Here is a 63,436-nt window from a genome sequence, read left to right as displayed (position 1 = left end):
GATGTTCGGGGCACCGCTCGGCCATCCGTGCGACCAGGCCTCGATGATACCTCTCGCTCGCGCGCTGCCGGGGCAACGTCGGCGCGAGGCAAGCCTCGCATCCCCGCGCGATGAATAACCAGGGAGGATGATTGTTGGCGCTCCACCGTAACGCAGGCAATTTGCGGATCGCAAATTGAAACTCAGGGCAGGCAGGTGGTCCAAGAACGAGAGAGATGGGTCTCACCGAGAGAAAGGCAAGGGCAGAAGGGCAGTCCAGGCAGGAGCGAAGCCAAAACAAGAAGAGTTCAATGTCGGCCAGCGAGTGGTTTTACTGCCTGTCCCATGACGTCAGCTCTCTTCCCCTCCGACCAGTGCGTCATTTCCTTGTGCCCTTTCGTGCCTTCCTCACGTCCTCGTGTTTTTCCTCCAATGAGCGCGTCGCTTCTTGGTAGTGTTTCTCGCCCTCCGCACTGATTGGCCGAGCATCTCGCGCCTTTGCGTTGTTGTCATTGGTCGGTGGCCAACCAGTGTGTCGCTCCTTACACGAATCATGGGGAAACTTTCTGCCCTTCCCTTCTTTCTACCAATCACATGTCCTTCCCTACTCTGCCAATCGGTGACCTGCTCTCAACTCGCCCCTCCCCCTGTCAATCACGTGTTCTCCTGGGCGTGCCTCTCGGCCTGCCTGTTCGATGTTTGCTGCCCTGCCGGTGTTGTCAGCCCAAGTGCATGGTCGCTTGCTGTTTGTTCTTCCGTCAGTCATTGTGGTGAAGGGGGGAATTCATTATTAATGTGTGCACTAATGGGGCTAACTAATGTTTGTGATGCGTTTCCAAAAGGGACAAATGGAATGATAACCAGGTCTGACACATAGGGGAACTAGCATAATCCCTACAACTATTTATCACACGATTATCCTTGTATCATCACAGGTATACGCTTAATCCAACAACCCGGGCTAGACAGGTCCCTGACTTACGTACATCGTGATGATTCTTCTTCTTCGCGACATCAGAGCACCTACCTATGCAGATCTACCTCAATCTATACATGCCCCTGTGGTGATATTGTCACCTAAGTTACAACCCTGGTGTTATGCTACTCACTGTCCACTACACGACTCCTATAAGAGTCTGCTCGTTTAGCGCAGAAGGCAGTTCTGTGACATGTATCCTATGGCATATCCGTGCCTCCGTAGAATGGTAAGGATTCTGCATTGTGCGTTGCCTGCTTGATTGCTTGCTTGAATAGATGTCACTTGTATGTACCCATAATGTTACTAACACCATGATTGCTGGTTTTCTTTTTGGATGCTGTTTGAGATCGATTACGATTAAACTCAGATCAGAGACATTGTTGTATTCTCTCATTCTTACAACAGCCCCTACCCAACTGACATAACAATACTTACACCAAGTTTGGGCAAAATCCCATCACCAGTTCACAAGTTGGAACAGCAACAGATTTTTTCCTTAACCAGACCTCTGACCTTTGACCTCTTCACCCAAAAATGTAATCAGTTCATGTTTACATCATGATAATACCTGTACCAAGTTTAATTTAAATCCCTTCAGCTGTTCTCAAGTTATCACATTTTTACCTGACATGACCTCTGAACTTTGATCTGTTGATGCCACAATCCAATCAGTTCGTCTTTGCATTGAATATACAACTACCAAGTTTGTTAAAAATCCCATTACTGGTTCACGAGTTGGCGCAGCAACATAATTTTTACTTAACATGACCTCTGACCTTTGACCTCTTGACCCCAAAATCGAATCAGTTAAGCTTTAACTTATTATACATACCTGCACTAAAATTGACTAAGATCCCTTCAGCCCTTCTCAAGTATGTGGTAACGAAATCCTATCATATATCTATAATATATATCTATAATATATATATATATATATATATATATACATATATATATATACATATATATACATATATATACATATATATACATATATATACATATATATATACATATATATACATATATATACATATATATACATATATATACATATATATATATATATATATATATATATATATATATATATACAGTGGTACCTCGGCTTACGAGTTTAATCCGTTCCGTGACGGAGCTCGTAAGCCAAATCGCTCGTAAGTCAAAGCAAATTTTCCCATTCAAATGCATTGAAATGCTATTAATCCGTTCCAGCCTCAAAAAAAAAACACCAATTTTTTTTGTTAGGTGCTTTTAAATAACAAAAATGTACTTTATAAATAACAAATAATGTATAAACAAGCACGACCTCGTATATACTGTACATAATACAAGAGAATGTAAAGAAATAAACTGGTTTTATTAAGCAGAGGAGAAGAGCATGCCAGGTGAGGTGTGCGTGTTGTCGACTTGGCGAGGCAGTACGATCGTACTCCTTCTACGATATGTACGATTTTGAAGCAGAAGGAGTCCATAAAGGCTATAACGCCAGCCAAGGGCGTTACGATTATTTCAAAGCTCCGGACCTCTATCCATGAAGATATGGAGAAGTTGTTGTTTGTGTGGTTGAAGGAGAAGCAGCTCGCAGGAGATACCGTGACCGAGAGCATCATGTGTTTGAAAAGATTGAAACTCGGATATCGAGCACGGACCACGAGGTGTTTTTCTTTTTTCTTAATCTCGGTTTCAGTGAACTTTTGCTCTGTGCTCACGTGTACTGTACCTGTACCTGTAATGGTACGTCAGAGGATGGCACCTGTTGTCATCATATTAAGTGCAAGATGTTCTGCATCGTAAGTTGGTACACCGTGGTCTTTCGGCGGTGTTTAAGCCGGCCGTCTTGGCTTCTGTCACCATTGGCATTGAGTCTTTCGATGTAGGTAGGTCGTTGTGTGCCGGTGCCTTGGCCGAATTCCTTCATTGCTGCATTGTTAGCTCACCTGGTTTTTTATACCACATCTTTGGTTATCGGACCAGCGAATGACGTCATCTCCAAAGTATGGCTTATTCTCACTTGTCTTGGACGATCTTCTACTTCTAGCCTTCCACCGTGCATTTGGTGTCCACTGTACTTACTGTACAGTGCCTGGTAAAATTGATGTAATGGGTTTTTGACCGTCAACGCCATGAACCGTCATGAACCGTCACGCCATGAACCGCTAACACTCAAAAGCCCATTTATCGCGCCTTATAAAGCAAAACGCAAACCGAAAGCCATGCCTCTCCAGCGAGGCGTGCTTCCGTGGTCACGTGATCCACAGGTGTAGCTCATTATACCCGCACGCGCGACACGCTTTGGCGGTCACGTGACCAGCCACTCTGGAGGCGGGGATCCCCGCCGATGACGTCACCGGCTGGAGCAAGGAGATTCCTCGCTCATGTATTTCGACGATTGCGTGTTTTATATCCAAGCAGAGATGCTTTCACGGCAAGATAACCACGTGACCGGAACCGGAAGCCACAACCGGAAAATTCAAAAAAATAAATTTTTTGAGCTCGTACATCGGATCTCGGCTCGTATCCCAAAGCAACAAACCGCCCGAGCGACGGCTCGTATCCCGAAAAACTCGTACGTTGGGGCACTCGTAAGCCGAGGTACCACTGTATATATATATATATACAGTCCTAAATATATATATATATATATATTAGCAGAGGTACCCAGCGTTGCCGGGCGGGGGAGGGGAGGGGAGGGGAACGGGGAAGGGGAACGGGGAAGGGGAGGGGAGGGGAACGGGGAAGGGGAGGGGAGGGGAACGGGGAAGGGGGGGGAATGGGGAAGGGGAGGGGAGGGGAACGGGGAAGGGAGGGGAGGGGAACGGGGGGGGAGGGAGGAGAGGGGGGAGGGGAGAAGAGGAGGGAGGGGGGAGGGGGGAGGGGGGAAAGGGAGGGGGAGAGGGAGGAGAGGGGGGAGGGGAGAAGAGGAGGGAGGGGGGAGGGGGAGGGGGGAAAGGGAGGGGGAGAGGGAGGGGGAGGAGGGGAGGGATATAGATGGTTACTGGCAATTCATCACATCCACAAATGACGTAATCCACACAATTTATGTACTTTACATAACGTTAATAGGAATACATGGCCGTGTAGATGGGAAATACAGTTTGTTTGAAATAAATCACAAATATCAGATGAAAGTTTTTAAAATTTAGAACTATTCTCACTCAGAGTTAAACATCACCGCAACATTACGCGGTTGCTTCAACGTTTTCTGTGAATTATATGTCATCATTGTGAGATTTTTTTGTATTTTTTTTTTTGAAATGAGATTTTTATATTTTAAAAAACGGCAAAAAAGCTGTGAAAAAGCATCAAAACAGCAGTGAAAAAGCATCAGAACAGCAGTGAAAAAGCATCAAAACAGCAATGTAAAAGCATCAAAACAGCAGTAAAAAGCATCAAAACAGCAACAATTGTCCGGTGATTTTTCAATCACCGCAGCTAAATGTGTCGGAGTAATTCATTATTTTCCTTCGTGCCTTTTTTGTGTTTTTTTTATACACATAAATACATAAAATCACATAAAATACACATAAATACACGTAAAAATCAGATCAGAATCAGAATCAGAATCGATATTCTCACAATCATCACAACACACCAGACACGTAGTTAATTACGCAGTGCTTCCTTGTCGACAATGTTCTTTGTCTTTCCTTGTTCGGATAGGATGTATAGATTGTTCTCTTGTCCTACCCGACTACATCCTACGTATAGTTGGCCATGGGAGAAGCACGGGGAATCAAGGTTCAGTCCGACCACCTTGAGAGATTGTACTTGCGCCTTGTTGATGGTCATGGCAAAGCTGAGCCGTACGGGGAATTGGAGCCTTTTGAACTCGAATGGCAGATCAGATGGTATGATTGGTATCCTAGGAATGAAGACCTGTTCCCCACTATAGTTTCCCGTAAGTATGTTGGCCTCAATTATGTGAGGCATCAACTTTTTGATAGCCAGTCGTGTGCCGTTGCACAGTTTTGGAGGATCGATATTTCTCAGGAGCATGATTGGAGCACCTTCCTTTAGATGGAGTATGTGGGGAGGCACACCCGGAGGCTGTAGCGAATTGAGGAACTCTACCGGGTAATGGACAGTCTCGTGGTCGTTTTGGATTGAGTCGACAGATCGGTTTGTTCTTAGATCCCCAGGAATAGTCTGCAGAAGATCCAAATTGATTTTGTCCACTGCATCGTTCTTTGGGGCTAGAATTGCCCTTTCACAGAGCCAGGAGTGATTTCGGTAGTTGGCAGGGATGTTGGGGAAGACGTTCGCCTTGAGTTCGTCAGCCGTGGTGACATTGTTGCCGCATGGTACGATGTCCAGTCCATCTTCAGGGCACGTCTCCAAATCTCCGTTTCCGATCTGTAACAGCTTCGCTGAAAAGGCGCCTGCGGCTGCATCTCCATGAAGGGTGACACGCATGTTTGTGCTGAGTTTCAACTTCGTCACTTTTGACCATAGAGGAGATGCCTTTATACAGGAACGAAGTTCATCTGCCTTGGTCCCGCGTGGTATGACGGGCAGGGTCTGTCGGAAATCCCCTGCCATCAGAAGAGTAATGCCTCCCATGACAGTCTGATCGTTTCGAATATCTTGCAGTGTGCGGTCAACTGCCTCCAGTGCAACTCTGTGAGACATTGTGCACTCGTCCCAGACAATGAGTTGGCATTGCCGAAATACCTCTGCGACAGCCGATGACTTGGAGATGTTGCACATTGGCTGCTCCGTGTTAGTGAGGTTGAGGGGGAGCTTGAAGGTTGAGTGGGCGGTCCGGCCCCCGGGGAGAAGAGTGGCAGCAATTCCGGAAGAGGCAACAGCCAGAGCAATCATCTTTTTCTGCCTGATTTTTGACAGGAGGAGGTTCATAAGGAAGGTTTTTCCAGTGCCTCCAGTAGCGTCCAGAAAGAACAATCCACCTTCAGAAGAGTGTATGCTCGCCAGCACTTGCATGTCGATCTGTTCTTGCTCCACTGTCAGTCTTGGCTCGTTTTCATTGATGTAGTTTTCCAACTCTTGTGCGTTGTATGAAGTCTCTCGGAGTACTTCCCGAGCCAGGTGATTCTGTTGTTGTCGCTGTGTTACAGGAAGGCCAATGACCTCCAGCGAATGTCCTCCAAGAGAAAGCAGTTTGTCTTCTATGAGTACTAAGGCTTCATTGTAGATCGCATCGGAGTAGTCTGCTTCAGCATGAACCTGTCTTGCCCTGTGGAGAATGTCCTCGCTGAGATCGTCACGATGGTTATTCCACAGTTGTACCGGATTGGAGAGACCGCAAGTTTGTAGCATGATGGCAAAGAGATTTCTCAACAGGGCTGGAGAGCGTGAGACTGCTGCTTCTTCGAGAGTGGCATCCCAGTGGCTGTCATCCTTCAGAAGGCCATGCAGGTGGCAGGCTTGGCGGAAGGTGTCGCAAACCTGGCCGTTGAACATTCTCAGTTCTTGGAAAGAGATGGGTCCTTTGACATGATGGAGTAGAAGGCGCAGGAAGAAGCATTCGAAATTGTTTGGATGTACAGTGTAGACTCGTCCAATTGCATCTGAATGGCGAATGTCAGGATGTCCCACAACTCGTGCTCCTTGTGTACGTCTTTTCCACGTCTTACTGCCAACCACCCAGGTGTAGTATTGTGGGACTTCATTGTAGATGAGTGTTTTGGCGAATTCATCTTGTTGACACAATTGGAAGAATGCGGTAAGTGTAGTTGAACTTGGTGGTTCTGCTGCTTTTTGCCTTGCGTTGCCTTCTGTGAAATACACTCTCTGGCCATTCTCAAGATGTACGGAAAGGTGTACAACGGTTGGGTAGCGTTCGCGGATAGGGAAGTTGAGAACTCTCCAGATAGCTTCGTTACTACTGACGTAACGCCCCAGCTGATATGACTCGATCTCGTCGTTTTTGTTCCTCTGAAGGCCGAACATCGCCATGTCCGAACCTTTGTTGACGTATTTGCACACGTATTTGATTGATTTCACTGAGTTGCAGAACTCAACATTGAGATGAGCCTTGAACATTTTAGAGAGAAGTGGACAGTATGGTACAATCCATCGGTTGTCAACGTCTATGCTTCTGGTCTCGGAAATTGAAATAGATGTTTCAGATCCACCGCTTTCAGGCTTTCTCCTCCGGTAAAGTGGGTATCCATCCAGACCAGTCTGCGTTTCCTTGAGAAATGCCCTAGGATATCGCTTGGTGCATTTACCGTCCTTCATACACGGAGACGATGGATTCAGCCGGCCGCAAGGGCCATGCACCATCTGCGTTTTGACGATGTTGAACAGCTCTGGATCCTCATCAGGGTTTGGAAGTTCAGCACTGATAAAAGAGTCTACATTGGAAGCGTGGATCTTTTCTTCTAGCCACACCAGAATGTGGGCATGGGACAAGCCTCGTTTCTGCCATTCAATGGTGTACATGAAGCATCGGACAGTCCCGAAAACTTTGCCCTTCTTAATCGTCTGCATGAGTTCCTTCTGTTTCTGGTGGAATACCCTTGCGACAATGTCATGGCGATGTGTTGGCTGCTGGTTGATCATCAACTCTCGCTTAATTTCTTCCCACTTCGGATTACAGGTGAAGGTAAGGAAAAGGTCGGGGCGACCGTAATTGCGTACGTATGCCATCGCATCCTGGGTCCGCTCGTGCATGTATCGGGGACCTCCGGTGAACGTGGATGGCAAGATGACCAGTTGTCCCATGTTCTGAACATCTCCGTCATTGTTGACAGCATCCCTGAGGTGTGCGTACGATTCTGCCCTCAGTTGACGTTGGTGGAGCCGGATAAAGAGGAGTCTCTCACTTTCGATTTTGGCATACATGTCGATGATGAACTGGTGGAACAGATCACGGCACTGCAGGATATGATTCGTGGAATTCTTTCTGACCATGATGTGGAAGGCATAGAAGTCATTCGCAGATACTTTCTTTCCCCGGCCGCCAGCTTGTTCAACTTCAAAATGAAAGCCATCTTGTCCTTTCCAGAAGATCAGAGGGTACTGGAGGGCGTCATAGAATCGGTGAGTCTCCGAAATCCGCGTCGTGCTGTTGTCGCGAAGATGCAGGACGATGTCACGATTGTTGTACTGCTCTCCTACAATGAGAACTGCAACGTCATTGTTGACTGGCTCGTTAAACCGACGTTCATGCTCTCCGTGAGGACGTTTGTCAGCTCGAATTATGACTTTGTAATCAGGTGAATGCATTCTCTCCAATGTCGACTTGAAGCTGTTGACCAGCGCATTATTTGAGTGGAGCATATCTTGTAAGGCGAGGATTAGTTCAGAGCGTAGGTTGGGGAAGTTCTGTCCTCGTCGGGCAGCTTCTTCTCGGTGGTCACCCATAAAATAGATTTGTAAAAATTTCGGTTGCTCACCTGGTTGAGGGTGGATAGAGCCAATGAGGTGGCATACCTGGCCTTGCACCTTTAATGTAGGCATGAATCCTTGCTCAGTGACGACGCGATCTGCTCCAAACGAAGTCATTTGGAACGAAGAGTTGTAATTACGGATTTCCTTCAGGAAGTGTCTGGATTGAGTCGTAGTTGATTGAAGTAGTTCTTTCAAAGGTTCCGGTGGAGATTGGAGAGAAGGCAAAAGGACATTGCCTCCCCTGCAACACATTGCTGGTGTTTCTCCCTTCCATTTCAAGGCATGGCAAAACTGACAGGTGAACGACATGGAGCCAATATCAACGTTTGAGGAGTAGTCAGTGTTCGGATTGTAACTGAATGCAGCCTTCTCCCATGCAATGGCCGGCTGCCCTCTGCCTGATGGTTGCCAGTTGTTGAGTCGTTTTTGGCGCTGTTCTTCTGTCTCCTGCTGTCTGGCCCTCGCTACACTGTTGATTGGCGTTTAGACGTGCCTCTGTCTCATCTTCTGTCTCTCGCTGTCTGGCCCTCGCCAGACATTGTTGATTGGCGTTTAGACGTGCCTCTGTCTCATCTTCTGTCTCTCGCTGTCTGGCCCTCGCCAGACGTTGTTGATTGGCGTTTAGACATGCCTCTGTCTAATCTTCTGTCTCTCGCTGCCTGGCCCTCGCCAGACGTTGTTGATTGGCGTTTAGACGTGCCTCTGTCTCATCTTCTGTCTCTCGCTGTCTGGCCCTCGCCAGACGTTGTTGATTGGCGTTTAGACGTGCCTCTGTCTCATCTTCTGTCTCTCGCTGTCTGGCCCTCGCCAGACGTTGTTGATTGGCGTTTAGACGTGCCTCAGTCTCATCTTCTGTCTCTCGCTGTCTGGCCCTCGCCAGACGTTGTTGATTGGCGTTTAGACGTGCGTCTGTCTCATCTTCTGTCTCTTGCTGTCTGGCCCTCGCCAGACGTTGTTGATTGGCATTTAGACGTGCCTCTGTCTCATCTTCTGTCTCTCGCTGTCTGGCCCTCGCCAGACTTTGTTGATTGGTATTTAGACGTGCCTCTGTCTCATCTTCTGTCTCTCGCTGTCTGGCCCTGGCAAGACGTTGTTGATTGGCGTTTAGACGTGCCTCTGTCTCATCTTCTGTCTCTCGCTGTCTGGCCCTCGCCAGACATTGTTGATTGGCGTTTAGACGTGCCTCTGTCTCATCTTCTGTCTCTCGCTGTCTGGCCCTCGCCAGACGTTGTTGATTGGCGTTTAGACATGCCTCTGTCTCATCTTCTGTCTCTCGCTGTCTCGCCCTCGCCAGACGTTGTTGATTGGCGTTTAGACGTGCCTCTGTCTGATCTTCTGTCTCTCGCTGTCTGGCCCTCGCCAGACGTTGTTGATTGGCGTTTAGACGTGCCGTTCTCTCATCTTCTGTCTCTTGCTGTCTGAATCTAGAGACACGTTCTTGATTGGCTTGTCGATGGTGAAAAGTATCTTCATCGGTTTCATGGAGTCTCCGATCAGCGATTTTCCTTGCTCGGGAGGTTGAACGTGACAAATTTCTTTTCTTCGGTGCCATTGCCTTTATCACAGTCAGTCTTCCAGTCACTCACTCGTAGACAAATTCAAAATACCAAATTCAAAATACTCGTCGACAAAATACCACGTTTACACGTGGTAAGAAACGACGCAAACGGAAGATTGCAACTCTGCGTCGTGTTGTGGGTGTGGCCAATGTGGCCTCATGCTCCCAGGTGATTGGCTAACTCGAGCTAGAGCGAGCCATAATGCGTTACGTGATGGCAAAAAATATGGATCTAAAGATGAAAGAAAAAAAAAACCTATGTGGTGTGAATGGCAATGTTCCTCGCTGAAATGTGAAAAAATGCAATCGCTTTTCGCCCTGAATTACGTGCGAACGCGTAACTGAGTTTATGGCGGCAAGGAACATCACGTGATCGCTCTGAGCGAATCAGCGCGCTGCTCTGCCACTGGTTCAGATTCCGTGTATAATATTCCTCGCTGGAAAAAAACATAGATCTAAAGATGAAAGAAAAAAAACCTATGTGGTGTTCCTCGCTGAAATGTGAAAAAACGCAATCGCTTTTCGCTCTGAATTACGTGCGAACGCGTAACTGTGAGTTTATGGCGGCAAGGAACATCACGTGATCGCTCTGAGCGAATCAGCGCGATGCTCTGGCACCGGCCGGCTGATCGCTGAAATGCGCTGACGTAAATATGAATAAAAAATATGGATCGTCAAATATTTTGAGGTAGGCCATGTTCGTTCCAGGCTCAATGGCCATGTCTATGCCAAATATCAAGCACGTGAGCCTCTCCGTTTAGGAGTCTATCGGTAACATTACACACACACACACACGCACACGCACACGCACACACACACACAGTGTTTTATATATATATATATATATATATATATATATATATATATATATATATATACAGTATATATATATATATATATATCTATATATATATATCTATATATATATATATATGGACGGACAGACAGTCATATTGACAGACGTACAGCCGAATGGACAACCTGTAAACATAGTGCCTCCGGCGACTTCGTCCACGACGCAAAGGCATAAAAATTGTTTTGATTTACGTCGTTTTGATTATCGTCGCACTTTTCAGGAACGCATCCACGACGCAAACCGAGCAATTACTATAAAAAGGTTATCGAATGTCTTGCTTACCACAACCTGCCCCACATCGTACTCTTCAAAATCATCTTCATCATGACAGAGAGAAGATCCTGGAAAGAAAAAGGCAAAATGAACATAAAACAGATATTGTGACAGAAAAAGATCAATGGACAGAATATCACCATGTTCAGTTGTATGTGCATTGTGGAAATGAGACATCAATTTCATCAATTAGTGTTCATCTTATTTGCCAGCCATGTATTCACACACCATATCGCCTAGTAAGGGGTTAAGGGCCCAGAACATGCAGAATTGGCCCAAGTCTTTCAGGAACTGGTTGGCTAGGCCTGACATGATTGTGGTGGACAAAGGCAGGAATTCGTAATTTGCTCAGGGTGCCGGCGCTGACTTGCCAACTCTTCATGAAAGACACAGAGAGATGTTTAATGTTTCCAAGCTAATGCAAGCAGACAGAATACCCAGCAGAAGGTCCATCTGAGTGACCACACATTTGTGACCAAAAACACTACCTGTGAAGCACCATTAGATTTTATGAAACGAATGGAATCGCCAGGAAGGACATTGATCAGGCAATACTTTCAACAGTTGGATGTGAGGGGAAGCTGACATTTCTGGCATCAACCCTTCGTCGGACCAAAAAAGCCAAAAACAGTATGACACAGGGCCTCAGGAGCAAGACCAGCTCTTTATTCGACAGTGCATGGTCAGGATGAGAAGCAAATCAGACTGCTCAGTTCAGAGGTAAATTCACTACATATGTACAGCCCTGTTGGACACAATACAATATATAAATGGGGAATTCCCTTCAGGTAAAGGATAAAGGAATAATGGTGGAAAAAACATTAAAATGCATCTGAAACAGTGTTGGACAACAATAATAAAGACAAATTTACATTTGTAGATGGATATTAAAGGGATTTATATTTCAGAACCAGACAAAGCAGTCTTCTTCCATGTTCATATTTAGCACAAGACTGTGGAGCAGCAAGCATCATTGGCTGAGAAGGAGGATGTACCGCTGATGCAGTGCCCTCTGCTGGTTATGACAGGAATTGGGAATTTGTCCAAGATGCCAGTGATAGCTCCTCTACTCTTGGCGAAGGACACAATACGATCCAGAGGTTGCCTCTTATGGAACGCACTTTAACTGTTTATACAGCAGCTCGATCTTTAACTTCCTCATCTAATCCATCATCTTGTCTGTCCATTCTAATCCTTCCCTTCCTCCTCTTGCATCAATATTACCAATCAGTATTGTTTTGTATTGGTTGCGGTGATGCTCAGCATGGCCAAATATTACACATTGGGTCCCTCTGCACTATAGTTACACCTGTGACCAAGTGAAGCTGCAAAAACACCACCACGGCGTGACTGGAGGACCAAAACAAAAAGTTTGGAGAATGCACGGGAAAGATTACTGTGATGAGAGGAAGTTGTTTGTGTCACTGTCATGAGGAACAAGCAGCCACCATCAGCAAATTGAAAAATAAAGAAAACAACAACAAAACATTTTCAGGTCTCTCTTGTTAGACTTGCAAATGAGATTGTTTATTTTGTGAAAAGATTAATTCTCAAAACTCACCAGTTAGCGGCTTATCAGCAGATCCATTTGACACTTTAGGCTCAGCATTCCTGCAGAAAATAAAGATTTTGTAAAGCTGTCACAAATAAATGTCAAAAATAAGAAACAATAGCAGAATAAAAATGCAGTCAGGCAGGTGAAAATCAGACTGCATCAGTTCTTTGTGTTTTCAACATTCAGACAGCAAACACCACTGCACTGTTCTCAGGGTAAAGAAAGAAAGAGCACATAACTACCAAGTATCTTCATGCACAGTTGACAATTAAGCCAAGAAATGTTACGTGGTAAAGAGGGGGTGAATATCACCAGAGTTTTTTTTTTAACCACACTTTTTTCTTTCCCCTTGGTGTCCCAAGCTCCTGCACTCACATCTGAGCTGTCTCGCCTGCGTTTGAATCATCGAGAGTTCCAAAGTTTGAAAGGGTCATTCTCCATGCTTATAAAGGATAATTCCACAGGGTTCTAAAGGGGTTTTGGGTTTTGTTTTTTCTCTCCATGTTGGTTCTCAGTCCTCACACGTCTCTGGTGTACATGAACCGCTGCAAGTTACCATTTCGGTGCTGTGGTTGGGTGAATGGGTGCACGTGTGGATATTTAAAGAGGTAAGTGATGCCTGAGACGAAGAAAACAACACTGAGTCTACCAGCGGTGTAGCTGGACCTGTTTGATACTTCACTTGAAGAGAATAGTATGACCTGGGTAGCAAATAATGTAATTATTAAATTATTTTGAAGCACTGCAAGTCTCGAAGCTGTCTGTCATCATGGAAATAAAGAGATTGCACTGAGACACGAGGAACCACCTCTGGAGGCCATTTTTCCCCAGTAGAGCAGGGGTTGTCCTTTTTTGGGCACCGTAGTCCCCCCTTTTTTTTTTTGGAGCAATGTTTTACAGCTATTTGCAGGTCCTGCCGCCAACCCTGTTAGTCGCCTCTTGTGACACACAGGGAATTACCAGTGAGCTGGTACTCAATTTGCACGACCTCGTAAGGATGACAACAACAACAAACAACATGCATTTTAAAGGCCATTTTCCCTGCTAGAGCGGGGGTTAGCCTTGCGGTCCCCATGACAATCTTCTCCATTTTGCCCTATTTTCTGCGTCTCTCCTTGTTAACCCCCTTGCCCGCATTTCTTCTTCCACCATCTTTAGCCAAGTCTTTCTCGGTCTTCCCCATCCTCTGCTTCCTTCTACATTCATTTCCATCACTCTTCTCAACCAGTCACTTTCATCCTTCCTCAACACATGACCAAACCATCTCAACCTGTTCCTCTTCACAGCATCAATCACAGGCTCTATTCCCATCATCTTTCGCAATTCATCATTTGTCTTCCTCTCTCTCAACGATACTCCGCACATCCGTCGAACCATTCGCATTTCCACCCTTTCCAACCTTCGTTGCTGCTCTACGTTCATTACCCATGTCTCGCACCCATAAATCATAACACTTCTCACACATGCAGCATACACCTTTCCCTTCAGCTTCAACGACACTCCCCTCATCATCAGCATGCCACTCAGTTCCCGAAACGTCTTCCATGCACATCTCACTCGAGCAACCGTTGCCGAGTCTGATCCACCTTCTCCATTCAGCATGTCTCCGAGGTAGCAAAATGTTTTCACAACTTCCAGCTTCACGCTGTTTCCAAGATCCAACTCAACATTTCCTCCATCTGCAGCTCCCTCTGTGCACACCTTACATTTGAATGTAGCTGCCACACTAGTTAATATACCTCTCAGACCACTACAATTTTGATGAACCCACTCAGCGCACATTGTACATTGAATGGAGTTCACTCCGACACCCTTCCTACACACAGCACAGGGCCACTTCCCAGTTCTTTCCACCTCACCACATGTTTTACCACTTGCCATCACCTTCGTCTTTCCGATATTCACGTTCAGACCTTTTGTCTCCATACATTCCTTCCACGTGTTCATCTTTTCCTTCAGTCCATCCATACTTTCCGCAATCAACACCAGATCATCTGCATACAACAACTCCCATGGTAAACCCTCCTTTAAGTTCTGAGCCAGCACCTCCATCACAGCTACAAATAGTAGTGGACTTAGTACCGACCCCTGATGCACTCCCACCTTCACCTCAAACTCACCACTGTTTCAGTCCTTCGTCCTTACAGCTGTGCACGCTCTTTTGTACATTGCCATCACTACTCTGATCAACCATTCCTCCACTCCTAACTTCCTCAATGCCCATGTCAATACTTTGCGTTGAACCCTATCGAATGCTTTCTCCAGATCAACAAACCCAAGAAACAACTTCTTCCTCTTCTCCATGTACTTCTCCTGCAACTGCCTCACAATGAAAAGCGCGTCTGTCGTTCCTCTTCCTGGCATAAATCCAACCTGCATTTCGTCGATCTTCACTTTCTTCCTTATCCTCCTCTCCAACACCCTTTCCAATACCTTCATTCCATGCTCCAATAACTTTATCGCTCGGTACGAGCCACACTCCAGAGGGTCAACTTTCCCCTTGTATAGGGGGACGAGGGTACTCACTTCCAAATCCACTGGAATGTGGCCTTCTTTCACCACTAGATTACAGATCTCTGTCATTCTCTTCACACCCCAACTTCCTGCTGCCTTCAACATATCTCCCACAACTCCCGTCGGCCTTCCCGCTTTTCCACTCTTCATTGCTTTTGTCGCTTCCTCAACTTCCTTCTCATTTATCTTCTCTGCCGGTCCTAAAACTGGGTTACTCTCTATGTTGCCATCCCATTCATTCTCTGTATTCAACAGCATTTCCATATATCTTTTCCATCTTCCTTTAATTCCATCTGGGTCGACAACGATTTGTCCCACTTCATCCTTCAAGCAACTCACCCCCATCACATCACACCTCTTTCGCTATCTGCTTTGCAATCCTGAATACTGCTTTCTGACCCTCTTCCGAATCCAAGCGTTCTCCGAACATTTTCCTACATGCCTCCTGCGCCTTTGCTACCTCTTTCTTTGCAGCCTTCCTGGCTGCCTTATAACTTTCATGCTCTGCTGTTTCTGCTCCCGTACCCTTCGCCTTCTGCCACTCTTTGAACTTCTTCCTCTTCTCGTCAATCCTCTTTCCAACTTCATCATCCCACCACCATGTTTCCGAGTGCCTCGGTGGTGCTTTTGTCCTCCAACATACCTCACCAACGGCTCCCAACAGACGAGCTTTCATCGACATCCAACCACTTTCAAGCTCAACCACATCATCCTCGACCCTACTCAGCCTCTCTTTTAATGCTCCCTCGTAAGGATGACAGGCTGAGTTAATTCAACGTTAATTCAGCGATCGACCGGAATTTGAACCCAGCATCTTAGGACCTCCGCCGAACCCCTGAGACTGGCTCACTGAACCCCTGGGATTCGGTCGAACCCAGGTTAAGAACCACGGGCCTAGATGGTTCCAACTGTGGAGCCTACCTTGGAGACTTACTAAATTTGGTAAATTCTGTGCACCCTGCCACAGCGGTATACAGTGGAGGATTGTGAAGCGCCAACCCATTGCTTTCAAGGACATTATCTGCTTATTTGTGCCTTTTGTAATTCTTGTGAATAAAATGAACCCAATATTTCTTTCCCCATTCAAATCATATAATTTGTGGGTCCAAGGGACGGCATCCATTACATAAACGATTTTTAAAAGTTCATTCGTTCATTTTTTTTTTTTCTTTCCTGTTCTACAGCCGGGTGAAAGTGCTTGGCGCACGTGCTTGGCTTGACGCACATGTCACAGAAGACTTTGCTCTTTGACCGTGGCTTGGAGCTGTGGACAGACTTGCAGTTGCGTCATGAGTTTGCTCCACCTTCATACATCGTGCTAGACAAGACGGATGCTGACAAGGGTTTAAATCCAGAGGTTTGCCATCTTGTGAATCTGTGCGGCAACTACTGCCTGTGGGTACGGACCCTCAGCATGCGTGCCAGCTCTTGCAGAGCTCAAGAACATGTTGGACGCACAACTCCTCACAGACATTGCCGTGCGAGTCGAGACTGGGAGAATCTTTCTCTGCCATCGCAATGTTCTTGCTTCGATCTCTCCCTACTTCAATTGGCATACGTCAGCTAAAGTCCTGCTGATCTCATCCATTGTTCTACCTGTCCGTGGACGGAGATTGGCACGAGCCATTAACAATCACTTCTGATGACTGCCTTAGTCTGTCCGAGGCATACTTTTTGAGTTGCTTGTGCTGCTCTTTGAAGCTGCAGATACTTGCAAGGCACTGTCACTTTGAGACTGAATTCCGCTTTGCGGCCGGTTGGACTTTGAACGCTGCGCTACAACTCTGTGTGTAATTTTGACACATTTCGGATTGTACCACGTGATTTGCTCTCGATAAATGAGTTGGGCTTGGCCCGCCCATGATTGGCGGAATGAGTTTTGATGTCCTGCGGTCGCCTGGTTTTGTGCATCAATTTGCAGTACTCGGTGTGGTTGAGGCCACAACCGGTGTGTACCCTGGTTTGTACCCGGGTGTGTGTATCCCGGTGTGTGCCCTGGTTTAGAATAGGTACACCGTATCCCTGCATGTCGTAAGAGCCGACTAAGAGGGTTGGCGTCAGGAAGGGCATCCGGCCATAAAAACATTGCCTCAAAAACAGAGAACCATGACAATAACAACTACATATGGGCAGGGTACAGTCCAAAGTGCAGATCGGTTTCTGAGGTTTGGGACATGGAATGTAGGGACAATGACAGGGAGATCAGGAGAAGTGGTGGAAGTATTGATCAGAAGAAGAGTGGACATATGTTGTGTGCAAGAGACGAGATGGAAGGGAAGTGGTGTGAGAATGGTGAAGGGTAGGCAGGGACAGAAATACAAGTTTGTTTGGCAAGGGTGCCCGGAGGGCGTGACTGGTGTTGGTGTCCTGTTTTCTGAGGAGTTTGTAGAGAGTGTGGTGAGTGTGCCTACAGTGAGTGATAGGTTGATGATGGTGAACATGATGATTGGAAAGCTCTTGGTGAACGTCATCTCGGGATATGCTCCGCAGGTTGGTTGGAGCAATGGAGAGAAGGACAAGTTCTGGTGTGCGATAGAGAAGCTGATGGAAAACGTGAAAGATGAGTAAGTTGTTGTGGTAGGAGGAGACCTAAATGGACATGTGGGAAAGAGTATGGACGGTTTTGAGGGAGTTCATGGGGGTTACGGATATGGTGTGAGAAATGGAGAAGGTGAAAGGATTTTGGAGTTTGCTGATGGAGCTGATTTGTTGATTTGTAATACTCAGTTCCAGAAAGAGGATAATAAGCTTGTTACATACACGTCTGGTGGGTCGACGACAACCGTTGACTACCTGATGGTGCGTAGGCGAGATAGGGGGCACCTCCGGGACACAAAGGAGATCCCAGGGGAGGAGGCTGTTTCACAGCACCACTTGGATGTCTGCGACATAAGGGTGAAAGGTGCGAGGAGAGCTCGGCGGGTGAAGTACCAACCGAGAATGAAGGTGTGGAGGTTGAAAGAGGTGACAGTAAGGGAGGCATTAAAAGAGAGGCTGAGTAGGGTAGAGGATGATGTGGTTGAGCTTGAACGTGGTTGGATGTCAATGAAAGGTGGTCTGTTGGAAGCCATTGGTGAGGTATGTGGATGGACAAAAGGACCACCGAGGCACTCGGGAACATGGTGGTGGGATGATGAAGTTGGGAAGAGGAATGACGAGGAGAGGAAGAAGTTCAAGGAGTGGCAGAAGGTGAAAGGTACGGAAGCAGAAAAAGCAGAGCATGAAAGTTATAAGGCAGCCAAGAAGGCTGCAAAGAAAGAGGTAGCAAAGGCGCAGGAGGCATGTCGGAAAATGTTCGGAGAACACTTGGATTCGGAAGAGGGTCAGAGAGCGGTATTCAGGATTGCAAAGCAGATAGCGAAAGAGAGGTGTGATGTGATGGGGGTGAGTTGCTTGAAGGATGAATTGGGACAAATCGTTATGGACCCAGATGGAATTAAAGAAAGATGGAAAAGATATATGGAAATGCTGTTGAATGCAGAGAATGAATGGGATGGCAACATCGAGAGTAACCCAGTTTTAGGACCGGCAGAGAAGATAACTGAGAAGGAAGTTGAGGAAGCGATAAAAGCAATGAAGAGTAGAAAAGCGGGAGGGCCGTCGGGAGTTGTGGGAGATATGTTGAAGGCAGCAGGAAGTTGGGGTGTGAAGAGAATGACAGAGATCTGTAATCTGGTGGTGAAAGAAGGCCGCATTCCAGTGGATTGGGAACAGAGTACCCTCGTCCCTCTATACAAGGGGAAAGGTGACCCTCTGGAGTGTGGCTCATACCGAGTGATAAAGTTATTGGAGCATGGAATGAAGGTATTGGAAAGGGTGTTGGAGAAGAGGATAAGGAAGAAGGTGAATATCGACGAAATGCAGTTTGGATTTATGCCAGGAAGAGGAACGACAGACGCACTCTTTATTGTGAGGCAGTTGCAGGAGAAGTACATGGAGAAGAGGAAGAAGTTGTTTCTTGGGTTTGTTGATCTGGAGAAAGCATTCGATAGGGTTCCACGCGAAGTATTGACATGGGCATCGAGGAAGTTAGGAGTGGAGGAATGGTTGATCAGAGTGGTGATGGCAATGTACAAAAGAGCGCGCACAGCAGTAAGGACGAAGGACGGGAACAGTGGTGAGTTTGAGGTGAAGGTGGGAGTGCATCAGGGGTCGGTACTAAGTCCACTACTATTTGTAGCTGTGATGGAGGTGCTGGCTCAGAACGTAAAGGAGGGTTTACCGTGGGAGTTGTTGTATGCAGATGATCTGGTGTTGATTGCGGAAAGTATGGATGGACTGAAGGAAAAGATGAACAAGTGGAAGGAATGTATGGAGACAAAAGGTCTGAAGGTGAAAATCGGAAAGACGAAGGTGATGGCAAGTGGTAAAGCATGTGGTGAGGTGGAAAGAACTGGGAAGTGGCCGTGTGCTGTGTGCAGGAAGGGTGTCGGAGTGAACTCCATTCAATGTACAATGTGTGCTGAGTGGGTTCATCAAAAATGCAGTGGTCTGAGAGGGTCATTAACCAGTGTGGCAGCTACATTCAAATGTAAGGTGTGCACAGAGGGAGCTGCAAATGAAAATGCATGAATGATCGTTTTAAGGCCATTTTCCCCGCTAGAGCAGGGGTTAGCCTTGCGGGCCCCATGACAATCATGGTTCCCTGTTTGAGGCAATGTTTTCATGGCCGGATGCCCTTCCTGGCGCCAACCCTTAGTCGCCTCTTATGATGCGCAGGGATGCGGTGTACCTATTCTAAACCGGGGTACACACTGGGATCATTCATCCCAGCATGCTGGTACTCAATTTGCTGACCTCGGAAGGATGACAGGCTGAGTCAACCCCCCTGGTGTTCATTTAGCGATCAACCGGGATTCAAACCCAGGATCCTTGGATCCCAAGCCGGCACTCTAACCGCTAAGCCAACACCAGGCTATAAATGGAGACAGATGGAGGAAATGTTGAGTTGGATCTTGGAGACGGCGTGAAGCTGGAAGGTGTGAAAACATTTTGCTACCTCGGAGACATGCTGAATGGAGAAGATGGATCAGACTCGGCAATGGTTGCTAGAGTGAGATGTGCATGGAAGAAGTTTTGGGAACTTAGTGGCATGCTGATGATGAGGGGAGTGTCGTTGAAGCTGAAGGGAAAGGTGTATGCTGCATGTGTGAGAAGTGTTATGATTTATGGGAGCGAGACATGGGTCATGAACGTAGAGCAGCAACGAAGGCTGGAAAGGGTGGAAATGTGAATGGTTCGGTGGATGTGCGGAGTATCGTTGAGAGAGAAGAAGACAAATGATGAATTGTGAAAGATGATGGGAATAGAGCCTGTGATTGATGCTGTGAAGAGGAACAGGTTGAGGTGGTTTGGTCATGTGTTGAGGAAGGATGAAAGTGACTGGTTGAGAAGAGTGATGGAAATGAATGTAGAGGGAAGTAGAGGATGGGGAAGACCGAGAAAGACTTGGTTGAAGATGGTGGAAGAAGAAATGCGGGCAAGGGGGTTAACAAGGAGAGATGCAGAAAATAGGGCAAAATGGAGAAGATTGTCATGGTGACCGCAAGGCTAACCCCCCGCTCTCGCAGGGAAAATGGCCTTAAAATGCATGTTGTATGTTGTTGTTGTTGTATTATGAATGCAAACCCAATGAGAACCATTCTGTGTGTCTAAATTCAAAATAATACTTTGTATTATTGGACAACTTTGTTAATTCATTTCTCATACAAATAACCACATTATCAATTTTTTTTTTTTTTACAATATTTAGCATGTTCTATATTTGACATTGTATTCTTTCCAAATTCGTTAAACCATTTATCCATTTATTTATGAGAAAGATATAATCCATTACCCCTTTTAGTTAGTTTAACACCTGCCTGTGCGATAGAAGAAAGTATATCTCCAACTAACAATCTCGCTTTATCAGGTAGGCTTTCAAGCTTTTCAGCAAAATCTACAATTACACCACTTCCACTAATTTGTTTCTCCAACTCCTTGTTATGTCTTTCCAATTATTTTTGAGCTTTTAGTTGTGCCTTCCTTTCGTTGGCAGTTTTTACCGCTGCTGAAATACCACCCGTCAATGCTCCCACCGCACTTAAACCAGCAAATAAAGGAATTAGAAATGGGAGAAATCCTCCTCGTCTCCTTTATTGAATATTTCTTCGACATCGGTTTTGATATTTTAAATTTAAGTGAGCCAGCATCATTTAGTGTTTTCACGAGCTCTCTTGTGAGCAAAACATCAATTCTTACTGTTTCTTTTCTTTGAATTGTATTAACGCTAATCGTACAAGGCTTTTAATTTTGAATACAAGACAATAGTTTATCAAGATTGATTTGATTAATATATACCCCAGTTGGTTCTTTCCTACTCATTTATTTATTAGAAAAATCTATGTGATATTAATCATAACACCATTATCTGTATTCATCTGTAATTCTGTTTCTTCCAAAAGCAAACAATATGTATCAACTTCTTCACTCTCCCCCCTTTCAATGTATAGAGAAGTATCCACTCTATTAGACTTTATAGTTTCCTTTTGAGAACTCAGGTCAATTGCGTAGATTGTATAAAGTTTTTGAAACACAGTCATATCCAAAATGGGTTCTTGATTCCCGTTGCTTTCACACACCTTTTGGTAAGACTTGTAGGCTTCCGCATAAGCATTTTTTTCCCAATTAATTTCCAATCTACCTCGCGGGTAAAATGTACCATCCAGAGAAACCCGAAGTTGTTTCACCTTAGCATTATCACTCAGCGCATTATTCTTATCAGTACCTTCTTCTCCATCTGGTTTCTTAAAAATGAGCCATAGGTATCGTGGCTTTCCTTGAAGAACACCCAAATTCCAAGTGTAGGTAGTGTGTTCCAGTTTAATGTGTTGACATCTTCTTTTAAGGTATGATACATTTAGCGGTTTCTTTGACTTAAGTCTTCTATTTAACATCTCTTCCATTTTAAGATTAGGAGTATTTTCACTAATATACCAACACAAATCATTAATAACAAATTTATTATTATCACCAAAAGCATTAGCAGTCCCAAAAAGCAATCTATTTACATTATCATTCTAGTCAGGTTCACTATGTTAACAAATATAATTTCATTCAAAATTTTGGTAGATTAGCAAAACTATACATTTCTGGAATACTCAGAGCATGAGGAATCCAAAAATTAATGTTTGCATTTGCATAGACACCTTTGCGAAAATGACACTCAGGACAGTGATGAAGAGTCAGGTTCACTATGTTAACAAATATAATTTCGTTCAAAATTTTGGGAGATTAGCAAACCTGTACATTTTTGGAATCATCAGAGCATGGAGAATCCGAAAATCAATGTTGGCATTTGCACAGACACCTGCATGGCCGCCATTTTGGATTTTCAAAATGGCCACCATAAAATACATATTTTGCACTATCTCGGCTTCTAGTCAACCTAGAAACTTAATTAAATATGCTAATCCTATATTTTCTGGGTTAAGGAATCCAATAAAGGCCTCAAAATAGTGCTCAGGATTATAGAAAAGCAACAAACAAAGGTAATTGAAAACCATTGTCTTTATATTTGTGATATAACTGTATTACATAATACATGATATTGCAAGTCCTTTGAAGTTATAGGTATGGGTTTAAAAGCAAGACAGCAGCCTTGTTAGTATCAGATTGAACTATAAGTCCTACACACAGGATCTACTAGGTCTACACCGTTCAGGAATATGCTTTTACAGATCTTCATCACTGTCCTGAGGGTCATTTTCACAAAGGTGTCTATGCAAATGCAAACATTAATTTTTGGATTCCTCATGCTCTGAGTATTCCAGAAATGTATAGTTTTGCTAATCTACCAAAATTTTGAACGAAAAAACATAGTGAACCTGACTATTCCTTTGTAGTTGAAATCGAATTGTAATCGAAATTAATAGGATTTTAATCGAATTTTTTTATCATAATCACAAAATCCAAACATACCCTTAAGCTTAAGGGGAACTGCTACGGTAAAACTATTCTCTGCTTTTGTATCATCATTATACATTGCCTTTCTTTGTCTATAACCAGGGTCTGCATTTGTTCCCGTTGTCATATCAGGAATAAAACCTTCAACAGCTCCCTCACCCATTCTATCGCCTAATGAATATAGTGTAAATTTCATCATTTCAGATGTAGCAGAGACAATCAACCGCTTCAACCTCTTGCGTTCCAATATATAAACGGACACCATCAAACATTTTCCAGAAGAAATCATTTACGAGTGTAGCATCAGTATTATTCGCAGCCTTGGTGAATTTAAATTTACACAAAAAGAAACTATCAGCTAGATTCACGTACGTTTGTTGATTATTTATTTCAAAACTTTTTGTTCCGTTTGAATTCCAGTCTGTTCCTGTGATAGCATTTACCTCAAAATAGTCTTCCTTTTTAGTGGAATTTGAAATGATAATCGTATCATCCAAATCATAGATACTATCAATCACTTCCATACTTGTATTTTTTTTGTAAAAAAAAGATGCTAAAACTTTTGAAATCCTGACCCAAGTATTTGAATGATTTTTTGTCATTCTTGTGAAGATAATTGAGTTTTGCCTTTTTTAATTTCTTTGATTGCTTGTAATTTATGAGACTCCTTTTGAGCATCTTTTATACTCTTTAAAGCACGTGCTACATTTCCCACAGCAGAAGCAGTTGAACCAATTAGGTCTTTATGTTTAAGAATGTTTGAACCAATACCCATTAGACATTAAAATATCAATTATTCCATCTCCTTTATTTCTAAATTGATGTCCTACACCCCGTTGTCTCTTAGGTTTATAGTGTCCTCTGCTAAGAAACATACCTTCACCCTTTTAGAATGGTGAAAGGTACATGCCTTCCCCATATTTTGTAATTATTTTACATTTTCCCAACTCGTGTTTTCTCACAATCATTGTATATATTTATTGGAAAACTTCACGTAGGTGAATTCTGATGGATATAATTTCTTCATTAAAGGAAATCATATGATTATCTTGATCGGTTATCCTAAAATTTACTCTGTATATGGGTTTTCTTGACACAGGTAAATAGACAAGATTTTTTGGTTCCATATTGAATTTAAAACCAATCGGGGTTGAGTATGCGCTGAATGAAAATATTGTATTTGTTCTTATTCCATCGTTACAAGCACCATCAATCAAATCACAATGAATTTATACCTAATTTATACCAGAGGATATTTGATTAACATTATCACTGTAAAACATCCCATTAGTTTCAATCTTTTTTGAAGAGAAACCTAATAGCTCTCTGAATGAATTATCAATCTCTGAATGATTGATAATTATAATCAATCGTGAAATCAACTTCATAATTATGTTTAAGTTTAATAGTTAATTTTGAAGTATGTTTTTGAATATCTATTGTAATATTTTTTGATTCATCACCTTGGTCTTTCATAAGACGGGCAATTTCAGAAGATATTTGAGAAATCTCGTAAACTCCGGGGTGAAACCGTTATAGTTTTATATCCACTTCCTGAATTATAACTAAACTTGTTGTTTTTCTCTGTGATATTAAACAAGGTATTATAAGTTTCCATTGACAATAAAGATGCCTCATATTCTTTTGTGGGGTCAAGTTGTCGTGGGTACGGGAATGAAGCTGTGTAATCACTTGTTGTGAAATTAAAACTAAGAATTGTGCTTCTCATTCTTATTTAATATGTAATAAAATGTCTTTGTATTGACATTTCTTAATCATTTTCATCTTCATCAACTGGTCTAAAATGGCTGAGGCTTCATTAAAACAATTGTTATTTCCAGCCTTCTTACTACCTAACAGCAATAATAGCCTATTGACTAATTGTGATGGGTCATTTGGAAGAAAGCTAACACCCGAACCCGAGGCTAAACCAAGCTTGCTTAAAGCAACAATAATATGTTTTTCCTTCTCATTCTTCTTACTTTTACCTGCAACATAAACCCCATAACCAAGTGAGTTTAGTAAAGCAATATATACTCTATCATCTTCATTTTTCATATTCAATGGTTCATTGAAATATGTTGAATTAAGCCTATTACTTGTTGCTTGTTTTCCATCTTTTGTTAGAAGAAACATTAGTCTTGGAGTTAATTTAAGAGGTGGTTGAGCAGAACTCAAGAACACCAATTCATCATTATGTATCAATACCTTTTCTTTCACAAGATGAAACGCCACTGCTTCTTCTGTTGGTATGAGACCCGTTTTGGTTTTTGTATCCGCTGAATATACATTGTTTAAAAGAGCCTTCACAATATAATTGGGAGGTTGATTTACCTCCTCAAGTTGTCGAAAGAATCCATCATCATATTCTAATTCTCCAAGTTCTTGCTCTGTCATTTGACTAAAATCTTCAAGCATTTGAAGTTTTTTTCGGAGTATATTCTATCGTGGGAGTTGTAGAAAAAATCATTTTTTGTTGTTTTTAAAAGTGGTTTAAAAAATTTATCTTGTTTTCTTTCAAAGGCTTCTTCACCAGTTAGTTTTTGTCTCCGTTTCTTCTATATCTCTTCCTGTTGTTCAACAACTTTTGAAACCAACTCCTGATGCACCTTAAATCTTCTTGCTCTTTCTTGTGCATTCATTTATTTATTTAAAAATATCATTTACTGAATTGTAAAGGTCAATCGAAAAATTTTCCTTTTCTTTATCATTTGAGCAGATGTGTTCAAATAAATCTTTTTCTTTAAATATTTTATCCAATACTTTATTAACATTAATACGACTTGTAATTTCTTCTTCACTAATACTAGTATCTCTGCTTTTCATACATTGGCGTTGAGTTTCTTCATCAACATCCAAACCAAATGATAAAACCTTAACTCCATTATCACTCAGATGTTTCATAATTTGTCTCATTCCTTCTTGATTAGTTTCTAAAATCCCAAGACCACCAGATTTTAGTTTCTTGAACTCACTCTTACAATGTGAATATTTTGTTGTGCCAAGAGAGACCTCCTCAAATATTTGACCTTCGTTCCTCAATTGCATATGTTCCTCCATTGTAATGTAGTAATAATCTTCACCTTCTACTTCTGGTCGCAGTGCTCTGGTTGTTGTAGATACAATACGAATCATGGGGTGTTTAAAAAAAAACAAAAAAAAACTTACAATCTTTTCATTTTTACGATTCAAGAGCTTAGATTTATGAAATTTTTTCCTGAAGCAGATTTACCCACAAGATTAATAATAATAGTTGTCATTTATGTGTGTAATTATATATAAAATAAAAAAATATCAGTTAGTATCTCATCTTGTTTCACAACAATATATTTATATTTTTCAATCGTGTGTTTCATGTAAGCCTCAAATTCTTTTTTACTACATAACATAGAGCAATTGTCTCTCCAAAAATGAGATATTACTATTGAATTTAACTTTAACAAAATAAAGGTATTGGCATTGTTTCTTATTGAGCGACGAGGGAGTTGAAAGTATGATTGACTGAGATAAATACAATTACAAGAAGAATGTCTCCCTCTTGTGTAGTAGCTATCCACAACCGTTTGGTTTCTCTCATTAACACAATCATCAAAGATAACGAGGTTCTTTTTTGATTTATCTAAATCTTGGGGGTGAAGGTATATCATCCGTATTATCACTGAGAATACAAGTTATGGGTTTTGGTTTCGGTTTTGATTTCTGTGTATCACAAAATAGTTGTATTATATCCTCAATTTTATAAGCATTTAGTTTGTTTTGAAGTTTAAATAAACCGATTATACAGTCACGTGAAAAAGTAAGTACACCCCATGCAAAGTTTTGACTTTTTCAACATATTTCAACATTCAGCTATTTGACCTTCATTTCAACAATATTGAGAGATAAAGGTGATATAATATAACAAATATCATGAAACATTTACATTTTGTAGTCCATTGTATAATTTAAATAAACAAAAATGCAAATTTCGCATGTGGAAAAAGTAAGTACACCCTTGGCTCTAATAGGTGGTATTGCCCCCTTTGGCAGAAACAACCTCAAGCAGGCGTTTCTTATGACTGTCTACCAGTCTCTGACATCGACTGGGAGAAATTTTTGCAAACTCCTCCATGCAGAATTCTTTCAGCTGTGCGATGTTTGAGGGATTTATTGTATGCACAGCTCATTTCAAATCCCCCCACAACATCTCGATGGGATTTAGATCCAGGCTTTGACTTGACCATTCCAGAATCCTCCATTTCTTTCTTTTCAGCCATTCCTTGGTGGATTTACTGGTATGTTTAGGGTCATTGTCATGCTGCAAGGTCCACCTTCGGATGAGCTTCAACTTTCCGACAGATGGCCTCACATTATCCTCAAGCACCCTCTGGTACAAGGAATAATTCATAGTGGATTATATGATGGTGAGCTTCCCAGGCCCTGATGCAGCAAAGCTGCCCCAAACCATAATATTTCCACCACCATGCTTTACAGTTGGTATCAGGTTCTTGTGGTCAAATGCTGTCTTTGGTTTTTGCCAAACATGTCTTCTGGTACTGTGGCCAAATAGCTCTACCTTTGAGTCATTTGTCCAGAGCACAAGGTTCCAGAAGTGCTGGTCTTTGCCTCGGTGTTCATTGGCAAATTTTAGTCTTGCCCTGATGTTCTTTCTGGACAGCAAAGCTTTCCTCCTGGCACACCTCCCATGTAGATCAAATTTGTACAGCCTCTTTCTAATGGTAGACTCGTGCACTTTGACATCAACAGTGGCAAGAGCTACCTGTAGGTCCCGTGATGACATTCTGGGGTTCTTAGAGACTTCTTTCAGCATCTTGCGGTCTGCTCTCAGGCTGAACTTGCTGGGGCGGCCTGGCCTGAACAAGTTGGCAGTTGTTTGGAATCTTCTCCACTTGTAGATGATATTCCGGACAGTCGAATGATTGATTTCAAATTGTTTGCAGATCTATGTAAATCCCTTCTCAGACTCGTAGACATCTATAACCTTCTTTCTGAAGGCCTGAGAGAGCTCTTTTGATCTAGGCATGGTGATGCCGCACACTTCAACAACAAAGAGAAAACCAAACTAAATGTCTGAGGTTTAAATATGACAGGTTCCTCCAAGATCCTCTCTAACGATGTTCTAATCATTTGCACCTGGTCTGGTGCACCTGAATCTAATTTTAGGTATTTGAAGTAGTGATAAATGTAGACTGTAGAGGTCTACTTACTTTTTCCACATGCGAAATTTGCATTTATGTTCATTTAAATTATACAATGGACTACAAAATGTAAATGTTTCATGATATTTGTGATATTATATCACCTTTATCTATCAATATTGTTGAAATGAAGATCAAATAGCTGTATGTTGAAATGTGTTGAAAAAGTCAAAACATTACATGGGGTGTACTTACTTTTTCACGTGACTGTATCTTCTTTTTGAAGGCCCGCATTAAAACCTTGTGATAGTCGTTGATACTCTGGTTGAAAACTTGACTTTGTGAAAATTATTAAATTGTTATAATCTAAAAAGTTGGGGGTAAGGAGCATCTTTAAAAGCAAACAGGTTTTTCCACAACCACTTGAACCAACTATTAGACATCTAAATGAATTTGAAAGATTTTTATGGTTGTTAAATTTTTTCTTATTTTCCCAAACGGGTAAAAAAAATCATTCATTTATATATTTGGAAAACAAGTCATCCAATTTTTGATGAACTTTTTTAGAAACGCTATATTTTATCCTGAGTTCGGGTTTAATTTCCAAGATAATCCATTATTTTATTAATATCGTGTCTTGTATTAACATCCCATTAAAATTATTTTGAATAATAAATATTAAATCCCTATACATTTCCTCAATACAAATAGTCTCTTCCCTTGTAAAAAATGGTGTATTATCATCATAATACTTTACAAGATTAATAAGAGAGATGAATGTTAAGTAATTCATTTTTGGTTCTAATTTAAAAGAGTTATATTTCTTTTTATATTTTTAATCATCATTAATTAAAAGATAATCACAGAATAAACATTGTTTATGGGCTTTTAACTCTATTTAATCCCACTCGATCACAAGCCGGACAATTCTCAAATTTATCATATGGAGAATCAGGAAATTCAAGAGGCTCAAGATGTGGTATGTCATTTGGATTGATCATATTTATAGAGTAAAAGATTACATAAACTAAAAATCAGCAGCAGCAGCAGCAAAAGCAGTAGTAGTATTAGTATCATCTTCATCGGTATCTTCATCTTCATCATCTATAAAACTACTTTCATAGCTATCATGAGAACACAAACTCTCACTATCATAACTGTCTTCTCTTCCAAAAGAGGTACTATCATCACTATCATGCTCCCCAAAGTCTTCACTTGAATAATGACTCATATTTAATTAGCAGAAAAAAACATTACCATCGATATCCATATACTTTTTTTCATTAACAGATTCAACTACTACAGTCACGTGAAAAAGTAAGTACACCCCATGTAAAGTTGACTTTTTCAACATATTTCAACATCCAGCTATTTAATCTTCATTTCAACAATATTGATGATAAAGGTGATATAATATAACAAATATCATGAAATTTACATTTTGTAGTCCATTGTATAAAAACCACCTTTAGAGGCCATTTTTTCCCCGCAAGCGGGGGTTGGCCTTTTTCGGGCACCGTGGTTGTTGTTGTTTTTCGGTCCCCTTTTTGAAGCAATGTTTTACGGCCAGATGCCCTTCCTGCCACCAACCCTTTTTGTCGCCTTTTACGACAAGCAGGGAATTACCAGTGAACTGGTACTCAATTAGCCGACCTCGGAAGGATGACAGGCTGAGTCAACCCCCCTGGCGTTAATTCAGCGATCGACCGGGATTCGAACCCAGGATCCTAGGATCCTAAGCTGGCACCCTAGCCGCTAGCCCAACACCAGGGATTATTGTAGTCCATTGTATAATTAAAAAATATATAAATGCAAATTTCGCATGTGGAAAAAGTAAGTACACCCCTACATATATCACTACTTAAAATACCTAAAATTAGAATCAGGTGCACCAGCTCAGGTGCAAATGATTAGAACATCGTGAGAGAGGATCTTGGAGGAATCTGTCTTATTTAAACCTCAGACATTTCGTTTGGCTTGCTCTTTGTTGATGAAGTGTGCGACATCACCATGCCTAGATCAAAAGAGCTCTCTGAGGCCTTCAGAAAGAAGGTTATAGAAGCCTACGAGTCTGGGAATGGATTTTAAAAGATCTCCAAACAATTTGAAATCAATCATTCGACTGTCCGGAAGATCATCTACAAGTGGAGAAGATTCCAAACAACTGCCAACTTGTTCAGGCCAGGCTGCCCCAGCAAGTTCAGCCCGGAATCGGACCGCAAGATGCTGAAAGAGGTCTGTAAGAACCCCAGAATGTCATCACGGGACCTACAGGTAGCTCTTGAAACTGTTGATGTCAAAGTGCACGAATCAACCATTAGAAAGAGGCTGCACAAATTTGATCTACATGGGAGGTGTGCCAGGAGGAAACCTTTGCTGTCGAGAAAGAACATCAGGGCAAGACGAAAGTTTGCCAATGAACACCTAGGCAAAGACCCGCACTTCTGGAACAATGTGCTCTGGACAGATGAGTCAAAGGTAGAGCTATTTGGCCACAGTACCAGAAGACATGTTTGGCGAAAACCAAAGACAGCATTTGACCACAAGAACCTGATACCAACTGTAAAGCATGGTGGTGGAAATATTATGGTTTGCGGCAGCTTTGCTACATCAGGGCCTGGGCAGCTCACCATCATAAAATCCACTATGAATTCTTCATTGTATCAGAGGGTGCTTGAGGATAATGTGAGGCCATCTGTCGGAAAGTTTAAGCTCAACCGAAGGTGGACCTTGCAACATGACAATGACCCTAAACATACCAGTAAATCCACCAAGGAATGGCTGAAAAGAAAGAAATGGAGGGTTCTGGAATGGCCAAGTCAAAGCCCGGATCTAAATCCCATCGAGATGTTGTGGGGGGATTTGAAACGAGCTGTGCATGCAAGAAACCCCTCAAATATCGCACAGCTGAAAGAATTCTGCATGGAGGAGTGGGCAAAAATTTCTCACAGTCGATGTCAGATACTGGTAGACAGTTATAAGAAACGCCTACTTGAGGTTGTTTCTGCCAAAGGGGGCAATACCACCTATTAGAGCCAAGGGTGTACTTACTTTTTCCACATGCGAAATTTGCATTTATGTTTATTTAAATTATACAATGGACTACAAAATGTAAATGTTTCATGATATTTGTTATATTATATCACCTTTATCTATCAATATTGTTGAAATGAAGATCAAATAGCTGTATGTTCAAATATGTTGAAAAAGTCAAAACTTTACATGGGGTGTACTTACTTTTTCAAGTGACTGTATATCTCTAATATTAAAGGTAATTTTAAAATGGTTGCTAACTACTTTTGAGAGAAATGACATTTCTCCTGTTATATTAACATCTTTCATTTCATCAAGATTAACATCTTTAGGCTTATTAAAGAATATAGAAATTTCACCGTGTTTAGAGCTAATAGTTTTATCCTCCTTTATATTTATCCTCCTGTTTAGAGCTGATAGCTTCAGCAAAAAGAGTTTTGTTTTTTGATAGCTTCAGCAAAAAGAGTTTTGTTTTTTGATACTTTAACATCTTTCATTACCTCCTCCAGTTTGTTAAAGATCTCCATAAATAGTGGTGAAACTTTTGTTATGACTACTTTAATTGATGGCTTCCCAAAGACAGAGAATACTCTTCCTCTAAAAGGGATTGAGTAGCTCATATTATCTTTCATTATAGGTTTAATCCAAAAGTTATTGTAATCATCTAGATTCAATTTTACATCAGTGAAATAAAATTCAGTATCCTTTTTAAATGAGGAAATTGATTAAAATTTGTCTTTTCTGTTTTGAAACATTGTACAGACTTGGCATTTAATATGGAATATTTTTTTTGTGGGGGTGAACTTACTTTTCAAGATGACTTAGAACCAAAAGTTCATTGGAATTATGTTGAAATTATTCTAGATTTTGTTAATGTGACCTTTAAACGAAACAAAAACCACATTTGACATTTCGAAGCAAATAAATTGATCCTTGAAAGTGATGTAAACTGATATCGAACTCAATTCACGGACAGTACTGTGTTAAACTTCTGTACGTTTTCCAGAAGTATCTCTTTATTTTGCACATTAGCCAAAAAAAATTTCAACAAAAACAAAAGCTAAATTATGACTGGGATTACGGACTAAAATTACAGTTCAGTACTTCGTGTAACCCCCACGAGCATTCAGGAGAGCACCTACACGTCGAGGCATGCTGTTCACGAGATTTGCCAACGTTTGGACAGGAATCGCTTGCCATGCAGTGACAATAGTCTGCTGCAATTCACGCACAGAGGTCGGCTGCTGGTCCAAGTGGTTTATTTGACGCGTTAATTCTACCCACAAGTTCTCTATCGGATTCATATCCGGGGACATGGCAGGCCACTCCATATGCTCTACACCACGGTCAGCAAGAAAGTGTTGGATCATGCGAGCACGATGAGGCCGTGCATCGTCATCTTGGAAGACAAAGTTTCCTCGAAAGGCTGCACGAGCAAATTGAAGCAATGTTTCTTCCAGAATGACCCTGTACTTGAACTGGTTCAGGTTTCCATTCAAAACAACCAGGTCAGTTTTGCCCCCTGCATGAAAAGCAGCCCAAACGGTCACCCCACCACCTCCAGCTTGGACTCTTGGCACTATACAATCTTCGTTGTGGGCTTCATGCACTTGTCTGCGCACTCGGACGTGGCCATCTTGACGATAGACGAGAAATATAGACTCGTCACTGAAGGTCACGTGATTCCAGTGTCCTGGATGCCATTGACGGTGTTCTCTGGCCCACTGCAATCGGCGCTGTCTGTGTTGTCTGGTCAGGCGTGGCTTTCTCAGGGGATGCCTGGCACGATAGCCTGCTTGAACCAGTCGTTGGTTGACTAGCCTTCTGGATACAGGCACATTTGTCAGTTGCTGCCACTCAGCCCTAAGCCGATTAGCTGACTTGATACGGCCATTGCAGACGAACCGGTGCAGCTGGCGATCATCTCTCCTTGTGGTTCTGCGTGGACGTCCTGGCCTCGGTATTGGAGTAGGGACACCCCTCTGAGCATTTCGTTTCAGGATCTTTGACACCTGACCTTGAGTGACGCCATACTGCCGAGCAATAGCATGCTGTTTCATGCCAGAATTTCGTAAAGCCACCACTCCATGACATACAGCATTGTCAAGTTGACGGACCATCTCCAGAGGAAGCGGCAATAACTTTTGTAGACGTGCAGCAGTTGTTTTCCACTAATACAGAACGCAACAACCCTTATATACCTGATTGTGAAGCCAATCGTCAAATGTACCTGACCTTACATTTTGTCACGCCACCTGTGATATAATCCTGTTATTGACTTCTTGCTGCGAAAGACAATCAGTGACATGGTTCTTTCAACAAAGACATCACCGAAGGGTAAAATAAACTCACCAGATTGATATAATGAGTTCAGAAAGTAAACCCGTCAAGAAAGAAAAAAAAATTCCATATCAAATGCCAAGTCTGTATTTATTAAGTAAAAAAGTTAGAGGGTTAAACAGCCTCCTCCAAAATAAAAATTGAAAAATAAGGTCTAAAACCTTAAATAGTCTCCTCCAAGGAGCCATACTAATTTGGATCTATGCCAAGAACTGATTTTTTTATTTCAAGCGAAAAAGTATCTTTAAATTAACACGAGATTTTCATCAAGTTTTTTACTATATAAATATGGTGAATACAACGTATTGTGACGTTTGTAATCGTGAATATCATAAGCGTGCTTTGGCGCGTCATCTAAAAACAAAAAGACAGACGAAATGCGGGAGAACTACCGGCCGAATCTAATGTTAAACACTGATGTCTGCTCCAAGGATGTCTCAAAAGTATGTTATAACAAACACCTTACAACAAAAAAGCAGAGACAAAATGTGGGAGAACTACCTCCTGTGTCTAATGTTAAACACTGATGTCTACTCTAAGGACATTAAAAAGGGAGGCTTTAAACCTCATCTTCAATCACACAAACACAAGAAGAATGAAGAGTCAGTTAGATACTCCATTAAAAACTCTGATGGAGCATTTAAGGGACATATTAAGATAAGGGCTTTTGAGTTTGGAACTCCTGGACCAAAATCAATAGCTGATGTGATTGAGATGGTTCAACCTGCTGTTGAAACACTTATAAAAGATACATTGACTGAGATGAATACTTTAAAGTTTTATATGGGGGTAAAAATGGGTATGGCAAAAGATGGTGTTGAAGAAACTCCTTATATGAGAACAGTCCCTCACTTTATCACATCATTCCAAGATTTCTTATCATCAGGTGTTTATGGTGAACTTATAAAACAGGAGCGGGATGTACAGTCACGTGAAAAAGTAAGTACACCCCATGTAAAGTTTTGACTTTTTCAACATATTTCAACATACAGCTATTTGATCTTCATTTCAACAATATTGATAGATAAAGGTGATATAATATAACAAATATCATGAAACATTTACATTTTGTAGTCCATTGTATAATTTAAATAAACATAAATGCAAATTTCGCATGTGGAAAAAGTAAGTACACCCTTGGCTCTAATAGGTGGTATTTCCCCCTTTGGCAGAAACAACCTCAAGTAGGCGTTTCTTTTAACTGTCTACCAGTCTCTGACATCGACTGGGAGAAACTTTTGCCCACTCGTCCATGCAGAATTCTTTCAGCTGTGCGATGTTTGAGGGGTTTCTTGCATGCACAGCTCGTTTCAAATCCCCCCACAACATCTCGATGGGATTTAGATCCGGGCTTTGACTTGGCCATTCCAGAACCTTCTTTTCAGCCTTTCCTTGGTGGATTTAATGATATGTTTAGGGTCATTGTCATGTTGCAAGGTCCACCTTCGGTTGAGCTTCAACTTTCTGAAAGATGGCCTCACATTATCCTTAAGCACCCTCTGGGACAATGAAGAATTCATTGTGGATTCTATGATGGTGAGCTGCCCAGGCCCTGATGCAGCAAAGCTGCCCCAAACCATAATATTTCCACCACCATGCTTTACATTTAGTATCAGGTTCTTGTGGTCAAATGCTGTCTTTGGTTTTCGCCAAACATGTCTTCTGTTACTGTGGCCAAATAGCTCTACCTTTGACTCATCTGTCCAGAGCACATTGTTCCAGAAGTGCTGGTCTTTGCCTCGGTGTTCATTAGCAAACTTTAGTCTTGCCCTGATGTTCTTTCTGGACAGCAAAGGTTTCCTCCTGGCACACCTCCCATGTAGATCAAATTTGTGCAGCCTCTTTCTAATGGTAGACTCGTGCACTTTGACATCAACAGTGGCAAGAGCTACCTGTAGGTCCCGTGATGACATTCTGGGGTTCTTAGAGACTTCTTTCAGCATCTTGCGGTCTGCTCTCAGGCTGAACTTGCTGGGGCGGCCAGGCCTGAACAAGTTGGCAGTTGTTTGGAATCTTCTCCACTTGTAGATGATCTTCCGGACAGTCGAATGATTGATTTCAAATTGTTTGGAGATCTTTTTAAATCCCTTCCCAGACTCGTAGGCATCTATAACCTTCTTTCGGAAGGCCTCAGAGAGCTCTTTTGATCTAGGCATGGTGACGCCGCACACTTCAACAACAAAGAGCAAACCAAACTAAATGTCTGAGGTTTAAATAAGACAGGTTCCTCCAAGATGCTCTCTAACGATGTTCTAATCATTTGCACCTGAGCTGGTGCACCTGATTCTAATTTTAGGTATTTGAAGTAGTGATAAATGTAGGGGTGTACTTACTTTTTCCACATGCGAAATTTGCATTTATGTTTGTTTAAATTATACAATGGACTTCAAAATGTAAATGTTTCATGATATTTGTTATATTATATCACCTTTATCTATCAATATTGTTGAAATGAAGATCAAATAGCTGTATGTTGAAATTTGTTGAAAAATTCAAAACTTTACATGGGGTGTACTTACTTTTTCACGTGACTGTAGATAATACCGTGGTGGGTAGCGGATATGGTATTAGTAAAATCATTTTCCTAGATATACACATTCTAAAATCAGACCCTCTTCATGCTTCTTCTTATATTGATTTACCAAGAGAAATTAAACTTTAAAAAGCAGTTGTTAATATTCAAAACAAAGATAATAAATGTTTACTATGGTCTGTTCTCACTCACCTTCATCCCCCACATTGCAAAGCGGAGAGAGTATCTCATTATAAGAAATATGAGAATATGCTAAATGTTAAAGATTTAAAATTCCCAATGTCATTAATAGATATTTCTAAATTTGAAAAGATGAATAATCTATCTATTAATGTAAATGGATTAACGGATACAAAGTTCAGATTTTAAAATTTTCTGGTAATATAAATAATGAAACACATATTGACCTTCTCTACTTTGCTTCGAAAGAAAAATCACATTACGCTTCCATCAAAAATTTATCAAGATTAATCACTTCACAAGTAATCAATAAAAAATGTAAACCATATGCATGTAAGCAATGTCTCAACTTCTTTCAAATAAAAGAACGATTAGATCAACATTCAAAATATTGTAGTAGTCATAAATCGCCTGTAATCAATATGCCAAAAGCAGGATCAGGTATATCATTCAAAGATTTCAACAAATCCATAAAACATCCATTTGTAATATATGCTGACTTTGAAAGTATCCTTAAAAAGATGGATGTTGCTTCTCCAGACCCTAAAGGGCCTTACACAAATAAATATCAAAAACATACTCCTTGTGGTTTCTGTTATTATATCAAATCATCCGTTGGTGATAAATACAACAAGTTAGAACTTTATAGAGGAGAAGATACCTCTTGCGAGTTTGTAAAACGACTGGAGAAAGACTGTGTTCGATTAACCAAGAAAATGAGAGAAACCTATAAACGCATGTGCTTAACAAAAGAAAAGAAAAATAAGTTTAGACAACCAAAGATTGTATGTCATACTTGTGATGAGAAAATTGGTAAAGGGCTAAAGGTTAGAGACCATTGTCATCTTACAGGTAAATAGAGGCCCAGCTCATCAAAGTTGTAATATTAATGATAAACTCCCCTCTTTCATCCCAGTCTTTCTTCACAACAACGCACATTATGATACACATCTATTTATAAATGAACTTTCAAAGACATCTGGAGACATTTCAGCAATTCCTAACACAGATCAGAAATACATTTCATTCACAAAAACAATTCCTACATCTCCTATAACTCACATCCGGTTTCTTGATACATTTAAATTTATGGCAAGTCCATTATCTAACTTGGTATCAAATATTAAAAACTTTCCGAGTCTTTCAGAGTATTTCATAAATCAAGAAGAGATTGAACCCTTATCACAAAAGGGTATATATCCTTATGATTACATGGATTCATTTGAGAGATTTGAAGAAACACAACTTCCCTCAAAATAAAATTTCTATAACGAGTTAAATAAAAGTCATATAACTGATTAAGATTATACTCGAGCACAAAATGTTTGGAAAAAGTTTAATATAAAGAACCTTGGAGAGTATCATGATTTGTATCTTAAAACTGATGTCCTACTATTGGCTGATGTATTTGAGACTTTTAGAACCGTCTGCCTTAATAAAAATTATTATGGATTAGACCCCACTAACTATTACACTGTGCCTGGTTTGGCTTGGAGTGCTATGTTAAAAATGACAAAACAGGTTTTGGATTTAATCAGTGATGCAGATATGCTCTTGATGATAGAAAAGGCTAAGAGAGGGGGAATATCTCAAGTATGTTCCAAGAGATATGCTAAAGCTAACAACAAATATCTTTCTAAATATGATACGACAAAAGATAGTTCTTATTTGATGTATTATGATGCTAATAATTTGTATGGATGGGCTATGTCTCAAGCCCTACCTTATGGTAAACTCAAGTGGGTTAAAGAGAAAGATTATGAAAAGGTTTTACAGGATATCGTTGTCTCTACACAACAATAATTGGATAAAGCTAAAATTGGATATTATTTTGAGGTTGATTTGAAATATCCTGAAGAACTTCATATATAATAAAATATATAACCACCTTCAGAGGCCATTTTTCCCCGCAAAGCGGGGGTTGGCCTTTTTCGGGAACCGTGGTTGTTGTTGTTTTTTGGTCCCCTTTTTGAAGCAATGTTTTACGGCCGGATGCTCTTCCTGCCGCCAACCCTTTTTGCCACCTTATACGACAAACAGGGAATTACCAGTGAACTGGTACTCAATTAGCCGACCTCGGAAGGATGACAGGCTGAGTCAACCCCCCTGGCGTTAATTCAGCGATCGACCGGGATTCGAACCCAGGATCCTAGGATCCTAAGCTGACACCCTAGCCGCTAGCCCAACACCAGGGTTGATGATAAATTAAACTGGAATGTACACCATTAAAGAGTGAGGTGATGTCACACGCGAGGAAATGGTCGTGTTTTTTAAATTTAAATCACGTGTTTTCAGTTCACCTAGAACATAGTTCAGTGAAGCTTATGCGATGGCATGTCGTAGGGGGGAGAGGGGGGAGGGGGGAGGGGAGAGGGCACGCAAATCGTCGAATCAGCGCACTGCTCTGCCACCGATTCAGATTCCGTGTATAAAAAAATATGGATCTAAAGATGAAAAAAAAAAAACCTATGTGATGTGAATGGCAATGTTCCTCGCTGAAATGTGAAAAAACGCAAACGCGGCAAGGAACATCACGTCATCGCTCTGAGCAATCGATTGCAACTCTGCGTCGTGTCGTGGGCATGGCCAACGTGGCCTCATCCTCCCAGGTGATTGGCTAACTCGAGCTCGAGAGAGCCATAATGTGCTAAGTTATGGCAAAAAATATGGATCCAAAGATGAAAGGGGAAAAAACCTATGTGGTGTGAATGGCAATATTCCTCGCTGAAATGTGAAAAAACGGAATCGCTTTTTGCTCTGAAATACGTGCGGACGCGTAACTGAGTTAATGGTGGCAAGGAACATCACGTGATCGCTCTGAGCGAATCAGCGCGCTGCTCTGCCATTCCGGTCATAATATGCCTCGCTGAAATGCGCTGAGGTAAAAATATGGTTTTAAAATATTATGAAATAAATTTTTAGGTCGACCATGTTTTTCCCAGGCTCAATGGCCATGTTTGTGCCAAATATCAAGTACGTGAGCCTCTCCGTTTAGGAGTCTACCGGTAACATTACACACACACACACACACACAAACTGTGTTTTATATATATAGATGAATAATGCTGTATTTGGAAAGACAATGGAAAATGTTAGGAATAGACAAAACATAAGAATTGCTACATCTTGGAAACAAGCAACAAAATTAATTAATAGACCCAGTTTTCAAAGAGTAGAGGTGTTTTCAGAGAACTTTTGTGCTATCCATTAGGTTGTAGAAAGTATTGAAATGGGTAAACCTATTTATATTGGAACATCAATTCTTGACTTGTCAAAGTCATTAATGTGTGATTACTTTTACGATAACTTAAGGAAGAAATATCAAAATGATGTTTATCTACTTCATATGGATACAGATAGTTTTATTTTGAAAATTGATACAGAAGATGTTTATCAGATAGATATGATCAGATATGATTGATGATATTGATATATACGATACAAGTAATGACAAGTGTTACGCCTCGGTCCCCCGTCGGGGAAGTGATGTGAGTTGACAAAGTGGAAGAAGCAGAAAACATGCTATGATATGATATTTCGCTCACAAGGTTCAGACATACATGGAGGCGGCCATCTTGGACTTTGACGTGGCGACCCAATTTTCAATAGCGTTCTTCCTTATGCCTAGATACACCCACACACCAGATTAGAAGTTGGTACTTCGCTTATTTTTCAAGATATTCCGCTGACAAGGTTCAGACATACATGGCGGTGGCCATCTTGGATTTTGACGTAGCGACCCAATTTTCAATAGCGTTCTTCCTTGTGCCTAGATACACCTAAACACCAGATTAGAAGTTGGTACTTCGCTTATTTTTCAAGATATTTCGCTCACAAGGTTCAGACATATATATGGTGGTGGCCATCTTGGATTTTGACGTGGCGACCCAATTTACAATAGCGTTCCTCCTTATGCCGAGATACACCCAAACACCAAATTAGAAGTTAGTACTTCGCTTATTTTTCAAGATATTCCGCTGACAAGGTTCAGACATACATGGCGGCGGCCATCTTGGATTTTGACGTAGCGACCCAATTTTCAATAGCGTTCTTCCTTGTGCCTAGATACACCCAAACACCAGATTAGAAGTTGGTACTTCGCTTATTTTTCAAGATATTTCGCTCACAAGGTTCAGACATATATATGGTGGTGGCCATCTTGGATTTTGACGTGGCGACCCAATTTACAATAGCATTCCTCCTTATGCCGAGATACACCCAAACACCAAATTAGAAGTTAGTACTTCGCTTATTTTTCAAGATATTCATCTCACAAGGTTCAGACAGACATGGCGGCGGCATTCTTGGATTTTGACGTGGCGACCCAATTTTAAACAGCGTTCTTCCTTGTGCCTAGATACACCCACACACCAGATTAGAAGTTGGTACTTCGCTTATTTTTCCAGATATTTCGCTCACAAGTTTCAGACATATACTGTATATGGTGGCGGCCATCTTTGATTTTGACGTGGCGACCCAATTTTCAATAGCGTTCTTCCTTTTGCCGAGATACACCCACACACCAAATTAGAAGTTGGTACTTTGCTTATTTTTCAAGATATTCTCTCACAAGGTTCAGACATACATGGCGGTGGCCATCTTGGATTTTGACGTGGCGACCCAATTTTCAATAGCGTTCTTCCTTTTGCCGAGATACACCCACACACCAGAATAGAAGTTGGTACTTCGCTTATTTTTCAAGATATTCAGCTCACAAGGTTCAGACATACATGGCATCAGACATACATGGTGGCGGCCATCTTGGATTTTGATGTGGGTTGCACCCACACATCAAATTTGAATGCGGTCCTTCGCTTGCTTACGCACGCACGCCCGCCCGCCCGCCCGCACGCACGGACGGACGGACGGACACACGGACGGAGGGGGAAACCATCGTCTCCCTTTCGCTCCGCTGTGCGACGGGGGACAACAAGCCGGTGATAAGTTGTTTTCTTCAAATAATAAAAAGGTTATTGGAAAGTTTAAGGATGAATTGGGGGGTAAGGTAATGAGTGAGTTTGTGGAATTGAGGTCGGAGGCTTATGCTTATAAATATATTGATGATAATATTGAAAAGAGTGATAGAAAGTTAAAAGGAATAAAGAAAAATGTTATTGAAGAAACAACAAACTTTTAAAATTATTATAATTGTTTAACTTTAAAGAAAGAAGAGTTTAAAAAAATGAATGCGATAAGAAGTTAGAAACATCAATTATATTCAGAAGAGGTAAATAAGACATTACTCCCGCCAGGGAGTAATGCATTCGATTGTGTCCGTGTGTGTGTGCGTGTGTGTGTTGGTGTGTTTGTGAACAAGATATCTGGAAAAGTTCTGAACGGATTTGGATGAAGGTTGGTGGGATGATTGCCCTTGCGATAAGGAAGAATTGATTAGTTTTTGGTGAAGCTCTGGATATTATTCCGGATCCAGGAATTTTTTGAAGGATTGTTTACCATTGGAAGATTGGGCTCATTTTTTTTTTTACATTATCTTCTATATATTCTATATTTAACATTATGATTTGAAAATAGTTTTCATATTTGTTGTAAATGCAGTTTGAACTCGTGGTTATGCGTTAGAGCGGTGTATTTTGATAGCAGCGTCGTCTTCAAGGTTCTTTTCTTTTTTCTTTTTCTAATAAAGACATATTCTGTCATTTTAAAACCACCAAAGTGTGTATTAGGTTTCCTCGTTTCATAAAATGTATCGTTTGATACGTGTAATGCTTTAAAACTGTTTTTTTTGTTGTTGTTTTTACTTCAGAAGAGATATCAACATTTACCTCAGCGAATGTCAATCGCGGTGTCAGTATTTGATGAACTTATAAAGACTTAGGTGAGTTATAAGTGTGACCAGCATGTGCACGGGATTCTTCCCAGAAGAATGAGTGGTCGCATTAGCTTGTACGACCTAAAATGAGCGAGTTTTGTTTTGACGTTTGGGCCAGTTTTACATGTTGTGTCCCTAAGGCCTAAGGAATGAAACGAACGTTTTCCTGGCTTACAATTTTATTTGAAGTCACACATGCCTCAAAATACACTCACTTATATAGAATTGAACGCTGAATCCGAAAATGTAAGTGAAATTGCCTTGTTTTTTTTTTTAACATTATCTTCTATATATTCTAAATATATATCTGTGCAGTGTCTGTCTTGTGTTGTCTTGTCTTGTGTTGTGTTGTCACTGAACTACTCCCTCAAACTTTTGTGAAATCGTACTATTCCAACTTGACCCACGGCGGGAGTATGCGCTCTCTACTGAGTGGCGTTCTAGTTTTAGAAAATGGATTTGATAGTCTCCCTTATGGTTATAAGTGTTAAGATAAATATAAGTGATATATATAAGTAACCCTGGTGTTGGGCTAGCGGCTAGGGTGCCAGCTTAGGATCCTAGGATCCTGGGTTCGAATCCCGGTCAATCGCTGAATTAACACCAGGGGGGTTGACTCAGCCTGTCATCCTTCCGAGGTCGGCTAATTGAGTACCCGTTCACTGGTAATTCCCTGCTTGTCGTTAAAGGCGGCAAAAAGGGTTGGCGTCAGGAAGGGCATCCGGCCGTAAAACATTGCTTCAAAAAGGGGACCGAAAAACAACAACCACGGTTCCCGAAAAAGGCCAACCCCCGCTTTGCGGGGAAAAATGGCCTCTAAAGGTGGTTTTTTTTATTATTTATATATAAGTGATAAAACAAATATATAAGTGATAAGATAAATATATAAGTGAAAAGACAAATATATAAGTATAAGTGTTACGTGCTCCTCCCCAAACCCCGGTCACGGTGTACCTCCGAGCCCTGAAAGGAGTCATGGCAGAAAGATGTGCTATTATGTGTGCCAATGACCAATGGTGAAACCACACCAATCAGTTGTTACAAAAAACCAAGTATTGTATTAATATCGCACAAAAATAACAACTTGCACAAGTACAATATAACTTCAATTGCACAACAAAATACCATATAATTCCTATGATGGTACCACCAGTTTCTTAACTTGATAACTCACGGTACTCCACGTGTGTGAAATGCAACACCCCCAAAGTCACTGTCACGGCACCAGGCCCAAAGTCGATCCATGCTCCGGTGATCACAAGAAAAAGGTCGTATTGAAACAAGAACCCAGGACGGCTGACAGTCGACGCTGCCGAATAGCTGCTGGGTGGGTGTTGGGCCGACGTCGGTCAGGCAAAAGTTCACCCAAGAGGCGACTGGGAATTCACACCTTCGGTTCACCAGACAATGACGCTGATATGAACAAGCAGCGGCTCCCCAAGCGGAAAACCACGAATTCCCAATCGAAATCCAAGACACACACGAGAACCAGGCTAATGGCTGGTGCGTCGTGAAAAGGCGGACGGGCCCGTAATGGAGGTGTACCGGCTCTCCCGCGATGATTCCCTTTCAGAAACAACCGCAAAACCCGTCACGCAGGTTTATTTGGAACACACAGTGATAACTACACTGTCAGAGGCAACTCTTTCCTGGGGAAACCAATATTCGCTCGTGACCAACGTTCGCCAGCGTCCGCTCGACACCTCCAAGCAGATCGGTCTTTCTCTTCCGATCTCACTTGATCCGCCTCTTCTTCCTCCTCTTTCGGTTTCTCCCGATCCATTTCGTTTTTCTTTTAAAACACTAATTTTTACTTTTGAAGCCACTTATCTCCATTTCACTCAAACTATAACAATAATAGTACATGGAACTAAAAATACTTCCAGTGGATGAAAACCACAAAGACGGAAGTGACGAATCCGTAACATAAGTGATAAGATCACTTCCTCCTCTTCCGGTTTCTCCCGATCCATTTCGTTTTTCTTTTAAAACACTAATTTTTACTTTTGAAGCCACTTATCTCCATTTCACTCAAACTATAACAATAATAGAACATGGAACTAAAAATACTTCCAGTGGATGAAAACCACAAAGACGGAAGTGACGAATCCATAACATAAGTGATAAGATCACTTCCTCCTCTTCCGGTTTCTCCCGATCCATTTCGTTTTTCTTTTAAAACACTAATTTTTACTTTTGAAGCCACTTATCTCCATTTCACTCAAACTATAACAATAATAGTACATGGAACTAAAAATACTTCCAGTGGATGAAAACTACAAAGACGGAAGTGACGAATCCGTAACATATGTGATAAGATAAAGTGATAATATTATAAAGTGATAATATGTAATAAGATAAAAAGGGGGGTTAGGGATTTTAATGAAGCCTCTCCTCAGTGAAAGACATATGAAAGCCCACTTGGAGTTTGCAAAAAAGCACCTATAGGGCTCTCAGACTGTGACAAACAAGATTCTGTGGTCTGATGAAACCAAGATTGAACTGTTTGGCTTCCGTCTAGCCACTCTGCCATAAAGCCCAGATCGGTGGAGTGTTGCAGTGATTGTTGTCCTTCTGGAAGTTTCTCCCATCTCCACACAGGATCTCTGGAGCTCAGCCAGAGTAACCATCGGGTTCTTGGTCACCTCTCTTACCAAGGCCCTTCTCCCCCATTTGCTCAGTTTGGCCGGGCGGCCAGCTCTAGGAAGAGTCCTCGTTGTTCCAAACTTCTTCCATTTAAGAATTATGGAGGCCACTGTGCTCTTGGGAACCTTCAATGCAGCAGAGATTTTTTTTGTAGGCTTCCCCAGATCTGTGCCTCGACACAATCCTGTCTCTCAGCTCTGCAGGCAGTTCCTTCGACGTCATGGCTTGGTTTTTGCTCTGATATGCATTGTCAGCTGTGAGACCTTATATAGACAGATGTGTGCCTTTCCAAATCATGTCCAATCAATTGAATTTACCACAGGTGGACTCCAATCAAGGTGCAGAAACATCTTAAATATGATCAAGAAAAATGGGAGGCACCTGAGCTAAATTTCAAGTGTCATGGCAAAGGGTATGAATACTTATGTCAATGTGATATTTCAGTTTTTTCTTTTTAATAAATTTGCAAAACTTTCTAAAATCCTGTTTTCGCTTTGTCTTGGGGTATTGAGTGTAGATTGATGAGGGAAAAAATTAATTTAAACGATTTCAGCATAAGGCTGCAACATAACAAAATGTGAAAAAAGTGAAGGGGTCTGAACACTTTCTGAATGCACTGTATATGACAGGTTCGACAATATGTTCGGCCTGAACGGCATATAATTTAAATAGTGGTGTGAGGCGTCAGCCGTTGTACACCGCAATGACGTAATCACATCACATAATCCCAGTCATGTGACCAGATCCTCAGCTCTAATTGGTGTAAGTTTGTGAGGGACTTACATACACATTCATATGGATAGTGTTACGGGGTCAACCTCGAGGGGAGCCCCGGCAGAAAGATGTATGGTCCTTGGGTGAAAATAAGTCAATCAATAACGAGTCCACACCAAGGGTTACGAACAAACCCCAATATATTCCCAAATCCCGCACAGGAATCACAATGCGTTTACAGCACTTCCATACAATCCTTATCTATAGTATAGGTGGCGCCACCTTAACCCACAAGTGTTGGCAACACTCACGGCCCTTGCCCCCAATGTCTCTGCACGCCTCCCAGGTGACGTCGAGTCGATCCAGCGATCGGGGAAGCAATGTCCGATTCCTGCACGCCTCCCCGGTGACGTCGAGTCGATCCAGCGATCGGGGAATCTAGGTCCGATTCCAATCCGGGGCTGGGAGTGAGGCTCCTCGACAACCTCAGCGAGGATACCCGACTTCGCAGGTTCCGCAGTAATCCGGCGCTCTCCTGACGCGCGGACTTCGGTTCACAGAGGCACGGTTCCCTTGTCCTTCACCTTCGGCGGCTCGGTCTCGAGCTGCAGTCTCAACTCTCAACCGTCTCCTTCCAATCTCTTTCGCACGCCAGGCCCAAAGTGCGACCCGTACACGCCCTCGTAGGCGTCGAGGCGAACAGCGCCGGGCGCTTGGTTCCTTCCAGGACCACACGGCACCTTGACACGTAACCGGCAATCAATCACCCCGCGCAGGCAACTCCTCTCGCCAGACGGGCTTTTCCAACTCCGTTCCAAAGTAGGTAACGATCGCCTCCGCTCGCGTCAGAGCTCTCGAAGCTTAAGATGGCCGCCCTTCCTTCTCCTCCTCCTCTTCTTCACCATCCCATTTCCGGTCTCGTTTTTCCCAGAAGGGCTCCTGACCCTTTAATCACAACAACCTTTAATAGAATATACATTAATAAGAAATGACCTGAATTGTAACCCCCATAAACCCGGAATTCGTAACACTCCCCCCCCTTCAAGAAAGAAAGTTTGAACACCGCGAAAACTTTCTTTGCAGGCCAACTTTGATAAACAAACCAAAATAACTCACACCCCAAATCATCAGTTCCCCTCGGGCACAATTATCACATCTTAAAAATAAAGCAACAAACTTTCACAAAACCCCCAGAGATTCCAAAGGTAATTCCCTCTGGACCAAGCGTCAACAACTTCTAGTTTCTCTTGGATGACGGTTAAGGGGTGGTGACCAAAGCCCCAAAGTTACACAACTCGATAGCACTTTTTCGGGAGGCCCAGCTGAGTACTCACTACATGGACGCCTTAAGGAATGTGGAGTTCACGGTTAGTCCAGGGAGGAAAGTTCATTACATGGACGCCTTTAAGAACGTGGAGTTCACGGTTAGTCCGTGCAGGAAAGTTCACTACCTGGACGCCTTTAAGAACGTGGCGTTCACGGTTAGTCCGTGTAGGAGCCCAGGCTCGGCGGCTCCACCGTATATAGTGCTTCAACTTCTCCGGACTCCTAACAGTTACGGTGGGACCCCTTGTCCCAGCCGTTACCTGACTGGCGGTCTCCTTCTCGGCCAGTGCTCTGACAATCATTCTTTCCGGAGGTGCCGTAACTCTGGGAGCCTCCATAGTAATATCGGCTGCTGCCAACACCAAAACTACCGCCAAGTTGTCCTCTTCTGTAGACCTCTCGACGCCTACGAAATGCCTTCCCTACTGTTATGGTCCGACCCTCCAAATCCTTACCATTCCAATTCTTCTCTGCCTCTCTGGCGTCTTTTGTGCTTGCAAACGTGACAAAGCTGAACCCTCTTGACCGTTGTGTTTCCCTGTCTTTTACTAACCGCACTTCCACCAGCGGCCCATATCTGTTGAAGACAGAGGTCAAAACTTCTTCCTCTGTTTTGAAGTTCAGCCCCCCTACAAATAACTTGGTACTTTTGTCACCATTCCTAGCTGGTGTGGTGTTATTTTCCCTGCTGTGCTCTTTAGCAACCCTCGGGTTACCATAAACTTGCCCCCTGGCCAAATCATTCCCGATAACCACAGATACTCCCTCTACAGGAAGCGTGGCTTGTAAACCGACGGTGACCGGTCCTGACACCAAATCGGATTCCAAATGGATGACATGAAGTGGGGCACTAACACAGCCACCGATCCCTTGTAACCGAACACTATCACCAGTTGCTGTACTCTTTGACAATGGCAAAATGCCTTCAAGCATTAAGGATTGATGGGCTCCTGTGTCCCTCAATACCCTAACAGGTCATGGGTTAGTCAAGTCTCCCTCTCGTGAGACAAATCCCTCATAAATAAATGGTTGGTAACTCTTCTGTGGGCGATTTCTTACGTTTGCCATCGCATTCGGAGTTGTACTAGTCTGACTCCGCTCTGGGTTGTCCCTTTTCATGAGGTAACAACTGGACATCAAGTGTCCAGGTTTTTTGCAAAAGGCGCAAGTAGGCCCAGAGGAAAAACTCGTGGTCTGCCTCGGGCCCCCCGGGAAATAAGTTTGTCTTGGGCCCATAGCCCCCTGATTTCGAACAGTTGGGGTATCAGAGTTGTCCCCATAATCCTCTCAAGGCCGCCGCCATGTATTGTCGTTCTCCGCACCGGGTGTTCCATAACTCCCCTGCTGAAGTCTAGGCGAGGAGTTAGGTTTGTGGACCCCTATCCGGTGTGTTAAGGCATAATCATCTGCCATGGTGGCTGCGTCCCACAACTTTGGTACTTTCTTTTCCTGCAGGTACACTTTGATGTCCTCGTGGACACACTGTTGAAATTCCTCCACCAGGATCAAGTCACGCAATGTTTCGAAGTCTTTCCCGACTCCTTTTGACTCACACCACCGATCAAACATGTTTTCTTTCACTCTGGCAAACTCCACATGGGTCTCACTCTCCCTCTTCCTGGCATTCCTGAATTTTTGCCAGTAAGCTTCAGGAACCAACTCATACGCTTTGAGAATGTGCTTCTTCAATACCTCATAATCTGCACATTGGTCCATTGGTAGCGCCGAATAAATCTCTTGAGCTTTACCCACCAGCACACTTTGCACTAGTATGGTCCAGGCCTCCTCCGGCCAGTTTAACTGTCGAGCCACTTTCTCAAAGTGTGGAAAAAATTTAGCGACTTCCTTTTCACTGAAGGGTGGAACCAGCCTCACATGTCTGCCCACATCCCAGGTGTTCTGGCTAGGTGTCGGCCCAGTCAGCAAGGGTGGTACCTCTCCCTGTTCTCTCATTAACTCCAGCTCCTTGAATTTAATTTCTTGCTGAAGCTCCATGTCACGTTCCTTTAATTCCCTTTCCGCTTTTCTCTCCTCTGCTTCGAGTTCCCTTGCAGCTCTCCTCTCCTCTGCTTTTCTCCCTTCTAACCTTTCCTGGAGTTCTCGTTCCACTCTCCTTTCCTCTGCTCTTTCCTTTTCTGCTTTCCTTTCTTCTTCTGCTCTTTCCTTTTCTGCTTCCCTTTCTTCTTCTGCTCTTTCCTTTTCTGCTTTCCTTTCCTCTGTTTTCATCCTTTCCTGGCTCCGTAATTGCAACTCCAGTTTTCGGAGCTCAACGTCTTCTGGTTCTTCGGGTAGCCACTCCCAGGCTAACTCGTCCCAGGTTCCTAATCCCACCATAGACTGTATCACCGTGGTCTGCAACTCTGCCTTCCTCAAATTAGTTCGGACCTCCAAGTTAAAATGTTTGGTCAATTTCAAGAGGTCCGATTTTAGTAATGCTCGGAACTGTGCCTCACTAGGGGTTACCGCAAAGTTCTGTGCCACAAACGCCATGGTGACTACTGGTAACACCTGTTAACCTTCACCCCAGAAATTTCCAACAAAGAAAAGCAACAGTATTACTATTATTGCTATTGTTTTTTTTTGTTTGTTTTTTTTTGTTTGTTTTTTTGTTGTTGTTGTTTTGTCGGCAGAGCAAAACAATTTTGGGAACGTTGGAAAAGTTCCCACTCTTGGGAATTCTTTCCCGGACTAAAATTTAGAAAATTTTATAGATCCCGGACGTAGACCCAATTGCAAATCCACAAATTGTAATTTGGACGAGCCCCCAATTCTGTTACGGGGTCAACCTCGAGGGGAGCCCCGGCAGAAAGATGTATGGTCCTTGGGTGAAAATAAGTCAATCAATAACGAGTCCACACCAAGGGTTACGAACAAACCCCAATATATTCCCAAATCCCGCACAGGAATCACAATGCGTTTACAGCACTTCCGTACAATCCTTATCTATAGTATAGGTGGCGCCACCTTAACCCACAACAGTGTTGGCAACACTCACGGCCCTTGCCCCCAATGTCTCTGCACGCCTCCCAGGTGACGTCGAGTCGATCCAGCGATCGGGGAAGCAATGTCCGATTCCTGCACGCCTCCCCGGTGACGTCGAGTCGATCCAGCGATCGGGGAATCTAGGTCCGATTCCAATCCGGGGCTGGGAGTGAGGATACTCGACAACCTCAGCGAGGATACCCGACTTCGCAGGTTCCGCAGTAATCCGGCGCTCTCCTGACGCGCGGACTTCGGTTCACAGAGGCACGGTTCCCTTGTCCTTCACCTTCGGCGGCTCGGTCTCTAGCTGCAGTCTCAACTCTCAACCGTCTCCTTCCAATCTCTTTCGCGCGCCAGGCCCAAAGTGCGACCGGTACACGCCCTCGTAGGCGTCGAGGCGAACAGCGCCGGGCGCTTGGTTCCTTCCAGGACCACACGGCACCTTGACACGTAACCGGCAATCAATCACCCCGCGCAGGTAACTCCTCTCGCCAGGCGGGCTTTTCCAACTCCGTTCCAAAGTAGGTAACGATCGCCTCCGCTCGCGTCGGAGCTCTCGAAGCTTAAGATAGCCGCCCTTCCTTCTCCTCCTCCTCTTCTTCTTCTTCACCATCCCGTTTCCGGTCTCGTTTTTCCCAGAAGGGCTCCTGACCCTTTAATCACAACAACCTTTAATAGAATATACATTAATGAGAAATGACCTGAATTGTAACCCCCATAAACCCGGAATTCGTAACAATAGACAAACACTGTTCCAGATGGCTTTGCCCTATGAGCTACGCCATAAAAAGTGGTGTGTTCGTGGGGTCTCAGGTTTTGACTTTATTAATGTTTAAAAGTTCCGTGCTTTGAGGCCTCACACAGCTAAAGCATTTTGGGCTCTTCCATTACCTATTCTTATATCATTTTTTTGTGATATCATTTTTGACTGCCACTGACATCGTTTAAGACTCGACTAAAACAAATCCCCAGAAAATCGGAAAAGGGTTTGACTTTTTAAACAGCAAAAAAAAAAAAAAAAATCAAACAAATCACACCAGTGTCTGAAGGCAGCGGTTCCGTTTGGAACCCATGAGAGTTAACATTCAGAAACCATTACAATCACCCTTTAGAACCAATTAGAATTACCCTTTGGAATTCTTTAGAATTAAACACGTTGGTTAGGGTTCTTCTTCCTTATTTTTAGATGGACGGACAAAGCCAAATATTGAAGCGGCTTCACTGTTTAAAAGCGGTGGTGACTTGACTTTGAAGTGAACAGACCGACACCAGAACAGACAGACAAACAGACTTGCGGAGAATAGATAAATAGACGAGAATGGGCATTCGGTAGAGCCAATATCTCTGAAAGGTTGAGCAGTTTATGTTTTGTATCCCACCAACAGGCCGAATTCGATTCCGGAAATGAACCAAAATCAAATTGGCTTGTTCTTGTCACCTAAGCAAATCACGCACCTCATTTTGTTACAACTCGTCCACAATTTCATGCTATATATCGTTTTTGGCCGTATCACTCAATGGTAAAGAATCTCTTAACCTTAAAAAAATTCTCGTATTGGGATTCAGATATTCATCAAATTTGAATCAATTCTGCGACATATCAGTTTTAGCCCGAGCTAATCACTCAATCACTCAATTCAAGCAATCCGAGCTTATCACTCAATGGTGAGGAATCGTGTTTTAAAATCTCAGATCCGAATCTTCACCAAAATATAATTTCATCCTTGTCACACAATCAACCTCTCCATTAATTTTCTCCGAATCCGTCCTCAACTCTGAGATATCCTTTTCACAGACAAAGAAACAAATAGACAGACAAGGGTGACAACAACATAACATAACCGTTGGTCGCAGAGCTATAAACATGGAGAGACAACAGATCTGGTCCGAAAACTTTGTTTTGATAAACTGGAAAGACACATGCCACAATTACGCACCCGGACCTGGAACTGGAAGTTCATGTTTATTTTGTTGAAGGCCAGCCCTGCTGCCCTATTATAATGTTATGTTTGTGGGGGTAGTGATATGTAGAGTCAGGTAGCTTTGTGGGGGTATCATGCTCTGACTGCCATAAAGAAGAAGAAGCACCCCATGTAATAAGAGGACCTGTTTAGCCCGAATGTCGGATTAAGTTGTATATTCGTCCCAGTCACGAGGGGGTGGGGCATGTTAGCTAGATTAGGGCCAAAGGGTAAATTATCCGTTGTAAGTCTTACCCTTTGTGATTTATCTTTGTCTTGTTTGGCACCGCACCGTAGACACGAGTGAGAATGGCCATTACAACATAAATAACAATAAAACCCAACCGGAAGCCAGGCATCAAGCAACAGGGCTAACAATCCCACCTGGCAAGCACACATAGCTCAAGCAGGCCAAAGACACGCCCCGGAGACTCGTGATTGGCCAGGGCGGAGCAAGAAGCGACTCGCTATTGGGCGGGAGTCGACCAATCGGAAGGCCAGGTTAAGGAAGGACTTGTGATTGGCCAGGGCGGAGCAAGAAAGATTCACTGATTGGGGAAAGGAGGAGGAGCAGTAAGCAGCGTGCCGATTGGCAAAGACCACCGCTGACGTCAGAGGCGGACTGCAAGCTGATAGGTGGAGAACTGGACAAGGTAGTGTTGGACTGCGCTGAGTGGAGGAGAAGCGCCGATGACGTCACGAGCCGACATGAAAAGCACTCGAGGAACGACATTTTCTCTCTCTCTTCTCTTCTTGCCCTCTGCCCCTTCTCACTGACCCTGGACTCTTGCTTGTTGCCCATCACGCCTGCATTTTGCCCTTCCTCGCCTCTCGCATCTTCCTCTTGTCCCTCGACGTTCCTGACTCTCGCTCAACCCTGGCCTTCGACACTCGTACTGAAACCATCCATTGGCGTGCGAGGAGAACGGAGGCCTGACTTTGTGCGCGTCAAACGATGAACAGTTTCCCGCCAACACCAGAGCCACGTCGGGACTACGCGCTGGGCCTGGACAATTGCTGACGACGTACCGAGCGAGTTGAGCTAAGTGCACAATAAATCACACCATTATTTTCCAAAGTTATTTTCTCCCTTCGTCTGTGTTATGGAGGGGAGGAGGAGTGTCGTTGAAGCTGAAGGGAAAGGTGTATGCTGCATGTGTGAGAAGTGTTATGATTTATGGGAGCGAGACATGAGTAATGAATGTAGAGCAACAAAGAAGGCTGGAAGGGGTGGAAATGCAAATGGTCCGGTGGATGTGTGGAGTATCGTTGAGAGAGAGGAAGACAAATGATGAATTGTGAAAGATGATGGGAATAAGAGCCTGTGATGGATGCTGTGAAGAGAAACAGGGTGAGATGGTTTGGTCATGTTTTGAGGAAGGATGAAAGTGACTGGTTGAGAAGAGTGATGGAAATGAACGTAGAAGGAAGCAGAGGACGGGGAAGACCGAGAAAGACTTGGCTAAAGATGGTGGAAGAAGAAATGCGGGCAAGGGGGTTAACAAGGAGAGATGCAGAAAATAGGGCAAAATGGAGAAGATTGTCGTGTAGCCCGCAGGCTAACCACCACCCCCCCACCCCCCCCCCCCCCCCCCCTTGTTTAAAAGCTTGTTTTCGCTATCCGTGAGTAACCCGGTATTAACCAAGGAGGAGTCACGCGACAATAAGTTCACGTACTATTTCACCATGCTCTTCCACGAGGCTCCATTTTGGAGAGAAACAATAAGAGTACAGGCTGTAAAAAGAGAACAAAAGCAGTGCCAGTTACCTTAAAAATTCCACCGAGTGATTTTGCTTGAACCAGGTGTGGTTCACAATCTCCTGCAAAACAATGGATGTGTTGGAATCAAATATAAACACAATCAGGAAACACCTCCACTGGTGAGCAATTGCATTTTGATCCACAATAACAAGAGGTCAGTAACCCCAGCATGTGTAAACAATCTTGTCCGTGCAAATAAAACTGCAGTTGAAAACTGTATCAATCCAACTGAAGGCAAACTCAGTTGCTTTCACAAAGCTTGGAACAAGTGTGTATCTACCCTCAGGAGAGCCAGGAAACAATATCTCTCTGCACTCAAGACTCGACTCTACTCTACTCTACTCAAGACTACAAGACTCGACACTCAAGACCGGTTTGTACCCCGCTTTAGAATGGGTACACCATATCCCTACGTGTCGTAAGAGGCGACTAAAAAGGGTTGACGTCAGCAAGGGCATCTGGCCAAAAAACATTGCCTCAAAAAGGGAACCATGACAATTACAATTACATATGGGCAGGGTACAGCCCGAAGTACTCCGTGGGGGACCTCACTCCCTCTCGTCAAAACTCAAGGTGGGGAACCCAATTGAAGCAAGGGTGGGAATCACTCCATTTATGGCGACGAAACGTCTGATGCCACATGTGGAGATCGGTTTCTGAGGTTTGGGACTTAGAATGTAGGGACAATGACAGGGAGATCAGGAGAAGTGGTGGAAGTATTGGTCAGAAGAAGAGTGGACATATGTTGTGTGCAGGAGATGAGATGAAAGGGAAGTGGTGTGAGAATGGTGAAGGGTAGACAGGGACAGAAATACAAGTGTGTGTGGCAAGGGTGCCCGGACGGTATGCATGGTGTTGGTGTCCTGTTTTCTGAGGAGTTTGAAGACAGTGTGGTGAGTGTGACGAGAGTGAGTGAAAGGTTGATGATGGTGAAAATGATGCTTGGAAAATGATGATTGGTGAATTAGAAAATGATGAAAATTGGAAAATTGGAAAATGATTGGAAAATGATGATTGGAAATGATGAAAATGATGTTCACCAAGAGCTTTCCAAACTCTTGGTGAACGTCATCTCGGGATATGCTCCGCAGGTCGGTCGGAAAGATGAAGAGAGGGACAAGTTCTGGTGTGCGACAGAGAAGCTGGTGCAAAACGTGAAAGATGAGGAAGTTGTTGTGGTAGGAGGAGACCTAAATGGACATGTGGGAAAGAGTATGGACGGTTTTGAGGAAGTTCATGGGGGATATGGATATGGTGTGAGGAATGGAGAAGGTGAAAGGATTTTGGAGTTTGCTGATGGAGCTGCTTTGTTGATTTGTAATACTCAGTTCCAGAAAGAGGATAATAAGCTTGTTACATAAACGTCAGGTGGGTCGACGAAACCGTTGACTACCTGATTTGGGTAGGTGAGACAGGGGGCACCTCCGGTACACAAAGGTGATCCTGGGGGAGGAGGCTGCTTCACAGCACCACTTGGTTGTCTGTGACATAAGGGTGAAAGGTGCCAGGAGAGCTCGGCGGGTAAAGTACCAACCGAGAATGAAGGTGCGGCCGTTGAAAGAGATGGCAGTGAGGGAGACATTAAAAGAGAGGCCGAGGATGGCAGAGGATGATGTGGTTGAGCTTGAAAGTGGTTGGATGTCAATGAATGATAGTCTGTTGGGAACCGTTGGTGAGGTATGTGGATGGACGAAAGGAAACCACCGAGGCACTAGGAAACATGGTGGTGGGATGATGAAGTTGGAAAGAGGATTGACGATAAGAGGAAGAAGTTCAAGGAGTGGAAGAAGGCGATGGGTACGGGGGCAGAAAAGGCAGAACATGAAAGTTATAAGTCAGCCAAGAAGGCTGCAAAGAAAGAGGTAGCAAAGGCGCAGTACGCAAGTTGGAAAAGGTTCGGAGAACGTGTGGATTCGGAAGAGGGTCAGAGAGCGGTATTCAGGATTGCAAAGCAGATAGTGAAAGAGGTGCGATGTGATGGTGGTGAGTTGCTTGAAGGATTAAGTGGGACAAATCGTTGTGGACCCAGATGGAATGAAAGGAAGATGGAAGAGATATATGGCAATGCTGTTGAATGCGGAAAAAGAATGGGACGGCAACATCGAGAGTAACCCAGTTTTAGGACTGGCAGAGAACATAACTGAGAAGGCAGTTGAGGAAGCGATAAAAGCAATGAAGAGTAGAAAATCAGGAGGGCCGACGGGAGTTGTGGGAGATATGTTGAAGTCAGCGGGAAGTTGGAGATTGAAGAGAATGACAGAGATCTGTTTTCTGGTGGTGAATGAAGGCCGCATTCCAGTGGTTTGGGAACTGAGTACCCTCGTCCCTCTGCACAAGGGGAAAGGTGACCCTCTGGACTGTGGCTCGTATCAAGCGCTAAAGTTATTGGAGCATGGAATGAAGGTATTGGAAAGGATGATGGAGAGGAGGATAAGGAACAAAGTGAAGATCGACGAAATGCAGTTTGGATTTATGCCAGGAAGAGGACGCCAGACACGCTTTTTATTGTAAGGCAGTTGCAGGAGAAGAACATGGAGAAGAGGAAGAAGATATTTCTTGGGTTTGTTGATGTGGAGAAAGCATTCGATAGGGTTCCACGCAAAGTAGTGACATGGGCATTAAGGAAGTTAGGAGTGGAGGAATGGTTGATCAGAGTAGTGATGGCAATGTACAAAAGAGCGCGCACAGCTTTAAGGACGAAGGGCGGGAACAGTGGTGAGTTTGAGGGGAAGGTGGGCGTGCATCCGGGGTCGGTACTAAGTCCACTACTATTTGTAGCTGTGATGGAGGTGCTGGCTCAGAATGTAAAGGAGGGTTTACTGTGGGAGTTGTTGTATGCAGATGATCTGGTGTTGATTGCGGAAAGTGTGGACGGACTGGAGGAGAAGATGAACAACTGGAAGGAATGTATGGAGACAAAAGGTCTGAAGGTGAATGTCAGAAAAAAGAAGGTGATGGCAAGTGGTAAAGCATGTGGTGAGGTGCAAAGAACTGGGAAGTTGCGGTGTGCTGTGTGCAGGAAGGGTGGCGGAGTGAACTCCATTCAATGTACAATGTGCGCAGAGTGGGTTCATCAAAAATGTAGTGGTCTGAGAGGGTCATTAACCAGTGTGGCAGCGACATTCAAGTGTAAAGTGTGCACAGAGGGAGCTGCAGATGGAGGAAATGTTGAGTTGGATCTTGGAGACGGCCTGAAGCTGGAAGGTGTGAAAACATTTTGCTACCTACAGCCACGTGAAAAAGTAAGTACACCCCATGTGAAATTTTGACTTTTTCAACATATTTCAACATACAGCTATTTGATCTTCATTTCAACAATATTGATAGATAAAGGTGATATAATATAACAAATATCATGAAGCATTTACATTTTGTAGTCCATTGTATAATTTAAATAAACATAAATGCAAATTTCGCATGTGGAAAAACTAAGTACACCCCTACATTTATCACTACTTCAAATACCTAAAATTAGAATCAGGTGCACCAGCTCAGGTGCAAATGATTAGAACATCGTTGGAGAGGATCTTGGAGGAACCTGTCTTATTTAAACCTCAGACATTTCGTTTGGTTTGCTCTTTGTTGCTGAAGTGTGTGGCGTCACCATGCCTAGATCAAAAGAGCTCTCTTAGGCCTTCAGAAAGAAGGTATAGATGCCTACGAGTCTGGGAAGTGATTTAAAAAGATCTCCAAACAATGTGAAATCAATCATTCGACTGTCCAGGAAGATCATCTACAAGTGGAGAAGATTCCAACAACTGCCAACTTGTTTAGGCCAGGCCGCCCCAGCAAGTTCGCCCCGAGAGCAGACCGCAAGATGCTGAAAGAAGTCTGTAAGAACCCCAGAATGTCATCACGGGACCTACAAGTAGCTCTTGCTTCTGTTGTTGTCAACGTGCATGAGTCTACCATTTGAAAGAGGCTGCACAAATTTGATCTACATGGGAGGTGTGCCAGGAGGAAACCTTTGCTGTCCAGAAAGAACATCAGGGCTAGACTAAAGTGTGCCAATGAACACCGAGGCAAAGACCAGCACTTCTGGAACAATGTGCTCTGGACAGATGAGTCAAAGGCAGAGCTATTTGGCCACAGTACCAGAAGACATGTTTGGCGAAAACCAAAGACAGCATTTGACCACAAGAACCAGATAACAACTGAAAAGCATGGTGGTGGAAATATTATGGTTTGGGGCAGCTTTGCTGCATCAGGGCCTGGGCAGCTCACCATCATAGAATCCACTATGAATTCTTCATTGTACGAGAGGGTGCTTGAGGATAATGTGAGGCCATCTGTCGTAAAATTGAAGCTCAACCGAAGGTGGACCTTGCAACATGACAATGACCCTAAACATACCAGTGAATCCACGAAGGAATGGCTGAAAAGAAAGAAATGGAGGCTTCTGGAATGGCCAAGTCAAAGCCCTGATCTAAATTCCATCGAGATGTTGTGGGGGGGATTTGAAACGAGCTGTGCATGCAAGAAACCCCTCAAACATCGCACAGCTGAAACAATTCTGCATGGAGGAGTGGGAAAAAATTTCTCCCAGTCAATGTCAGAGACTGGTAGACAGTTATAAGGAACGCCTACTTGAGGTTGTTTCTGCCAAAGGGGGCAATACCACCTATTAGACCAAGGGTGTACTTACTTTTTCCACATGCGAAATTTGCATATATGTTTATTTAAATTATACAATGGACTACAAAATGTAAATGTTTCATGATATTTGTTATATTATATCACCTTTATCTATCAATATTGTTGAAATGAAGACCAAATAGCTGTATGTTGAAATATGTTGAGAAAGTCAAAACTTTACATGGGGTGTACTTACTTTTTCACGTGACTGCAGGAGATATGCTGAATGGAGAAGGTGGATCAGACTCGGCAACGTTTGCGAAAGTGAGATGTGCATGGAAGAAGTTTCGGGAACTGAGTGGCGTGCTGACAAGGAGGGGAGTGTCGTTGAAGCTGAAGGGAAAGGTGCATGCTGCATGTGTGAGAAGTGTTATGATTTATGGGAGCGAGACATGGGTAATGAATGTAGAGCAGCAACAAAGGCTGGAAAGGGTGGAAATGCGAATGGTCCGGTGGATGTGTGGAGTATCGTTAAGAGAGAGGCAGACAAATGATGAATTGTGAAAGATGATGGGAATAGAGCCTGTGATGGATGCTGTGAAGAGAAACAGGTTGAGATGGTTTGGTCATGTGTTGAGTAAGGATGAAAGTGACTGGTTGAGAAGAGTGATGGAAATGAATGTAGAAGGAAGTGGAGGATGGGGAAGACCGAGAAAAACTTGGCTAAAGGTGGTCGAAGAAGAAATGCGGGCAAGGGGGCTAACAAGGGGACGTGCAGAAAATAGGGCAAAATGGAGAAGATTGTCACGGGACCTGCAAGGCTAACCCCCGCTCTAGCAGGGAAAATGGCCTTAAAATGCCTGTTGTTGTTGTTTGTACTCATGACTGAACTCTCAAACCTGTCTCCCTCCTCCCAAATCATGGTGGCGTCTGGTCAAATCTGTTTCTGGTGTTCGTTCTCCTTCCATTCCCTCCCTTCCCTCAAACGGCTGCACAGCTGACACTGCATGTGACAAAGCCGAATGCCTCAACTCTGTGTTTGCCTCAAAATAGTGTCCCAAACCCATCTCTCTCTGTTCCCACCTTTCCCAGTCGAACCCAATGCTCCTGAACTGTGTCCTTCTCTCCTGACAAGGTGGAGAGGTTTCTGTCAAACCTCGACTCTGATTCGGCAACTGGACAAGACGGCATCAGCACACGGGTCCTAAAATCCTGCTCTGCCACTCTATGTCACCCTCTCTCTGTTCTCTTCACCCTCTATTTTGCTCAAGGTCATCTGCCATCTGCTTGGAAATCAGCCAACTTTACCGGTTTGCACAAAAAAGGGGCAAAAACGGATCCTTGCAACTACAGACAGAATCCATCATCCACCCACTCTGCGCTACAAAAACAGAATCCATCATCGCTTCTGACATCAAATCCTTCCTCTTCTCCAATGGCTTGATCTCGTATCATCAATTTGGATTCAGACCAGGTCATTCTACTCTGGACATCCTGTTTCTGCTGTCTCAACAATGGATGGAGATCCTCAATGCCAAACAGGAAATCAGAGCTGTCTCCCTTGACATATCTAGGACTTTCGATACTGTTTGGCACCCCGCCCTGCTCACCAAACTCTCCTCCTCTGGTATCCATGGAAACCTCCATGCATGGCTTGCAGACTTCCTTTCTGGTCGCAGTCAACATGTGACCCTGAATGGAATTCTCTCATCTCCCATGCCTGTTCAGGCTGGATTTCCTCAAGGCAGTGTTCTGGGCCCTGTGCTTTTTCTGGTCTTCATCAATGATCTCTCCTACTCTCTGGAAAAATCCTCTCTATCTCTTTGCTGATGACTCCACTCTCTGCCGCTCCATATCTCAACCCTCAGATCGGCAGGCAGCAGCCTCTTCACTCTCTGCAGACATGGAAAATATCACAAACTGGTCAAACAAGTGTAACATCTATCTATAATTCCACTAATCTCTGTGTGTATGTATGTATGTATGTATGTATGTATGTATGTATGTATGTATGTATGTATGTATGTATGTTTGTCTGTGACCGCTGTTTCTCGACAACTACCGGTCCGATATACTTGAAACTTGCCAGGTATATTGCTGGGCACCCGAGGATGTGCCTTTTCAAGGTTTCATATTAATCGGAGAAGTAGTTACCGAGCTATGTCCAAAAAACGATTCAACCAATCAGAGAGCAGCGAGCTATCACGTGTGCCGAACGTGGCGAACAGACTCTGCCTCGGACGGCACATTTGAGAGCGTATTCATTTATTTCACGTTGGCAAACTATGTTGGCGTTCAACTATGTTTTAAAACTAATTAAAACTAATTTGCGATTCATTCGCTTTCCTGCGCGTTTGTGCACGCGATGGCGATTTCTTTACCAAACTCCGCAAGCCGTTCGTTTTGGACCAAACCATTTCATGTAAATAGAGGGGGGGGGGGGATTGTCACCGTACTCGCAAGCCGTTCGCTTTGGACCAAACCATTTCATGTAAATAGAGGGGGGGGATTGTCAACGTACTCGCAAGCCGTTCACTTTGGACCAAACCATTTCATGTAAATAGAGGGGGGGGATTGTCACCGTACTCGCAAGCCGTTCGCTTTGGCTTTGCAAATGGACCAAACCATTTCATGTAAATAGAGGGGGGGGGGATATAATTTTAGATATATATATAGTACGGGCATGCCCTAGTGTCTTTCAATCCTGACAAATCTCACACTCTCACTTTCTCTCCGAAGGGACCGTCTGGACAACGCTCCCATCTACTTTCTGAACAATCCTCTTGAAGAAGTTCTGTTCTTCAATCCCACTCCTCCCTCCAGGTCTTCAAAACAGCTGTTCACCACCATCTCTTATCTTCCCCCATCCAAAACCTTGAACTTTTCTGCCCCCGTTAAAACCCCAAATCTGTCCCTTTCAATCCCCAACTTCTTTCGTGAAATTCCTCGTAGTGAAATTCCTCGTGGTATTCATTTGCTTTATACTGTGTACCCCTCCCTCCTCCCCAGCTCTCCCCCTGCCTCTTATCGACCGACGTCCCTGTTCTCTGCTGTTGTTGCGCTTGTGTGCCTTCCTCTGTCTCCCCCTCTTGTCTCCTGCTCCCTTCATTGTATGTTTTATGTGTCTGTGCATGTTTTCTTGTTCAACGCGTTAGCTCTTCCACGAATCTCGATTCTGTATACAAAAAAATAAATAAATAAAAATCCTTCACCGTCATAGTGAGCCTCTCCATTGGATCCTTCTGAAGCATCGCAGTCAGAAGGGAAACCAATGTTTTGCTTGCAAAGGTTGGTGGACTGTTTCCCACATTGAAGTCAGTCTTGTCATGTGATCTCTGCAAAGAAGCGAAACAAATGTATTTGTGACCGAATGCGAAACAATCATCGCAATAGAACACTTACATTTGCAAAATAAGCATATTCCAAACAAGCACTCACTGACGCAATGACCAAAGTTTGAGTCGAAACTCATAAAATACATTTTCATTCATAAAATAAGATATGGTGAACAACACAAAAGTTTTTTTCCTCACTGAAAAAGAAACCCTCTCAACTCAATAATTGGATATTAAATATATGTGGGTTTCTCCGGCCAAGGGCGAGTGAAGCGAGGACAAGGCTGCTTATTCCTGATACAGTGCCTTCAGAAAGTATTCACACCCTTTGACTTTTTAAAAAACATTTTGTTGTGTTACAGACTGAATTTAAAATGGATTACATTGAGATTTTTTTTCACTGATCGACACATAACACCGTATTTTCTGGTGTATTAACCGCGCTTTTTTATCCGCAAAAAAAATTAAAAGTTGAGGGTGTGGTTCATACACAGATATAGAAAAAAAGAGTCTTAAAAACAATCAATGCTGAATTTCAATTATATTCCAATTGTCACACACATACCAGTAGATCTCTATCCTACATTATTGAGAAATGCCCCCTGCCCAAATACCTCCTTGGACCCCAATTTTTCAAATGCCTTTAACAAACAAACATTGGCACATCACGGGTGATGAAAGTTGTGATCAAGCTTCATCAAAATTGTGTTTGTAGTTTTGGAGAAGAAAGCAAATACACATTTTTGGGGTGGGGAAACCGCCCCATAGACCACCTCAGACCCCGATTTTTTAAGTGCTGGAAACAAACGTTGGTACATCTCAGGTGATATTTAGTTTCAGAGAAAAGAGCACATAACTACTTTTGGGGGGTGAACCCCCCCTGCCCATAGATGCCCTTAATAATAATAATAATAATAATAATAATAATAATAATAATAATAATACATTTACTTTGGATAGCGCTTTTCAAGAAACCCAAAGACGCTTTGACATAGTATGTAAAACAAAGACAAAAAAAGACAAAAATACATAATTAAATAACCAAACAGAAAGGAAGGAGAAGGAGAAGAGACGGTCAGGGGTTGAATGCGGTGTTGAACAGGTGGGTCTTGAGTGATTTGAATGTGGTGAGTGAGGAGGAGTCTCTGATGGTTTGAGGTAGTGAGTTCCAGAGTGTGGGAGCAGCGATGGAAAAGGCCCTGTCCCCCCAGGATCTGAGTTTGGTCCGGATGGGGGGGGGACAGGAGGTTGGCAGCAGCAGAGCGGAGGGTGCGGGTGGGAGTGTGTCTGGGGAGGAGGTCAGTCAGGTAGGATGGGGCCAGGTTATGGAGGTCTTTGTAGGTCAGGAGGATTTTGTACTGGATTCTCTGGGAGATGGGGAGCCAGTGGAGCTTGTGAAGGACGGGGGTGATGTGGTCCCGGGCCCGGGAGTGGGTGAGTAGACGGGCAGCGGAGTTCTGAATGTATTTAAGTTTATTGACGATATTTGAGGGTGAACCATAGAGGAGGCTGTTGCAGTAGTCCAGACGGTAAGTGATGAAGGCGTGGATGAGGGTTTCTGCAGCTGTGGAGGAGAGGAATGGACGGAGACAGGCGATGTTTTTCAGATGAAAGAAGGCTGTCTTGGTGATCTGTTTAGTGTGTTTGTCGAAGGAGAGGGTTTGGCCAAAGATGATGCCAAGATTCCAGATGTGAGGGGAGGTGGATACTGGGATACCGTCGATGTTGAGGGTGAAGTTGTGGGTGGATTTGGTGAGCGTTTTTGGTCCAATAATGATTATTTCGGATTTATCACAGTTTAATTTGAGGAAGTTGATTTGAAGCCAGGATTTTATTTCAGTGATGCAGTTTGTCAGGATAGAGTGGGTGACGGTGGAAATTGACTTGGCGGAAATGAAAAGCTGGATGTCATCGGCAAAGCAGTGGAATTGGAGACCATGACGACGGATTAAGTGACCAAGGGGGAACAGGTACAGGATGAAGAGGAGGGGACCGAGAACTTAACCTTGGGGGACACCTTGGGGGAGGGGAGCGGTGGGGGATTTGCAGTTATTGATGGAGATG

At 43.1% G+C, this 63,436-nt stretch overlaps 1 protein-coding gene across 1 annotated transcript; it reads right to left on the bottom strand.

The window, feature by feature from the left end:
* Positions 1-4,564: 4,564 nt before the first annotated feature.
* LOC144890833 (uncharacterized) lies at positions 4,565-12,993 on the bottom strand. The gene is made up of 4 exons (XM_078772686.1): positions 12,935-12,993; positions 12,566-12,615; positions 11,014-11,072; positions 4,565-7,945 (listed from the first exon to the last, which is right to left on the bottom strand). Exons 1-4 carry the CDS (start codon positions 12,991-12,993, stop codon positions 4,565-4,567), a joined length of 3,549 nt encoding a protein of 1,182 aa, XP_078628812.1.
* Positions 12,994-63,436: the final 50,443 nt, after the last annotated feature.

This window comes from Myxine glutinosa, chromosome 2 (assembly GCF_964187855.1).
Source record: "Myxine glutinosa chromosome 2, kmMyxGlut1.1, whole genome shotgun sequence".
Lineage (NCBI taxonomy): Eukaryota > Metazoa > Chordata > Myxini > Myxiniformes > Myxinidae > Myxine > Myxine glutinosa.
Note: the sequence above shows the minus strand (reverse complement) of the source record. Positions and strands in the feature narration are given on the sequence as shown.

Bases quoted from the DNA above. Each gene is read 5' to 3' on its own strand.
- LOC144890833 (XM_078772686.1), bottom strand. From the start codon at position 12,993: ATGACCCTTTCAAACTTTGGAACTCTCGATGATTCAAACGCAGGCGAG. The intron at 12,616-12,934 runs GTGAGTGCAGGA...TATTTTCTGCAG, and splicing joins GCAGGCGAGACAGCTCAGAT to GAATGCTGAGCCTAAAGTGT. The intron at 7,946-11,013 runs GTAAGCAAGACA...GACGCCCTCCAG, and splicing joins ACGATGTGGGGCAGGTTGTG to TACCCTCTGATCTTCTGGAA.